Genomic DNA, 65,040 nt, shown 5'->3' on the forward strand with positions numbered 1-65,040 from the left:
CACGCACAAAGCAGTGATGGACTTCTTCATGTCCTATGGGAAGTGTATGAAACTGCTATGAATGCTGCAGTGCTGTTGCTGACTGCCACACTGCCTTGCATTTAGCCTGTATAGGCTAGTTAAGTATGTTGTTCCTAGTGCTTAGTGTTATTCCTCTGCTCTGTTTATGCAGCATAGTCCAGTGTGTAGAGGCTTTATACTGTATGCAGAATGCTCTTCAGCACCTGAGCTGGCCAAAACCATTTCTCCATAGTCAAGTCTACACCTGTGTATACATGTGTGTATGTATGAAGTAGCCTACATATAACTGCGTAAAATCATATTTGTTTTAAATCAATCATCATGTAATCAATCAGACAATAAAAATGTAATATTGTAGTCGCACATTAAAGTCGCACATTATTATTATTATTTTTTTTTACAGACTTCCCATTTTGCAAGGCCGCTTAGCTCTTTTTAAGTCTTTTAAGGCTCTCCGACTAGGAGAGCGCAGGAGTCCTGCCACCCAGAGCAGAATAAAAAGAACCAAACGGCTTCCCCTTAAAAGGACTTGTTTTCCTCTTGAATTATGAAAGTAACGGAGAGGTAACAGGGAGCGCGCGGTACCCGCCAGCTTAAATCCCCTTAAACCCTTCCACGTGGCTCGACTGGTCGCGGCAATTATAGAGCTCATTACAGACTCATAAAGGCTCTGGGCTGCAGGATTACTGCACAGACAATGACATTTTTTTCGGAAAGATTTAACGAGAAAAAAGTATAACGCTGAAGCCAGGATGGTGTGATGTGGAGGCGCCCTGCGCATCGATTTACCCATCCTCTCTCTCTCTCTCGCTCTCTCTCTCTCCTTCATTCTCTCACATTCTCTCTCTCCCCTTCATTCTCTCTCTCCTTCATTCTCTCTCTCTCTCTCTCCTTCATTCTCTCACATTCTCTCTCTCCCCTTCATTCTCTCTCTCCTTCATTCTCTCTCTCTCTCTCTCCTTCATTCTCTCACATTCTCTCTCTCTCCCCTTCATTCTCTCTCTCTCCTTCATTCTCTCTCTCTCACATTCTCTCTCTCTCTCTCTCCTTCATTCTCTCTCATTCTCTCTCTCTCCTTCATTCTCTCTCTCTCTCTCTCTTTCTCCCCTTCATTCTCTCTCTCATTCTCTCTCTCTCTCATTCTCTCTCTCTCCCCCCTTCATTCTATCTCTCTCATTCTTTCTCTCTCCTTCATTTTCTCTGTCTCCTTCATTCTCTCTCATTCTTTCTCTCTTTCTCTATCTCTCACATGATTGTATGTAGGATTGTACACAGGAACAGAAAATAGCAGTTCATCAGGAGTAATAAAATAGTCTCTCTCTCTCTCTCTCTCTCTCTCTCTCTCTCTCTCTCTCTCTCTCTCTCTCTCTGTTATTACGCCGTGTTCACTCCATTACAGCAATTACATCCCGCTTGACAGATGTGTTCGTTTCTTCCTCTGCTCCTGGGCCAGACTTAAGGTCTTATTCTCCAGTGTTGAAGAACGAGGCCTCTCCTGATTCTAGCAATTAAATACATATGAGAGCAGACTCCCCTGCGTTCAGCTGGCAGAAAACACCGCCATGAAACCGCCGTTATTAGGCAGTTTACCCCCTGTCCTCAATTAGCCTACTGTAAGTCCGTATTTACTCACCCCTCAGTATCCTTAAAAGCATCTTGAATGATGGCTATGTTGGCCATGATTTACATTTTAACCAAACAATTCAGATCAAGGCCTGTAATCTGGGCTGCAGGATTAATGGTGTAATTAATGGTAATTATGCTGATGCATGCATGGGCTCGACTTTTTAGCTGTACTCTTTTCTGGTTCCATCTTTTTTGATTTTATATCAATTAAAAACAAATATAATATAAAGTGCACTTTTTTATAACGTGCACTTATCCACTGTAGGCCTGCTTTAAAATACCCACTATGTGTTATCTCCATATAAAATATCGCAATATTATAATATTTATGTTGATGACAGGACAGGTATGGAGACTGGAGTAATGTGACAGGACCTAATGTCACCTTTCAGCCTTCCAGAAGTAGCATTTTAACATCTTTGTATTTTATATTGCACACAGTCAAAATAGTCTGAACATATTCTCTGCAAGATATTCAGTATGATTTATAATAATAATAATAATAAAAATAATAATAATAACAATAATAATAATAGTAATTTCAGAAGTGCAAGGAGTTTCATGTTCTAAAAACATTTCAGTACTGACATGCAATAATAATAATAATAATAATAATAATAATAATAATAATAATAATAATTGAAAGGGTGAGCTCTGGCTGCTCAAGTCTCGCGAGAGTGGCGCACTGTGAAAAGGGCGCGAGCGCACACATGAAAGTGAAAACTCAGCCCGCTCCTGACCCGCCTGCAGATCAAACCGGCTAATTATTGTCACAAGTTGAGGGATTAGCGCATTTCTGGAATAGCTGTCTGTTTGTCCGGCTCTAATACCTCGACAATCAACACTTTCTAATTGAATCCTAATCGCTATCAAATTGCACGCACCCACACTCGACTGCGTTTTATAAACTGTTAATCCCAAGACAGGACCATTTGTCCAAACTATCCTGAGCCTTGCTTAAGAGCCATGAAGAGTGTGCATGCTGTATAGAGTCACAAGATTTATTGCTTTAAACCATCTGTGGAAAAGCCCTCTCAGAATTCAGCTGGACAAGCAACCAGTTTCGTTTTATTGCTAGGTAGTTACCTAGATGTCCAGCATCTCAATTATAGATAGATAGATAGATAGATAGATAGATGTAGAGCCAGTGGCATAGCACGGCGTCAGTGTAGGCATGTCAGTAAACTGTGTTGCCAGCAACTCTCATTAATAAGGGAAACTGTGGTGCCTGCGTGAAAAAGCATGCAGCAAGAAGTAACGCGACTGGATGGCCAGGGCTCTGATTGGTAGTGCGCTCGGGCATCACGTGTCTCGGGTCACGGGAGAGACTAAAGCCCCTATGCTGGGAGTCGCACGTGGGTGACGTTAGGGCCGGCCCTCTCCAGGCTCCCTTTTGTTGACCCATCAAACATAAGCTCCTTCTCAGCTCCCGAGGGCTTCAGAAGACAGCAAAGAGCACTGAATATTCTGCACACCGGCTGTAATCCCGGGTTGGCATCATCACAAGAAGCCATGTCCAGGTCTTTCTATGTCGACTCACTCATCATCAAGGACTCTGCCAGACCCGCGCCTCTGGGCGAGCACACAGCGCAGGACTTCTTCATCCCCATCGGCATGCACGCACCGGGTGTGATGGGTGTCCCTGCGGCTGCATGTCCGTCCCGGAAAAGCGGAGCTTTCTGCGTCTGTCCGCTCTGCGTCGCCTCGCATGTGCACTCGCCCCGGGCTGGCCTGCCTCTGCTCAAGGCTCCAGGATTCCCGAGCGGAGATGCGCCGTACTGCCAACGGCTCGCACAGCAACACAACACCGCGCCTGTCTGCACGCCCCCTGCTTACAGCGTCACTGACCCACGGAGATACCACTGCCTCTCCATAGGTAAGGCGGAGCAAGTGCTCTTTAACACACCTGCTTCTACCTGACCGACCTATCCATTACAACCCTTATAGCTATCCATTACAACCCTTATAGCTATCCAATACAACCCTTTAAAACTATCTAATACAACCCTTATAGCTATCCAATACAACGCTTATAGCTATCCATTACAACCCTTATAGCTATCCATTACAACCCTTACAGCTATCCATTACAACCCTTATAGCTATCCATTACAACCCTTATAGCTATCCATTACAACCCTTATAGCTATCCAATACAACCCTTTAAAACTATCTAATACAACCCTTATAGCTATCCAATACAACGCTTATAGCTATCCAATACAACCCTTTAAAACTATCTAATACAACCCTTATAGCTATCCATTACAACCCTTTAAAACTATCTAATACAACCCTTATAGCTATCCATTACAACCCTTTAAAACTATCTAATACAACCCTTATAACTATCCATTACAACCCTTATAGCTATCCAATACAACCCTTATAGCTATCCATTACAACCCTTTAAAACTATCTAATACAACCCTTATAACTATCCATTACAACCCTTATAACTATCCATTACAACCCTTATAGCTATCCAATACAACCTTTATAACTATCCATTACAACCTTTATAACTATCCATTACAACCCTTATAGCTATTTACTACAACCCTTATAATAGAGCTTTTTAGATGGTTAGCTTTCTAAAGGAGTTCTACTTAGACCCCCAAGAATAAAAAGCTGAATCCTTTAAGGTGCCAAATAAAATGTAATACCACACTGGTATCACTCGTGTGTATTTATCCTGCCTCTAAGTGTGCTTCTTAATATAGTGTGCGCACTTACACATACATAGTGTAAAACTATGTTGTTTTACATAAAGTCATTCATAAAACACGACGAGTCATTGCTCATATTAAAGTTGTACTACCTTTCTGTTACCTGCAGGTGCGTCGGATAACGGCCACGTTCAGAACGGAAAGCGCATGCGCACGGCCTTCACCAGCACGCAGCTTCTCGAGCTCGAGCGCGAGTTCTCCTCTAACATGTACCTGTCGCGCCTGCGCAGAATTGAGATCGCCACATACCTCAACCTGTCGGAGAAGCAGGTGAAGATCTGGTTCCAAAACCGGCGCGTCAAGCACAAGAAGGAGGGCAAAGGCGCGCAGCGGAGCGCGCACGCGGGGTGCAAGTGCTCTGGAAACCACGCACCCTACCCGCGATCAGAGGACGAGGAGTCCCTCTCACCCGCCTCAGCCACCGAGGAGAAAGAGGGGTCGCCCATTTAACAGAGAAATGAGAGACACATAAGGACTCGATGATCACTCTAGGACTATTCACTCTAACTAGCACTTAGTCTTCCGTACGCACGGATCCTTGGACGTCTCCGAAAACAAGTAGATTCAGAAAAGTGGATGTTTATGGTCTTATTCTCTTTATCCGTCACTCTTTCTCCAAAAAAAATAATAATAATAAATAAATAAATACAGCAAACTCCCCAGGGTTGCATTTACATCCATGTGGTTGAAATTAACCTTTTTTTTGTATACATGTCCATCTGAGCTTAAACAGTGTAGCTGTGATTTTAACCCTGAGGATTTTGCTGTTTGGTTTTTACAACAAAAGTGACGTCTGCGGATTTTTCTCATGCGTCTTTTCCACCTAAAACAAGCTTACAGTCTGTAACCAATGTGCTTGAAATGATAAATGTTTGGCGCATTTGTGCAGAAAACTGTTGCGCAGTGTAAATAAACGGGTGCTAAATGCTTGTGTTAGATATTTCCAAAACTGTGATTTTTCTGCTCGCCCTAATTTTATGTTTATAATAAGCAAAAAATATGTATATGTGTATATTTGTATTTATTTAAATAAAAAAAAGCATGGTACCTGGCGGTACTGGCGTAATTGCGCACAACCCCCATTTTCTCTCTGAGTTGTCAGTGTCTGACCTGATGCTACTGTATATCCTTAATATCGTTTTGTTTCTCTGATGCATCTGAACATCTTACTGGCCTCTACAGTATCTCATAATTTAATGTAATAGGCCATTAGTGACATATTAGGTTGGAGAGAAATGAGCAAGGCTCTCATGTAAATGGTTTATTATTATTTATTTATTTATTTAACTCGCAGGCGCAGGTTTTATTTGGTTCTGTAGCTGATGATAGACGCATTTAGACCATTAGATGCCCTGAATTAATGTCATAGATTATTGAGGTATTATTTGGGTATGTAAGGGGTCTTATTTTTCCAAAGAGAACCCTCTCTGATAGTTAACCACTCTAACCTTCTACACAGAACCTTTAAGGGTTCATCTAGGAGAGTCCAAAGAACCATTAACAATTTTATATATAACTTTTTTTTTTCTCTAAATGTGCAGGCTTGCACTCTAATAAACCAGGACAACACTTCTGAAGAACAGCCAGTGAAATAAAAAGTAGCCTGCTCTTGAAACTAGCACTCATATGATGAACTTAAGTGAAGTTTAATGAAGTTTAATAATAACTGCCAAAAAAAAGAGAGAGAAAATTCCTCAGAGAAAACCATTAACTGGAAATGGAAAAGTGAACTGAAAAGTGCAAATAGTATAACCATGCCTAAGAAATAAAATAAAATAAAATAAAATAAACACAGTACTCTGAGTTTCTTACTGTTTCACTGTCATGTCTATACAGATTCAGATGTGTATGTTTTAAAGCCTAGTGAATCACTATGATCATAATGATCTGGGAAATTAATAACCTACTGAATCTGGGCGTTTTTCGAGATCAGATATTATGCAACTAACTGCTGTCTAGTAAGTGAAATAATAAATGGTACTTTAAGAAATGTTTTTTTATCCATTAAGTTAAAATAATTAATATTAGCAGGCAAAATGTGGGCTTTTCATCTAATTAAAAGGGGAGAGAGGTTTTTTTATGTTAAGTATGTTGAGTTTTTTTTTTCACCAGTCTTATTTGATAGTGTGTGTGGGCTCAGTCTGTGTATTCATTTAAATCTTATGCGCTGCCACGGCTTTTCCTGTCCTAATGGCGCACCATGTAGGCTCAAACAGTTCCTGTTTCATGAGCACAAAAGGCTCCTAGAAGTTTCTCTCCCAGAGTCCAGGTGATCTTGTCTATAATAGAGCCCCTGATCTCCGAACCCCCGTCCCGACCCCCCCACCACACACACACCCCACCACCCCACACACCCCGCTTTATGCGCGCTTTTCAGCTGAACGTTGTCCCTCGTGTTAAGTTAATCCAAAAGGAGTTTAATTGCGGTTTCTGTCCCACGTCGGGGTCGCTTATGTAGCAATTCCTTCAACACCATGGAAAAGGAGGGTGGGGGGTGGAGGAGGGGGGTGATGCAGGCTATGAAGAGCTGGCCAAAGGCTTTGACAGGTTAGATTGTCCTGCCAGGAACTCGCCTTTAGCCGGCGGACCCCCGACAGTGCGCCAAGCTCCGGGCCTTTTCACCATCCTTCTACTGGGAAAGAGAGAGAGAGAGAGAGAACGATTTAGTCACTGTTTCATTAGACCCTATTGGAACCTTTCAGCTCACACTAAATTGAAGGGGGCACGCTGAAAAAAAAAAAAAAAACAGGTGGGGGATTAGGCGGGAGGGACGAGATAGCAAATTAGGGAACGGTTAATTTAACTCGTTTTGCGTCAGAGTTTGGGATACATTCCTAATTGAGAGGGGAAGCAGGTGAAGTTGCAGTCCCACGCAGGTCCTTTCACAACCACAATCAATAGACTCCTTTCACGTCCTGCTGGCGATCATATATTATAGAGGGAAAGCCACCTAATGAATATATATTGAATTTCCTATTAATCGAATTAGACTTCGCCTCTCGCAGGTGTGAGTGTGAAAGACTGTGTTCCTATTTAAATGATCCGACAATGAGATTTTACAGCCACCCGAGAATGCCTGACCCTGAACTGTCACAGGGAGTCCAAAGATGATGATGATGATGATGATGATGATTATTATTATTATTATTATTATTAGTAGTAGTAGTAGTAGTAGTAGTATATACTACTACTACTACTAGTGACTACTACTACTACTACTAATAATAATAATAATAATAATAATAGGCATGTTTTATACATAAATCATGTTAGACATTTGGAAACAAACAAGGCCTGTGTGGCTCATTTTCACGCTCAAGTTGCAGATTTCAACCCTTGCACTTCACCTGAAATTCACATTTCACCTACGTGGCAAATGCTGGCAAATCTGTAGACTGTAAATTTGCAGATGTCATGGCATTTTCAGCTCTGTCACAGTTTCAGCACCTGTTGTTTTGGACATCAGATATTACAGAAATGCAATTTATTAATCACACTTTGTCCATTGGGTGCAGGGCATTTACGCATAACAAAGAGCAATTAGGGTTTTTTTCATGCGGCTGCAGCTGCTTTTGAGCTGTGAGAAGAACACTCAGCCTTTCTCCCAAAGACTTTTCACAGGCCCTTTAACAGTGTTTCTGCATGTCACTAAAGCTAAGAAAAAAAACCTCTAGTTGTGCTTTTCGGAGCCCTGCACATATGCAGTACACTTGTTTTTAAAAAACAGTTTGAAATGAGAAAGCACGACTTGTCAGGACGCGTGTGCCAGCAGTGTCGCCTACAGTGATTAAAGTTAGTGGGAACTCGTCAGTGCACAGAAAGGCGCAGTGCAGAATGAGCTCCCTTCTCCTTTCTGATCAGTGACAGCTCTTCAGGGCGCGCGACCTCTTTGTGGCACAAAACAAGGCGCCCACTATGAATTTAGCAAGAGTGTGCTTGAAGTGGATTATAATGTAAAGCCCTTCTACAACGAGTAGAACCGTGAGTGGGATAATGTAGTGCTATTAAATCTTCTTCACACTTTACTCAATACCTTTGAAAGTGAAATGAATGCAATGAAATGACCAGCTCTGACTAACTTTAATAAACACCTTATAAGCTGGAAATATGGCCTGCAACTCATTGTGTGTTATAAATAGACAGATAGATAGACTATATGGCCAAAAGTTTGTGACCATCAGTGGTTTAGTGGTTGAGGACAGGGTTCTGGGCAGGACACTCCAACTTTGGCAAACCATGTCTTCATGGAGCTCTCTTTGTGCACAGGGGCATTGTCATGCTGGAACAGGTTTGGGCCTCTTAGTTCCAGTGAAAAAAGGGAAATTGGAAAGCTACAGCATACAAAGACATTCTATACAAATGTGTGCTTCCAACTTTGTGGCAACATTTTGGGGAAGAACCTCATATGGGTGTGATGGTCAGGTGTCCACATACTTTTAGCCACTTAGTGTAGATAGATAGATAGATAGATAGATAGATAGATAGATAGATAGATAGATAGATAGACTGATTGATTGACTGATGCTACACAAAATAAAGTTGCATTGGCTTGACAGAGATGTGTCACTAAGCCCTTTGCAGGTATTAGGCAAAACTTCTGCAAACATGGTGCACGTATACTCCTGTATTTCAAATCCACAGTCTCACTTCTCATATTTATCTAGGCCTATTTGACACGGGCTCTCAGCATTATATAATATAAATAATTCCTTACACAGAAAATTAAACATTATAAAATTAAAATTAAAAATTATTCTAAAACAAAAAATTATGTACTAGCCGGGTAAAAAAAAAACAAAACAAAACAGCACCGAGGCTCTTTAACGCACGGTGGAGCAACCGCCTTGCCTCAAGAGCAAATATGAAATGCACTTTAGCCGACCTGGCGCAATTAATTATTCGTCCATCATCCATGACAGCTACGTGACCACCAGCAGGTAAACATGTGGCTGTGCTTCAGATTGAGGCCCTCGGGTGTGTACACACTCCACAGCGTGCACCTGTTGCTCAGGTTCTGCAGGAAGCACACTGGTTCTTTGAGCAGAGACATGGACTCACTGGACGCGTATTATAACGGAACCTTCGAGCCGCAGAACCATGACAGTGTGGAGCGAGAGCCACCAGCGTGTCTGTACTCCCGGCGAGCAGAGCAGATGCCATATTTAGAGCTGCATGGTAATACGGCAATTGGGAATCAGGACAGAGAGTTGGCGCCCTACGATCTGCCATCCTGTCAGCACACCCCCTCACCCGGGTATCTCCAGGACGAAGGCCTGCAGGCTGATGCCTACCATCTGAGGACCGACGAGATGACGGGACACATGGCCTTTCCATGGATGAGAGCTTCAAGAGCTCAAATCTGCCAGGCACCCATGACAGGTAACACTCTTACACACTTTAGAATCCTCAGTCGTACATCTACAATGCACACACAGCATAATTCTATATATGTGGATAGGTTTAAGGTTTAACAGTACAAGTTTAAATGTATAGGCATCACTGCATGTGTGTTCATTCAACACTGTAACAGTTAATTCATTACTGTAATGGTGTACTGAACACTACTGGAGTAATTTAATCATTCAGAACAGGTACTAAATCAACAATACCAAGTTAAGTGATTACTGTGTATTCACCGGCCACTTTATTATAAACACCCCCACCCCATCTCATCCATGCACTTATCCAGTCAGCCACATTCGGACTGGGGGAAACGTGATCTTGGTGGTTGTAATTGTGGCATGGCTGTTGGTGCCAGATGGGCTGGTATGTGTATTTCAGAAACTGCTGATCTCCTGGGATACAGCCTTCTCTTGAGTTTACACAGAATGGGGCAAAAAGCAAAGTGTGTGAGTGGAACAGTTCTGCAGGCGGATTAAAAACGACTTGTTGATGAGAGATGACAGAGGAGAATGACCAGACTGGTTTAAGCTGACAAGAAATCTACGGTAACTCAGATAACCACCCTTTATATTTGTAGTGAACAGAAAAGCATTTCAGAATGCACAACACATTGAACCTTGAGGCAGATGGGATACAAGACTCGAAGACCACATTGGTTTCAAATCTGACTCTGAGGCTGAATCAACAGAGGGCACAGGCTCACTGAAACTGGACAGGTGAAGATTTGAATAATGTCACTGGTACTGATTAATCTTGATTTCTGCTGCAGCATGCAAATGGTAGGGTCAGAATTTGGCATCAACGGCATGAATCCATCGTACCAACCAGCCTTGTGTCAGCAGTTCAGGCTGGTGGTGGTGTGGGGAATGTTTTCCTGGCACAAATTGGGCCCATTAAAACCAAAGGAGCAACGTTTAAATGCCACAGCCTTTCTGAGTATTGTTGCTGATCATCTGCATCCCTTTATGAGCACAATATACTCATGTTATAATGTCTACTTCCAGCATGATAATGCACCTTGTGACAAAGCACAAGTCATCTCAAACTGGTTCCATGAGCATGACAGTGTACATTAATGGCCTCCAAAGTCACCAGATCTGAATTCACTAGAGTACCTTTGGAATGAAAGACTCTCAGCACGAACATGGCAACATGGATCAGAATCTCAAAGGACGTTTCCCAATTTGTTGAATCCATGCGACAGAGAATTGAGTCTGTTCTAAGAGCAAATGGGATCCTTACATAGTATTAGTATGATGTTCCTAATAAAGTGGCTGGTGAGTGTATGTGTAAATAAAACGCTGTAATAGTCAATGTAATTTCACTATTAATTCAACATTATCTGAGTAAATTCTCTTCTCTATAGCTATTAAATCAGAATTATGTCGATTTCATAGCATATCAACACAAAATGCTAATGTAACAGCTACAGGAGTGAATTAACTCACTGAGTATTGAATTAACACCAGAATTAACTCTAATTAACATTAACACTAATAATGTGTTTTATTGTACATGTGAACTCAAGTAAAGACGTGACATCATGTGAACAATACATGATGGTGGGAAAAAGAATAAAAGGAATAATTAATGTGTGAAAATAACACCTGAAAAATAGAATGATATAAAAAAAAAAGCACTACATGTGAAGTGTTTAAAAACTACATGTGAAATTCATTTGAACTTCATATTCACATGTGACTTTTCTTTAAGGAATGTACCAATTCACTGCTGTACTTCACTGGGGATTGTGTGTGAGGATTATTTGCTCAGTGTCATTGGCATCATCCTTTGGCCTAAAGCAAGCTCTAATGGTCACTGCAATCGAAACCAATGTAAAGATACATTTTTTAAAAAGTTTAAGAGAAAGTCTAATTCATTCATACAGTGTTTATTAGTTGTCTGAAAGAGATTTGTTGTTGTGTCTCCCTGAAGGTGGGTTTCTGTCTGAAGACTCGGATGAGCAGAAGCGAAGCCGGACAGCATACAGCAGGGCACAGCTGCTGGAGCTGGAGAAAGAGTTCCTGTTTAACCGCTACATTTCCCGGCCACGTAGATACGAGCTGGCAACGAGCCTGAACCTCACCGAGCGCCACATCAAAATCTGGTTTCAGAACAGACGCATGAAGTGGAAAAAGGAGGAAGCGAAGAGGTGTAGAGGCACACGGAACCAAGAGCTCCATGAACAAGATGCCGAGTCAACTGTAGCAAAACGGGTCTGAAGGAGGCAACCTTTATTTAACCTTTATTTGAGACGCATATAGGTTTAATTATATTACAATGTAATATTTTTTAATGCGCCTAAACGGCGTGGAGATACAGCATCTTGAATGAGATAACACATAGCAAAATTCCCTACAGTAACAGTCAGAGCTTTAATGTTGAATGATGTACTACAGAATTCCTTCGTGTCCACTTAAACCTAGCTACACTATATGGTTAAAAGTTTGTGGCCACCTGACGATCACACTCATATGTGCTTGTTGAACATCTCATTATAGATTTAGTCCCTGCTTTACTGTTATAATAAGCTCCACTCTTCTGGGAAGGCTTTCCACTAGATTTTGGAGTGTCTCTGTGGGGATTTGTGTTCATTCAGCTACAAGAGCATTAGTGAGATCAGGCTCTGATGTTGGTGAGGAGGTCTGGGGTTCAGTCGGTGTTCCAGTTCATCCCAAAGGTGTTCAGTGGGGTTGAGGTCAGGGCTCTGTGCAGGACACTCGAGTTCTTCCACTCCAACCTTCACACACCATGTCTTCATGGAGCTCGTTTTGTGTACAGGAGCATCGTCATGCTGGAACAGGTTTGGGCCTCTTAGTTCCAGTGAAGGGAAACTGTAATGCTACAGCAAACGAAGACATTCTATACAACTTTGTGGCAACAGTTTGGGGAAGAAACACACATGGGTGTGAGGAACAGCTGTCCATATACTTTTAACCATATAGTGTGAATTCAGTTATTAGTGTAACTAAAACTTGGTTTGAATTAAATATCTTGTTTACACATATACATTATTTAGATATTTGTACATGTATGACATAAATTATTGAGACAACTGTTTTACTTGTGTGCAGAATGTACAAAACATTTATCAGGTTTCCTCATATTTTAAGAGAATGATTATAACAGGGAAGTATTTTATGGATATGGATATACAGATTTATGGATTGTATTTGTAAGACTATTTCTATGGACTATTACTAAGAATTTTTAAGAATGTAACTCATAAAAATGTATTTGCCTTGTGTGTTTTTGCTCTTGTGCTGCAGTAGCTAGGCATGACTCACGGATACGCCTTGTCTCTGATATGAGCTCAGCTATCACTCGGTTCAGGCTTTGACTCACATTCTATCTAATCTAACATTTTCTTTTTGTTCTTGCTTTATCCAAGAACACTGCTAGATACCTAGATACTATGTTCTGTTTCTAATAGGCCCATAGTAAATGTTTATTAAATGGGTGTTGATATAGCATTGATATCATGAGGTTTCATAAGAAGAATAAAATGCCATATAAGGTCGGTCCTGAGAAAGCAAAGCAGATTTCCTGGATCAGTGACTTTTGTATTTCTTCATACACTGCATCCTGCCACACAATTCATTATCAACATTTGAAAATCCCGTTAACACTCAGATTGCGTAGGTCTGTTCTCACTTAGATAGAAAACTTTGTTTAACTTTGTCAAGGTTTATCCAACACCCTCTTCTTGCCAGTGTGTTTAATTTAAACTGTCTCTGCAGCCTGTATCTGTTTCAGCACTCTGGACAGCGAGGGAGAGAGAGAGAGAGAGAGAGAGAGAGAGAGAGAGAGAGTCACAGTCAGCGAGACCAACAGTGCCAAGTCCTGACTCATCCCTTATCTACTCCTATAGTTTGCCATTGATTATGTGTTTAGTGTTCAATAAATTTGTTCAAATCTCATTTAAATGCCATGTGGTATAAACCAGAGTTTTTTTCTGGTGTGATGTCGATTTTTCATTCTAGATTAATTAACCTGTTACAGTACAAATAAATGAATGTCTGTGTTACTAAATCTTTTTTAAAAATCCAGAGTAAAGTGTGTGTGTGTGTGTGTGTGTGTGTGTGTTTGCCTGGGAATAGGTTGCTTCATAAAAAATGGAGAAGCTTTATAAGAGTATTAACCATACCAAATGGATAAATATAAAGATAAATAAACAAATCAAAACACACACCAGTCATCACCAATAGATAGATAGATAGATAGATAGATAGATAGATAGATAGATAGATAGATAGATAGATAGATGCAATTGAAAGCCTGTGAATGATTCTTCTTGCAAAGTTCATGTCACATAAATCCTCATGATTTTATCCAAAATGTAATTTAGGTCTAAAGTCTGTTCCATGTGAGTATAATAGAGATATAATACAATATCACAATAGAGGAAATCATTGTAATGATTATGTCCTATTGATTATACTGATTATATATTGACATTGATATTGATTGACTCATTATTATTATTATTATTATTATTATTATTATTATTAATGTTGTTGAAGCTGTTATTGTTGTTGATGTCATTGTGTTAGTTTGAATCTGTGGACTGTAGTTGAGGAAAGTTATGGCCTAAGGTGAAAAAAAAACTTTCTCTTTGTGTCCTAGTTTGTGTGTAGGACCTGTCAAGAAACTTTTTTCTATTATGATTAGGTGATGATCAATGAGAACAAGCCTGCTGCTACAGCTGTACAGGTTGTGCTGGTCGTCTGGCTGGATTGGTTTTTACATTAACTTTATCTTAAGTCTAATTTAATTACTTTCAAGAGCCCTTAAGTTACTCTCTCTCTCTCTCTCTCTCTCTCTCTCGAAGTGTGGACGCATATGCCACCATGTGGTGGGGTGTAGCTTTGTGCAGGACTAATGGGAGCCTTTACGCAGCGAATAAACGATAAAAACACCACACACACACACACAGAGAGAGAGAGAGTTTCGAAGATTCCTCTTTGTGTGTGTGTGTGTGTGTGTGTGTGTGTGAAGGGGAATGTAATCTGGCGTCAAAAGCACAGAGAGGAAGCACATTCGTCCCATAGCAGAAATTCCTCTCCACTTAAACGCAGAATTCTGAGGGAAAAAAATTATGGAATTCTAATCAGAATTCTCTAGAATTATATTAAACGGCTCAAATTGACGTGAATTGGTTGATGTCACGGTTTCCGTTCAAAAGCTGCGTTTATTACACACGTTTGACTATGAAAGAGCAGTAGGGGAGGAAAGCCTAACGTTAATTACAGCAGGTGAGTTCTGCAAACAGAAGCCAGAGTGGATTAGTTACAGCCTTGTTGGCTAATTTCGGGTGCAGCAGAAAGTGGGGGCGTAGCTGTGAAGCCTGCACCCAGACAGACTCTGTGCTGGGCTGCTGAATAAACACTTGTTGCTCACGACCCATTTAAAATAGCAGTGACGCGTATACTGCATATGATAATATCATGCTCAGGCATGCATGCATATCATGCACAAGCCGTCAGAGGAGACGGAGACGCGCGTGTCTCAGTGCGCATAGTGCTGCTCACTTCGGCGCGCGTAAATTACTCCAAGCTGCGCCGCAGATCAAGGTAAAGTTAGGTCGCTTTAAAGCCAGGCGACTGTAGCTCAGAACTCGGAGATTAGACTCCTTTGTTTTGGTGAACAAGGAACCCTGTTCTCTTTGCGCGCCCCTGCTGCAGGGACATGTGGAAGTAATTGTCGCGAGTGGAGTGGAGTGGAGTGGAGCTGAGCGCACGGTGCGGCTCTCGGTGAGGGGCCGCCGCAGGGCGAAGGAGCTGCACTGGAGCATAGCCAATGGAGACGCAGCGTCTCCGCCCACACACACACACACACACACACACACACTGGGGACAGTCTGCTGGCCAGTTAGAGCTCGACGCATAAAACAAGGCACCTCAAAATTTATTCGTAGCTGTGTGGTTAACCAAAGCTTAATTTTAAGGAAACAAACAAAACCTGACAAAAGATAAAAATCATTTCTATCTTTTTTTTTTTTTTTAAATAATAAAAAAAAAAAGTGAAGAAGTTTCCACTGGCTTAACATTTTAAATGGATGATGATGATAAGAAAGGGAACATTCTGAAATATATTAGAGAAAAGGAAAAAACAGACGGATAGAAAACAGAGAGAGAGAGAGAGAGAGAGAGAGAGAGGGATTGTTTCTGATGTTAGAGCGCCCTCTGTACGCACTCAAGTGTTCACATGGCACAATTTCACCTGCTTTTCATTAGCGCGCCTTCAAAAAGTGCCTTCAGCTTCAAATACATACAAACTCAAACTCCATGCTTCATCATTCACAAACCTGAGCTTGCAACATACCCTGCAAATCTAAGCTGAGAACAATTAATGTTTTCTTTCCCTGAAAGCAATAGTGCTGGCTGATGAATTTCTCTACATACTGGCTACACTGGTTTCCACTAGTATGCAAGCACTGGGACAGGGCTAGTGAGTCCCTTGATTTCATTCTATAAACTATAAGCAGTTCTTATTATACAGAAAGGACTTGCACCTCTTGCATTTGCAAAAACACGAACAGACATTTTTCTTCCTTTCTGAACCTTTGTTTATTCATGGCCTCCTTCTGAAGTGCAGCGTCCAGAGAAATTCGATTCCTCTGCTTGGACTCTTATTTTGAAAAAGAATAGGAGGGTGTGTGTGTGTGCGTGTGTGTGTGTATGGTGGGGGGTTGTTCCTAAGAGTTATTTAGATTTGAGCCAGATTATTAGTTCTCTGGGAAGGATGGACTGTAAGGCTGAATCAATTAGAGAGCGCATGAGCGGCGGTGCAGGCGCATGAGAGAGAGAGAGAGAGAGAGAGAGAGAGAGAGAGAGACTGCAAACACTCCACACACACACACACACACGCACACTTACATACATACGCACTGAGGATTAGAAGCGCTCCAAAAGTCAGGAGGACCCTTACCAGTGCTCAGTGGAGAGTTGTACAGGAGTACTGCCATTCAGCTTGTTTTGTTTTTTTTTTCTTTCATCGAGGGAACACACAAAAGGATTTTTAAAAAGGTATTGTGTGAGTAAATTGGTTTGATTACACTAATTGGCTCCTCATGTTTTTTTATTCTTTCCAAACAATAGCTTCTTGTGCCTTTTTTTAAAGGCATAAATTAGCTGATTAAATTCCAATTTATATTTGCTTTATTCTTTCGGAATTTATAGACCAGCTAGAAACATTTTAATTCATTAAACATATAATTGACCAGCATTTTCTCAGCCAAACACGAGTATTGGATTGGATCTAATCATTGCATGATTTTGCCCAGAAAACCTTTGCAGTGGTTTTTTTTCCACGTCCATCCACTTTTTTGCGTCTGAGCAGACTGCAGGATTTCTCCACTTCTGAGTTTGATGTTCACCCCAACTTCTCAACTTCAGCCCAGGGCGGATTTACAGGCATCTCGGAGTTTCCCATATGGTGTCCAGTCCGAGCTGAGGAGAGAAAAGCGGCTGGGCTCCAGCGCGCAGCTGGGGGTGCCATCCTGCATCTAATGGCTAACACATTCCCCACTCTGTACCAGCTTGATTCCCATTGACATGGAATGCGCCCGAGTAAAATGGAATATCGTGCATCTGGAGTCATTTGCGCAGATAATATACATTTCTTCCACTTATAGAGAAACAATATAGACTCCTCTGGATGTTTGAAGTACAACATTTTCATAGCAGTGGATGACTTCGGATGTTTGTTTTTTTTTTTCTTCTCCTCTGAAGAGTTGTAGTGTATGCTGCACTTTGGAGAGGAGCACAAGCACACGGCCACGTATACGACCACTGGCTCCATCTCTCTGATTAAAGCAATTTGTGCGCCCTGCAGACTTCTCTATCTTTGGATAAACTTTTCTCCTGGATTCCCATGGAGCATGTGGGATTAGGTTAAACACAAGAGATAACGACAGAGGATGGTAAATTGTAACATTCCTCTCTCAGCTGTTGCTCCAGAGTGTCAGGCGCGCAGATTCGCGGCTTTGGGGTAAAACAGATGCGCATCTGCGCGTGGGAGGAATGCAGTCGGTGGAGAGCGGGTGGAGGTGGGGGAGTACGGAGTGAGGGTCTGTCCGAGATCCGAGCCTTCCTTCGTCAGGAAATAAAAACCACTCTCCAATCCCGTCCCTTTGGGCTCGAGCGGGATCACTGTGCGCGGGATTGTTAAACGGATAAGGATTCCCAAACCAGTGCGTTAAGCGCCAAGAGGACAGAGGGCTCGTTTAATTGCAGCTGGATTGGCCAAGGACAATTACTCCCATCCGAGTAGTGCTCAAGCAAACGACACTAAGGGCAGTAAAGGAACACAGGCGACCCACCCCAACCACCCGCTGTTCCTTTACTGGGTTTATACTGTCAGTACTTTAAAGTGGATTTATCTACCTCCATGGATGGATGTGGTAAAAACACACAGATTAAGCTATCTATACAAATCCTACCATCACCTACGCGCTGCAATACTTTGATTATTTCCTAGTTTATGTTTATACACATATGGATGTAGACATAACCAAATTACGCAAAATCATCTGTTAAATGATTAAACGCACACTGCCTAAGTGACACATTTTTGCCTAGGAAAGGCCATAATTAAGGAAGAATGAGATAGAGATGTTCTATCTCACAGAGAGCGGCTTTCTGTCCCTCGAGTGCTGATGGGATCCAGGGGTGGATCCAGAGCAGACAAACAGATAAACCCGAGACGCGCGGAATGTCCAACTGCAGCCACTCCGGGCTGAGTGAGCTTTTTCCTGATAAGAGCCAGTTTGATAATAAGAAGTAGGCGACCGAGGACAGATCAGAACCCTGTTTGGAATGATTACTGTCTCACATTTTGGTGGGAAAAGAAAAAAAAACTCAGCTAAAACTTCATCAATGTGTTTATTTAAGATTTGTAATCACTAAAGCGCATATCTAGTAACATTTCCTATATAGGCTATTTGTATATATTCACAAACTTTATATTAAATGATTAAAAAACAAACAAACGCATCTGGATATCTAAAGAGACAAAAACCTTGGCTGATACACTCGGATAATTCAAGTCACTCTATTGTCCTGTTCATTTGCCCCTCTGAGAAACCCTGTACTGTGTCGCCCCCTAGCGGGTGCAGAGAGATGAGCAGCTCCACTGTGTGACTGGTGACCTGTGACTCGGCAGCGTCCGGAGCTTTTATGGACACTGGTGTGAAGAAAAAGACCTTTTCTGACGATGATTTAATGCAATCCTAAACAAGACCCGAATCTAGGGCTCTGTTTACACCTGGGATTACTATCAGATCAGCGTGAAGCACAAGTGTAAATGTGTTCCACATATTCCACACCATAATGTGGCTGGGTTTTTTTTTGTTGTTGTTGTTCATTTCTTTTTACATTCAGAGACAGCCTCGTTTAATTAATCAGGGTTTTATTTATTCATTTATTTATTTATTTATTTATTTATAAGAAGCCCACAATGTGCATATGAATCCTGAACCCTGTAAAAAAAAAAAAAAAACATGAAAGTGGTAATAATGTTTCGTGACATTCACATCATCCAAGAAAATTCATTTTTGGAATATAATTCTGTGTCACCCAGACAGCTCACAGATGTGTTTAAAATAGGCTATTGCAACGTGTATCACAATTGCAAAAGGTGGAACTACATTTACAAAGAAGTAGGCCTAACTTATTTCTCTCTCTCTCTCTTTCATTTTAGCTGAACACAACCTAAGCAATAATGTGGATACTGAAGACACATCTCCTTTTGGGGGTTGTCCTCTTCGGAATATTGCAAAGTAAGTTTTTTTTTTAAAGAAAAAAAAAGAAAGTTATGTTTATTTGCAGCGAACATGAGTGTTGCTTAACCTACAGAATAAAGCCGACAGAAAGAAATGCTTAACCTGTGTGCATGTTCTCCAGATGGGGCGTGTGAACTGCCTCCTCCGATCATCGTTTCGGATAGAGGGGAGTTCGTGTTAGAGCTGCACTCCGTTTTTAACATCAGCTGTACAGGGAATAAGAGCGTCGTGTGGGAAGAACCGCTACCAGTTAACACACACGTGCTGCCCGGGTATTACACCACTACGCTGCTGATTGATGGCGCCGCAGCTCATCACACGGGAGAGTACACGTGCATTTACAATGACTCAGATGAAGAGCAGCCAAACATAAACAACATGGCCAGCATCTACATTTTCGTCCCAGGCAAGTATTAACAATGGTCTACAGTCAGTACGATGGAGGTGTTTTGTGTGATTAGTGCATGAGCCTACTGTATGAAATGGCAAAATGGCCTAAATGAGAGTTCAATGAAGTCAATTTCATAAATTTTAGGCTACCTGAAACATAATAGGGGCCTGTCTGTAAAAGTCATGTACAAAATAACAGCAGTCCCGGACGTGTGAGTTGACACTAATAATATAACCTGACAGATGTCTGTTTGTACTAATTTTTTCCTTTTCTTTTATGCTATCCATGCAAAAACAATTAGTGTCTATTTATTAATTAGAAAATGGAAAACTGTAACTCTGTACCAGTACAGGTAGAGTCAATTGTTTTCTCAGAGAAAAAAATGTTTTTTCTGTCTTTAAGTTAAATAAAAAGTAGTACCTAAACTTACTTTTTGGGCTTACACAAATTACCACTGGCAAATAAGTCGATCTTGTTGAGATGTATGACATCATGTGTGGCAATTCTACAAATATTATTTGTTTTTTGTATTTTCTTACATAATATTGGATGCTAACTTCCTGCTATATTTTACTTCAGACCCTGAAGTTCCATTTGTTCCTGACGATCCGACAGAGGCCTCCCAGTTTAACATTCCTTGCCGCATTACGGATCCGCAATCTACTGTGATTCTACGGAGTCTACCAAGTGGAGATGTGGTCCCATATGAGTATGAAGAGAAGTATGGATTTTTGGGCTCCTTTGTTCCTGGCCAGTACGTGTGTGAGACCGTTGTGAATGGTGAGGTGGTCCGGAGCATGGTGTACCCAGTGACAGACAGGCCAAGTAAGCCTAAGTCCACATTCGAATTAGGGATCAAGAGTGAGTTTCGATTTTATTTGACCGCTGCTAACTGTGTGTGTGTGTGTGTGAATGTGTCTGTGTTTAGATGGGTCAGATATGTTTAATGTGATGGAGAACGATTTCAGTGTGAAACTAACAGCCAGTCAAGAGGAGATAAAAGAGGGGGAAGCTTTCAACCTGACCTGCACGGTTCCACCTGGTAGTCTCTATGTCCAAAAATGGTTGCATCCCAGTAAAGAGGTAAGGAAATTTTCTTTTCTTTTCCCACCCATACACTGTCTGACTTATCAGTCCCACAACATCGTGCTCTTTCTTCATTAATCTGCTAAAGAGAAGATGCATACTGCATGTAAGCCAGAAAATCACTGAAGAGCAAAGCTTTACTCTCTGGGGATCTCTGTTTTGCAGTGGGCTTTTTTGTTTGTGCTTTGTGTGTGTGTGTGTGTGTGTGTGAGGCAAAATGAGTGTGTGGCTGTATGTCAGTAAAAGATTAAAGGAGGACTTTTAGTGCTGACCATTTGCTCGAGTGTTTATGAGGGGGTTTGTCAGTGTGTGGGGTTGGGTGTGTCTCCAAAACAACAACTTTCTCAGCAATGCCTCAATGTTTTTCATCCATATGGGCATATTGTAGCAAACGTTATATATTGCGATCAGAATAGAAAATGGTAAATTGTGATTTCCCTGTGCTCTGATAGCCATATACATAAAGAGTTGTGTGGGATCGCGTTCATTGGCTGTTTAGAATGGTTTATTAGAGAAACTCCCTCTAGAAGCACCAGAGCTGAGATAGCAACTCTTTTTTCAGTCTCCTGGACAGATTTACTTCTGCTGACAGATGGATGCTCTCCCAAGCCCCACATGCTGAAGCCAGTGCCAGACGTGGAGATAGCCAGATCGAAAGAAAGACTAAAGCAGATCTTTTAGGCAGGATATTTTTAACATGACTAAGGTAGATGACAGAGAGTGAGCGATCTAGGTATGGACTGTTCAAAATATCCATAAAATATATATATGAGTGAATAGTTTGTATCTCTGTTTCGCTTTGACCCAACCCCAGGCTGTAGGTGCTATTCAGAAGAAGGAGACCTACCCTGATAAGGTTTTGTATATCCTCAGTATCCCACATGCCTCAACGAATGACACTGGCTTCTACGAATGCTCTGTCACAGAGCAGTCCAGCGGCAAGACCCACTCCTCCCAAGTGACCATCACTGTCCATGGTAACAATCTGCCTCTTGCTTGATTATCCTGCAGCTCTGTATTCTCCATGCAAAGCTACTGGAGGAAATGAATTAAACAGATGCATACTGGGGCCCTGACAGACCAAGCCAACACCAACGAACTAGCAACAACCAAGTTTCACTGATCGTGCATTTACTCCTCACACCGTTTGGAAAGGTGCAGTAAAACACCACAAAACGTACATAAGTACTGCCAGTGCCCGTATGACATAACTTGTCATACCAAGAGGGGACAGTAGCAGATTATGTATTCATAATCCAAGACACAAATCATGTAATTTGTCCAAAGCATAAAGATCCAGTGTCAAAAACATTTGTCTAAAATCTCCAACCAGTATACATCATAGTATGTCCAAATTGTACACCACCTATCAATATCAGTACATGTAAGAGTATATTTGACACTGTTGAAATATGAAGTTTTGGACAAACAGAGTAGCCTATCTATCACTTTTATGTCACTGTGAGCAAATATTTTAAACATTTTGCACACTCTTGCTGCAAACATGTAGCTAGCTACAACAGATGAGCAGTTGATAAATATCGTATGTGTGCACTCTGCCAAAGCCAATCAGAGAACTATTTCTTCTGCCAGTCTTTGACACCAATTCAGCCTGCTCAGTTGCTGATGAGTGCTAAAGAGGGTCGACTAGAAGCCAATGGGCAGGACACACCTGAAAAACGTCAGGCGGTGGCTGCCGACCAAGGCTTGATGATATCCAACAGATAGTAGTTGGCTTGGTGTGTCAGTGCCCCTAGATATTCTGTTCAGATTCTCTTTTTCACTCACTCTTCTTCTCTCTGGGTTACAGAGAGTTCTTTTGTTACTTTGGATCACAGTGGGATTGGAGCAGTAGAAACCATCTCTCTCCTGGAGGAAGCTGAATTCACCATTTACATCCATTCCGATGCTGTTCCCAAGGTCACGTGGTTCAAAGATGACAATGTATTGAATACCAATTATATAACTGCCAAGACCACTCTTCTAGCAGACAAAAGGTAAAGTTAGACATGATACTGCAGAACATCACACTTATCATCATTTCTTTAGCAGTGCTCATATTTTCTCTGGATAATTTCTGCTGGTTGAGAACTTCGAGTGTTAAGATCTCTATGTGAAATCTGTTTTAATGAAATTTGACAGTGCGTGTGAGACAATATTCTGTATGTCCAGATCAGTAAGCCTGGGTGAATTGCACTGTTCGCTTAAAGTTCATATCTGTTCCATCAAGGTACGAGAGTGTTTTGGTTCTGCGACACCCTGTAGAAGAGGACAGTGGAACATATAAGATTTTAGCATCAGCTGGTTCAAAGAGTAAAGAGTTCTCCTTCAAACTCTATGTTAAAGGTAACATTCTATCCATTCCTTGTGCTATATGCTTTAGATACTTTATTTATGCACAGACTGGCTGAGATGCCTCGCGCTATGTAGTTTATTTTGATATGGCATTTTCACTTTAGTGGAGCAATCCTGCCATGGTACTTATGTCTGTCCTAGTTTTCTAGAAATCAGGCTTATGTAGTAATTGTGTGTGTGTGTGTGTGTGTCCACTCCAGCTGGTGAGCCCCAGATAATACAGTCCATGCTGGCTCCGGTAATCTGGCCCAGGGAAGAGACTATGGTGGTGTTCCTTCACTCCATGTTTAGACTGACGTGTCGGGGCCAAGCAGAGGTGGTGTGGGAAGGTCCCATCCCCCTTGACAAGCAGAAATTAGATGACAAGAGAGGCCTGTTCGTCTCCACAGTGACTGTGGACAATGCTGAGGCCACACACACAGGAGAATACACCTGTCTCTACAAGAATGAGAATCAGACAGAGGAGAGCAGCATCTACATCTTTGTGCCAGGTATGGAGAGACAGAGAGAAAGAGATAGAGAAAAATCGAAGACAGGACACAAGACACTGTGATTATGTAAACTTGCATTGGTGGTGTTATGTAAACTTGTATTTGACTACATTTGTATTTTCTTGCTACACATTTGACTGAATTTTGTTTTGCTTCTTTAGAAACTGATGGCATTTGTCTGCATATCCTGTTCTGCAAAATTTTTTGAGCCAAAATTTATTTCTTGCTCCTACTTTCTCTCTCTCTCTCTCTCTCTCTCTCTCTCTCTCTCCCTCTTTCTCTCTCTCTCTCTCTCTCTCTCTCTCTCTTTAATCCTGCTACCCCCAGATCCGAACATACCATTCGTGGCCCCCCCACTGCCCTTTGGGCACCATGTGCTGAAAAGCCCAGAGGAGATGGAGGTTCCTTGCCGCGTGTCTGATCCGAGTGCTCAAGTCACGCTGTTCCATGTGGAGACTCAGCAGGCCGTGCCCGCCACGTATGACAGCAAGAAAGGTTTTCTAGGCAACTTCACACCTGGGACATATGTGTGTCAGGCCCTTGTGAATGGAGAAGAGCATGAGAGCGAGGAGTACATTGTCCATGGCTGGACAGGTAAGGATATATGTGTGCGCGTGTTCATAATATTTTTTATACGACTTCAAAAAAAGGTATATTAACATGGTAAGATGCATCACCTTGACAGGAGTTTAAATATCAAATTTATGTTAGTATACCTCTTTTTTGTTCAGGGGGCTCAGGGCTGCATGTAGAGATGAAGGCGGAGAAGAAAGCTCTGCTGGTTGGGGAAACCCTCATAGTAAACTGTGTAGCCAAAGGCAGTGACTTGCTGGATCAACAATGGAAATATCCTGGAAAAATGGTGAGAGACAAATATTCCACAAATATTTCAACATAGTCTGTCTTTATATGGGCAATATCTGTGCAATCTGTGTGTCTCAGATATTGCCATTTTAACATTGCAACTAGGCTGCAGGCATAGATGCATAATAGTCACATTTTCTTTGATTAATTAATGATGGTTGTCTCTCTGTCTGTCTCTGTCAGGCGGATCGTGCTAAGATGACACTAAAGGAGAACAAGAAAGATCAGGAGATCTATTACACCCTGACTGTGTCTGATGCCAGAACTAAAGACAGTGGAAATTATGCCTGTTCCATCACTGACATTATGAGCAATGAGAGCCAAACCAAAGAGCTCACCATTACTGTCTATGGTACAGATTACAAACTCTAATACACAGTTTTATGCATGGTACACACAGCATATACCTTATACAGACAGGTGATAAAGGGAAAAAAAGGTGGCTCTGCTGTAGGGGTGTGGCGGTGTGTGTTGTGATGGGGATTTTGTTGGCATTGCTTCCCCCATTTCTCTTATCAGAGAGAAGCATCACTGCATACAAAGTCACCTTGTTGTTGTTCTTCTGTTAGCTGCTCCCATTAGGGATTGCCACAGCAGATCACTGGTCTGCATATTTGATTTTACACAGTTTTTACACCTGATGCCCTTCCTGATGCATCTCTCCCAAATTTTATCTGGGCTTGGGACCAGCATTGGGAGTGCACTGTCGTGTGCAACCCCAGTGGCTGGTGTTGGGGTTGGTTCCCTGGCCAGGAATCGAACCCCTGGCCACGGCAGTGAGAGCGCCAGGCCTAACCACTAGTCCTCCAGGGACCCTTAATACAAGGTCACCTTCATCTGCAAATCTGTCTATCTCTTTTAGGATGACAATGCCCCCGTTCACAGGGCACGAGATCTCATTGAATGTTTTGATGAGTATGAAAATGATGCATATCATACTCTATGGCCTTCACAGTCACTAGCTCTGAACCCACTTGAGCACTTATGGGAGAAATTGAGCCAGTGTGTTGGACCACCATCATCAAAACAGTAGTTGAGGGAATATGTTTTAGAAGAGCAGTGTTCATTGTTCCAGCACAGGTCCAAACTCATGTACTGGAAGGATACATGTGATAGCACAACATTTTATTTAGACACTTTACATCAGTATTTCCTTTAATTTGTCACCTGTCTGTTAGTTCAAGTTAAATACACTAGAATTTAAAAATCTAGGTAAGTCATTGGTATATGTGAACAGAGAAATGTGTGGTGTGAAACACAATTCAGCTGTCTCTTTGTCTTTACAGTGAACTGATTTCTGTTGAGGGTTTGGGTTTGGGTGACTAGAAAGCAGTGTTTTACTTTGCGTTTTGGTGTTCTGAACTGAACATGCTATTCCTGTTTGGTGATGTATACTTTACTCTTCTTTCCCAAACTCTCCAGAGAGGGAGTTTGTGTCTCTAGCTCCAATGTTTGCCCCTGTGGAGACAGCCAAACTGAATGATGTTCGCGAGTTCCAAGTGGACATTGAGGCTCTTCCTGCACCCAAGGTCACATGGCTGAAGGATGGCATTGTACTGGGTGATACTGCTGCAGAGTTTACTACCTCCCTTCGGACGATCAGTGAGACAAGGTTAGAAGCCTGGTACACGCGCGATTTGACGTAACACATGCGCTTTTGGAGTGAGGCTCAGATAACTCATTTGCAAAAAGATTTAACTCTAAATGTGACCTAGTTGAGGGACATCCAGTTCATGTACTCACATTCACATTCATTTTCAACATACTTGGAGGTGTTTTTGTGTAGAGTGTGATAATTTTCTAATAATTCCATTATGCCAGCATGCACATAACCTGTGTGTGTGTGTGTGTATGTGTGTGTGTAGGTACCAGAGCACTCTCGCTCTGATTAGAGCTAAGGCTGAGGACAGTGGCAACTACACGGTGCGAGCTCAGATAGGCAACCAGAGCGCCAGCCACTCGTTCAACCTTCAGGTCAAAGGTAAAATCCAGAAATGTTTGAAGCCTTGTCATTTCTCCTGCGTCTCTGTCTTCACTTTGTTCTGAATTTGCAGGGGTTTTGGTCACAACTTAATTTTCATGCATTTGCATGTGTTTTTTCTTTTGACTGTCCATGCATTCTTTCTTTGTCCAATCTGTTTCTGTTTTGCCTGCATTTTCATCTATGTTAGAATTTTACATGAACTTTCTCTTAAGCTGTTTTTTTCTTTTAGTTGTTCTGAATGTCATTGTCTTATATGGCTTTTTAGAGTATATGTACTAACCGATGTAGCTGTGTATACCTCTGCTAAGAGTAAAGCTTTCCCGTATGTGTACTGTAGTTCCTGCTGTAATTGTGGACCTGATGGACCTGCACCATGGATCAGAAACAGGCCAGGCTGTGGTGTGTGTTGCCGGAGGATCTCCCGTCCCTGAGGTGGAGTGGTACATCTGTAAAAACATTAAACAGTAAGTATGACCGAGACATGTTCCTCTCACTGTAACTGCAACAGTTCTCTTTTTTCTATTTTATTTCATATTTTGCTTTTTTGTGCAGCACAAGTTCCTTTCCTTTTTTCATTTTCTTTTTTCACGTGTTTTTTTTTTCACACGTACACTTTCAACTGTTCTGTTCCTCATTCTTAACTATAAATCGTCACATTCAGAGTTAATGACAGAATGACAGTGTGACAAAAGCATTCTGACATCATCACATTCACCCCTTTTCCTTATTCCCTAGGTGTTCCAATGACTCAAACGAGTGGTCACCTCTTCAGACCAACACCACTGGCATCACCATTGATACACACATAGACCAGGACAACCAGTTGGAGAGTCAGGTGATCTTTGGACATCTGGAGAACACGCTGGCCGTGCGCTGTCTGGCACGGAACGAGATGGTCGCTGTGTCCCGTGAGATCAAACTGGTGGCCAATGGTGAGAATCTCCATCATCCTGTGGCTCTCATAGGCTGACTCCATTTCTCTTCAGGAAAATTATGAAATTGAATTGATTTGGCAAGAGATTTTGCATTTACCCTAATGTAGGGTTAATGACAATCATTTTTACTCCTTCAATCAGTTCCAGATCTCACCATTAACCATGTTAAAGACATTGACCAGCCTAGACCAGTGGTTCTCAAAGTGGGGTCTGAGGACCCCCAGGGGTCTGTGAAGCATAGCCATGGGGTCCGTGTTTTTTATTATCTTGTTACAGTGACGAAAATCCCAACCCACATTATCAAAGTTACCATATTTAGGGGTCCAAGCACCAACTCAGTCAACTCAGACAGAATGTCTTCTCTCGGTGGAAAATTCAGGAATAGAAAGTTCTATGGCTCCATAAACTATTATTTGGCAAATTTCAAAACTGTTCATGAATAAACCCAAACTGAGTGGAATTTATTTTACAGTTAAAGCAGTCCCTGGCTACAAAAAGCTGGAGAACCACTGGCCTAGACATCTAAGCTTGTTGCCTCTCTTGTTGTACATCTGTTACTTGTCGAACGTCACTTTGTCAGTCACAAGCACAAGCAATCAACACTTTCCTCCATGTTCATTAATCATCTGTCACATTGTCCTTGTCATATCTTCACCAAGCTACTTCTATATACCATTTGGTCCTGGCGGTGTGTGCGTGTGTGTGTGTGTGTGTGTGTTTCATGAAGGGAAACTCTACCAAAAGTTACTCTTTGCTGATAACCCTTACATCTGTTAGCATCATTCTTTCAGGCTCCCCATGTAGTGAACTCCTGATGGGTTCCCCATGTGGCACTTGTGAAAGGGAAATTCATATGCCATATGCCCTTTTGGTTTATCCATTCAGTGTCTGTGGGCCTTTTTTTTTTTTCAAAATAGCTGAGTTACATTGTAAATCGTTTAACCAAATTCAGTATGTGCTTCATGATGGTACATTGGATTAAGCAATTTAAAGAAGAAACTAAGACTTAATTTGTACAGACTTGTATTCAATCATGGTCAATATCTAAAGACATTATTAAATTAGCAAAATAATTGATTATTCATAGGTTTGCAAATTCTCAAAATGACTAAACTATCAAATTAGAATTTGCTCTTATGCCAATGGTGATGATGTGTTCAGGTCCGCACTCAGAGCTCACTGTGGCGGCTGCTGTTCTGGTGCTGTTGGTCATTGTCATCATCTCACTCATTGTGCTGGTCATTATCTGGAAACAGGTACACACTTCCACATTCATTTTTTTTCAGTCACTCAACATTCACTCACTCACTCACTCACTCACTCACTCATACCATCACCAACGGATTCACTGTATTCACCCATTCATCCTAGTGCTTGTTTACACTGTAATTAACTTCACTTTAATTCACTCACTCAATTTATAATTTGCATTTTTTTAATGCGTTCATTGAATCACCTTTTTCACTCAGTCTGATTTCCAAGACTTGTTCATTTTATGTGACTATAATCTTTCCCCTGCTGCTCCAGAAGACATATGACTTTAGATTTTGTAAACTGATAAGTTAACCAATGATCAAATTTCTGTTTATCTTATATTGTGTGGTATTAAACGCTGTTCTAAGATCAACAACGTAGCTCTTATCAATCTAAAAACCTCTCATCTCATCTATATGCATTTCAGAAGCCACGTTATGAGATCAGGTGGCGGGTCATTGAGTCAGTCAGTCCAGATGGGCATGAGTACATCTACGTGGATCCCATGCAGCTGCCCTACGACACACGCTGGGAGTTTCCACGTGATGGCCTTGTCCTTGGTGAGTCACAAACACTTCCATGTTCCGCCCTCCTCACTCTGGCTCTTTGACTTGTGGTGATGTAATTGATTGGATTGTGGTCAGGTGCACTGGCTTGTTTCTGTCTGCTGTGGGTGCAACCTTGTGATACCAGCATTGTCAAGATGTGGTGTGTGTGTGTCTGCACAGCGGTCACTTGGTGTGTTCACAGTGGCTGCGATCAAAGGTGGTTTTTCTTTAACATAAAGCCATAGTGGTGTAGTTGAACAGTCACAGATGTCCTGTTGGCTAGCCATGTGTTAACCCCGGCAAGTCAGATATCTGGAGGCACTGCACAGCGTTAAGAAGCCCTTAGACTGAATGTAAAGACTTAAAAGGGAACGGATACAGGAATTCAAAAAAGGAATAATCTATGTGAACTTTAACCCTGTGAATTCACCAACATAGAAAGTGTGAATAGGAAACAAGGGTTGACCAGACTGTGGTCCTGAAAAATAGAGCAACTATTCATTATTATGTAGCAATTACAGCACACTGGACTTGCATGTTTCTTGGTGAAGTTTTTGCTTACAACTGCAAGAAAACCTATTGAGCTAGCTTGGTAATGTCACTTGTTCCCTGAACTGCTACATTCTCTCAAAAATCACAACAGGGCAACCAATGTTCACCTGACTATTGCTCAAACTCAGGAAAAAAATATCAAGGCAAAATCTGATATGACTGTAGTACAATCACTGGGCTTCAGTAGATCATATGTAAATTACATACCAGTGACTGATTTGGTATGTAAGTTTAACCAATGAGAGTATGAAATGTTTAGCTTAAAGGGGGGATCGATGCATTGTGAGTCAAATCACATTTGGTATTTTTTAAAAATTATTTGGTTATTATAAGGTCTCCCCACATTCCAGCAGATGTCACTAAAATAACGGCTTAAAAATGGCTCCCTAAATGGCAGACAGAACAAATCCTGTGGATTACCAACCTCCAGCTAGTCAGGACAGTCAACGTGATTTACATGGTGTTGCTTGCACGAGAATTCAGGCGTGTTTTTTGGGTGTGGCTTTGAAGGAAATACTGTAGGGAGGGATTATATTTGTTTAAATTTTGAGTTTCAAAACAGCCTCGGCTAACTTTCACCCGAAGCACTGACCATATCGGTGGAAGGTGTGAAACTTTGCATATGCTAATCAAGCGTATGATTCACTGTGTGAATGTCTGTCACAGGCCGTATTCTGGGCTCGGGGGCCTTTGGGAAGGTGGTGGAAGGCACTGCATATGGACTCAGTCGTTCTCAACCAGTAATGAAGGTCGCAGTGAAGATGCTCAAACGTGAGTTCGCTTGCACACTTTTAATAGAGCAAAGAAAGTGCTTCATCATCTACTGGAGTTTTATTTGATGTGCTTTAATTTACCTGGCAATTCTTGTGCATGATTGGTTAATTGGTTGGTTGATTTTTGATTGGTCCCTCAGCAACGGCTCGCTCCAGTGAGAAGCAAGCACTGATGTCAGAGCTGAAGATCATGACTCACCTGGGCCCCCACCTCAACATTGTTAACCTGCTGGGTGCCTGCACCAAATCAGGTACACAAACACACACACACACACACACACACAAGCACAAAAGTGTTAATTTAGGGCTTAGGAGGCAGTGGTTTGATTTTTTTTTTTTTTAACACGCTGAGTTTATTGCTCTACCATCTTTGCTTATAGATACTTTATGTAAGTCTGAGATAAGTGTGATTTGATACCATCTTTTTTATCTCTCTCTCTGTCCGTCTGTCTCTCAGGTCCTATCTATATCATTACCGAGTACTGTTTTTATGGAGACCTGGTGAACTACTTGCATAAGAACAGAGACACCTTCCTGAGCCGACAGGGTGAGAAGGGCAAGAAGGACCTGGACATCTTTGGCATCAATCCAGCTGATGAGAGCAGCAGAAGGTCAGCGTGCACACCCACCCACACATGCGTGCACGCACACACACACACACACACACGCATATACATAAAGTTGACAAGTTGCAGCTTGTGAGAGGTTTGACATCCAACTAGTTTTCAACTTGTCATGATAAAGTAACGTTACCATGTGTGTGTGCCCTCAGCTACGTGATCCTGTCTTTTGAGGAAAAAGGAGACTACATGGATATGAAGCAAGCAGACACAATGCAGTATGTCCCCATGTTGGAGAGGAGCAACGCCTCCAAGTACTTCGACCTCCAGAGAGATGATTATGATCACCCTCCCTCTCACAAACACATCAATGGTAAAACACACACTCAGCAAACTCACTCTCACAGATGTACCACAAAAACATGACAGTAACTCATTCTCTCATGCACATGGACATAACACATACTTCCTTGGGTCAGAAAACAATAGCAGTGAGGTGTTTTTCTTTCACTTTTGCCTGACCAGTTTATTTGTTTTGGAGTCTTTATTTATGTTCTCCTCTTTCTGTATTTCTCTCTGTTTGCCCTGTTCAATTTGGCTTGCCTGCATCTGGTCTGACCTGGCAAAAATTTTGTAAACCCCCACACACCCACACATCTACATACACACTGATGTTTTGGCAGCAGTTGTGAAGGCGTCCACCCTCGTTTCTGGGTACGTGATGCATTGCACTCCATGCACCCTGCATTTACTGGAGATAATTGTAGTCCATGGGATTTGCTGCACGCTTCACCCAGCCATTACAAGGACCTATACGAGCAGCACTTTAAAAATGTACTCGCAGCTCGTGTACAACAGACCAAGGCGTGTTGTCCACACAAGCACATATGTACACACATTCAAAGGAGTAATGGGGAAGCCACTTCCCCAAACAAAGCTTGTATAACTTAGACTGTGTGTGTGTGTGTGTGTGTCTTCAACAGACAGTGAGGTAGAAAAGCTTCTCTCTGATGACTCAGAGCGCTTGACCACAATGGATCTTCTCAGCTTCACCTATCAAGTGGCCAGAGGGATGGAGTTCCTGGCCTCCAAAAATGTGAGTCTAAAGCCATAACTGATGCTGGCTGTGTAATAATGATTCTCAGCCTAAAGCGATAAACTTTACAGAAGCTGTTAGTTGGCTTGATTTTAATAATGATTGTCCTCAGACTGGTTCTCGAAACATTTGAGTGTTAGCTAAAATGTTACATTAAATGGCTCCCAGATCTACTAGTTAGAAGTCTGAATTCCACCACAGAAAATCATTGTTTTCTTTGTTTCAAACTAAAACATGTAACTTTAGTTTATATACTGTAACACACACCAATCCTTAAGGGTGCAACTGTTGCTCCAGCCAGTTTTTGCGAAACTCCCAACTGACCTGTTTAAATTGTGGGGTTGGGGTGGCTTGAGAAAAGCCCAAACCCTCAGAATAGAACGTAAGAGTGTGTTTCTGTACATTATGACATGTTATTAAACTATGCTATTGCATATTACTAAGATATGCTATTAAAGGACCACACATCAGGTATGAATTTAATTTTATGGGCATTTAAATGCTTCCAGAAGAGGTTCAAAGATCATCTAGGAGATTTACTTTTTTTTTCTTTTTTTTTCAGGCCAGTCTTACAGAGAGGAAGGTGTAGGATAATGACAGATAGAGAGTGAATAGATAATGAGAATATAAGAATTTCAGGTTTAGGTATGGTAGCACAGTGTGACCATTGAAACATCAGTCAAAGAATTGATCAAAATCTTACAGATTGATGGAAAGATTTAAAGATCCTATAACTGAATTTAATGTCTCTCTGTTATATACAGTGTGTTCACAGAGATTTGGCAGCTCGAAATGTCCTGTTGTCTCAGGGGAAGATTGTGAAGATCTGTGACTTTGGGCTGGCCAGGGACATCATGCATGACAACAACTATGTATCCAAAGGAAGTGTAAGTGTCTCTTCTTCTTTGCTATGCTCTTCTGTGTTAAATCTTTCCTGCATAAGAATACATTGGCCTACATAAGCATATATTGTGGTGTTGAGTGAGGCATCAATGCATTTTATCTCCATACATACACAGACCTTCCTACCAGTAAAATGGATGGCCCCTGAGAGCATCTTTGATAACCTCTACACCACTCTGAGTGACGTCTGGTCTTACGGCATTTTACTGTGGGAGATCTTTTCTCTGGGTAAATCATCAGTTTCTGGCTATATTTTTTAAGATTCACTGATATAGTTTTAAGATATACATAAAAACAGTTTTTTTTTTTTTTTTTTTTTTGCAGGCGGGACCCCTTATCCTGGCATGGTTGTGGACTCCAGCTTCTATAACAAGATCAAGAGTGGCTACAGGATGGCCAAACCTGAGCACGCCTCCAGTGATGTGTAGGTCCAGCTTAACAACACAATGTTATTTTTGAGTACTGCAAACGTTCCTGTCTAATTGGTATGCTTGTGTCAATGTAGTTATGAGCTTATGGTGAAGTGCTGGAACAATGAGCCAGAGAAGAGACCCTCGTTCCACAGTCTGAGTGAGAGTGTGGCCACCCTGCTGCCATGCGGATACAAGAGGGTAAGAACTAGTAGACCAGTTGGTCTTTTAGGCATTTTTACTGAATCCTTTTCCCATTTTTGCCTCTGTTCTTGTCAGTGCTTCTCTTTATTTCCCCATCCACAAACTTGTGTGCATCAGTAATCATGTCACTCTGCCCACACGCTGCCTAAACTAGCTTCCTGTTTCCTGTGGTATTAATACATTTTGTCAGCCTGAGCACAGAGACTAGGTGTGTGACTCGCAGTAACAACAATTAGTATGCTAACTCTCCAACTGGCTCACATCCAACAGGATCAAATCCACCCAGAGCGTTCGCCTGTTAGCCATAATGACCTTCTTAAACATGCACCACACGTGGCACTTCAAAACACAAGGTTTCCCAGAGTCACATGGCCAGGGGCTAACTAGATTCTGTAATAGCACCTTGGGAAGGGGTGTGGTGGGAAATGCGGTTCTTTATAGTTTTTTCCAGATCCTCGCAGAACCACAGAGCGGGTGTGTAAATGGAACAGAATGTTTGAAAGAGCCATGTTTATAGCAGTGTTTAAGGGAATATAATGAAGAATATAGAGACCACTAAAGATGATAGAATTTCCTTCCCCTTTCCTTCAAGCATTTTGAAAGACACTGTTGTAATGGCAGAGATAGATGCCATTAGATCTCAAATAGCTCCTGCTGAAGTACATCACATGTAGCATGAACATATGAATGGGTCAAAATTGGTCAGCTGTCTAATAGCAGGTGTTTGTGTCTGTGCAGAGCTATGAGCGTGTAAATAATGACTTCCTGAAGAGCGACCACCCGGCGGTGACCCGCGTGCAGTGTGTGCAGAGCGATGAGACCTATTTGGGTGTGGCCTATAAGAACCAGTGCAAGATGAGGGAGCGTGAAAGCGGCTTTGAAGAGCAGAGACTGAGCTCAGACAGTGGCTACATCATCCCTCTGCCTGATCTTGACCCCCTTTCCGACGAAGAATACACCAAAAGGAACCGCCATAGGTAGGCGGGCCACAGCCGGCTGTAAACATATAAAATATAGAATATTTATTATAACCTGTAAAAGTGGAATAAAATATGCTGATGCATACATTAATAAAAGCATTGTATATAAAAGTAATAACTGTACTGTTATTTGATTAGTGCAAAGGAATGTGTTTTGAATGGTCTGATTTGGTCAAATCCCTGCTAAATTATAGTTCAAAGTGAATCAATTATATAACCTTTTATTTAAATAGTTCAACTAAATTAAACTCACATTCTTGACTAAATTAAATATATTATTGAAAAAAAAACTGACTTAAGTAAGGAACAAATCACGATGGACAATAACGACAGGGTGATGTGATTAGATTATTTTCCTATCACATCACATCCTGAAGTGTTTTATTCCTTTAATGCCACAGCAATTTGTGAACGACTGCAATTTTTTAAAATTTATTAATTAATAACCTGTTGTAGTTTTTATCTGTTTATAGTTACATTTAATGTTCCACAAAACAAGTTAGTCCCTGTTATCACTCACTTATTACTTTCCATCAATGTGAAATAAACATCTCCTTACAAAGCTTCACCATGTCAATGGCTGTTAAATAATAGCACATTTACAAAAAAAATCAGTCTATTATTAGTCATTGAGAACAAATTGTTACTATAGAAACAATAATGGATTAGAACGAGTACATTGTGATTTGAATTACAGCTAGCATTGAAAATTCATCCACACCTTCTGACCAATCAGATTCAAGAATTTGTCAGCATGAAATTGTGTCCAGGCCAATCATTATTATTATGTTACCTATGAAAAGGAGTAAAATAATTAATGATCTGTTTTTGTGTGGTGTGTTTGTAGCTCTCAGACATCTGAGGAGAGCGCTATAGAGACAGGCTCGAGCAGCTCCACCCTTCCCAAGCGGGAAGTAGAGACTCTGGAGGACATAACACTGCTGGACGAGATGTGCCTGGACTCAGGGGATCTGGTGGAGGACAGCTTCCTGTGAGAGTGAGACATAGAGCTGGAAAGAGAGAAAGAGAGGATGAGAGAGACCCTGTTTAGCAATTCATCCAAAAGGGAGGAGGAGAGAAGGGCTAAAATGCAAGCATCAGTACAAGAACTCGTCTGAATAGCCCTTTTCTATCTCCCACCTGTTCTCTGAACTCTTGCTCCCCTGTATCATCCACCTGCCCCTAGAATCCTCAGAGGAAAAAAGCCTCTTCACTGCCTGGATGTCCTGCGAAGGTCATCTATAATTAGAGACAGCGTCCTCTACTGGCTCGGAGGACGGTCCGGTAAAAGACTGTATGTGTACTCAAACTATGAGGCATAAGGAAATAATACAGAATATTAACATTTTGTATAGAACTTTATTTTGTTGGGCATTCAGAACAGTGAATTAAGCAGGAACCTGAACGTACTATTGTATACTCCATAACCAGTTGATTTACAAATGAGTCAGTCTGAGCTTTCAATGACCACTACACCTGAACAACTGAACTGACCCGACGCAGTTTCTTTCCATTCACATTCCATCCACATCCATTTCCCAGCATATTGCATTAAAAAGCACAAACTTTGGACTAAATATATAGATCCTGTACCTGATCATACAGTATATCGTCTGTGACGCAATAAGTGCAGCAGTTTGAATATTTTTTTTTTGTTTGTTTTTTTTTTGTTTTTTTTTTACATATTACTGAATATAAATGTGTAATATTTTGTGAATATTGGGGAGGGAAGGGAAAAGTTTTTATGTTCCTAAATGAAGAAAACAGCAATAATACTTTGACTTTTGTAGGTCACACAAACCTCACACTATTGCAATTTTGACACATTACAGTAAAACCGTACCAAAGCATGGACCAAAGATTAAACTGTTCAATGTGTCAAGCAGAAGATATGGCAATATATCAAGACTTCTACCAGTGTTATAGTGCACAGGAACTGTGTTTTTACCCTGTGGCAGTGATGAACTAATCACTTCAGTGAGAGGATAAACCTTGTGGTAGCTTAATTGGCCTTTAAAGGTCAAATGTTGACAATAAGCTGGAACATTTTGATGCTGTGTATAACATAATGTAACATGTTCATCTATTTACTATTTGAATAATCTGAACCTAATGACATATTATATGGGCTGGTTTAGATGTTTTACCCAAAGATGTCTTTTCATCCTTTAAGCTTTCTTTGAAATCTTAAGACCTGTAGCACAATAACTGTAGTGATATTGTAGAGAGAGGTATAGAGAGGCAGAGCAAAACATCTTAGCAAGGGAAAACATCTCGAATATAGTCGTCTAATATTTCCTATTATAAGATTACAATAACCCAAACATTATTAAACCTATTTCTAGACATTTTCTACTAATTTTAAGGTTTAAATTGTCTTATTCTTTTGGCAGATCATTTTGCTTCTTGCTAGACATACATAAATGCTTAAAATTAGAAAAATGAAAATGTGAAATTAGTAAACAAAAGATGTCTAGAAATAGGTGTAATACTCTTATTTGTTTTAGTGTAATCTTATAACACAATATATTAGATAAATTTGACTATATTCAAGATATTTTCACCTGATGTCATTTTTTTGCATTGAAATAATTTGTGGTTTTCATTTAATATTACTAATATTGCAAAAGATGATTATCCCCAGACATTATTGACCTTCTGTTCTGTTCCTGAGCACTGATGCTGGACACTATGGACCGTAAAACCCTGGTATTCTAGGTTTTTCATAAAAAAAAAAAAAACTATATAAACTGAAACACAGGTATATCATCAAATGTCCAGCTTCAGTGCATATAACGTCTAAAGCCGAGCTTTCCATCTCACCTATATTGTGTACAGTCGTCCTGAAGCATGGTAGAGAGTCTTTGTGTAGCTAGTTTGATGTTATACATCACTGCACGGATTAAATGGGTTTTCAATGTAGAGTTTATCATCCAGCAATCCACTGCCTCCCTCTGAGTGTATACCCACTGTGATCTACTCAATGGGCACGAAGAAGAAAAAAAAAACTGTTGCACTTTTTAGACCCTTCTTTTGTTGTTTTTATCTGTCATTGTATGTTTGTTTGAAGAGTTTATATGATGAGCAAATACATTTCGTGAGATTTATTTGGCTTTAAATGCCTCCAGTTTCTGTAGACAGCAGACTGAGTGTTGTACAGGAAGAGATGGTTAATAGAAGAGAGGTATGAATTATACTCCATGGTACAGTATGTGTAATAATAGGTAGTTACTCCCAGTACAAGATGTTATCCTCCTGTCTTATTATGCGTTATGTCTATGTCCATTCAGATGATTTATATTTCAATAAATGAGATTTAATAATGTGATTTGTTTTGCATTTGGTATTTTGTTTTTGGTGTGTGTGTGTGCTTATATGTTGGCGGGTACCAAATGTCCCCACAATGATAGTTGACTTGCGGGAACATTCGACTGGTTGCCAAGTGGAAATTAATCCCCCTTTGCTGTTATAATAACCTCCCCTCTTCTGTGAAGGCTTTCCACTAGATTTTGGAGTGTGGCTGTGGGGATTTGTGATCATTCAGCCACAAGAGCATTAGTGAGATCAGGCACTGATGTTGGTGAGGAGGTCTGGGGTTCAGTCGGTGTTCCAGTTCATCACAAAGGTGTTCAGTGGGGTTGAGGTCGGGGATCTGTGCCAGACACTCGAGTTCCTCCACTCCAACCTTGACGAAACATGTCCTTGCAGAGCTCGTTTTGTGTACAAAGGGCACTGACATGCTGGAAAAAGAAAAAGTTTGGGCCTAAAACATACAGAGACATTCTGTACAATTATGTGCTCCCAACTTTGTAGCAACAGTTTTGGGGACGAACATGTGGGTGTGTGATGGCCAGGTGTCCATGTTGCTTGTTGTTATTCATTGCTATACAGCACTGGTTATTATTTTGCCTTTTATGCTTAAAGTTTCATTACTACTACTACTACTAAAAAATAAATAAATAACAATAAAAAAATAATATAATAATATTATTAATATATAATATAAATAATATAATAATAATATAATAATAATAATAATGGGGGGCACAGTGGCTTAGTGGTTAGCACTGCTGCCTCACACCTTCAAGGTTGGGGGTTTGGGGTCTGTGTACACGGAGTTTGCATGTTCTCCCCATGCTTTGGGGGTTTCCTCAGGGTTTCCTCCCCCAGTTCAAAGAAACAGTACAAATGCTTTGTAGGCTGATTGGCATTTCCAAATTGTCCATTGTGTGTGAGTGTGTGTGTGTGTGTGTGTGTGTGTGATTGTGCCCTGCGATAGGTTGGCACCACATCCAGGGTGTCTCCTGCCTTGTGCCCCGAGTCCCCCTGGGATAGGCTCCAGGTTACCTAGTGATCCTGTGTAAGATAAGCAGTACAGAGAATGGATGGAATAATAATAATAATATTAATAATAATAATAATAATAATAATAATAATGTCATTTTGGGACTTGTTTATATGGGTTTTGGTCCACTCAGTAGATTTAAGTTGTACTATATGCAGTGCACCACTAGAGGGCAATACGCACCATCAGATTTACAGAGGTGTCACACTTCTTGTGTGTTCTTTCTAATATGGTCTGTCTTTGTAATATGGTCAGAGTTTTGTTTGTTTAGATAGTGTGCTCCTTTTACCCAAATCCCCCAGAAATTACTCACAGAATAGGATTTAAGACAGATGAGAAATTATAAAAATTCTCTCAAGCTCAAACAGCTACATCAGTTATATGGATTCTGTAGATCCTGGGAACCTATGCTTGTCTGGCACAAGGTCTTGTTTATCATGAGTTTATAGTGGAGTTATGACTGATAAAGCAGGATCATTTTCATTCAGAGTGAAGTGTTTTCTTTATCTGGACTAATATATATATTTTTTTAAAAAGGCTCCAGGTATTGCCTTCTAGAGAACTGAAACCAATCTTGCTGATAAAGTGTTTATGCAAATAGTATACATGTGAGAGAGACAGTGTGTGTGTGTGTGTGTGTGTGTGTGTGTGTCATGGGGAGGGCAGATTTGGGTGGTTGGGGGGGTATGCAAAGCACTGAGCTGCAGTCAAGGCACTGTGGCATCTGTCAGCCCTCTATGAAAATGAGAATCAGTTAAAGTGCAACTCATGACAAGTAACTGAGCTGAGTGCAAAAGACAGACAGAAGAGAATCATGTAGAGACATGCACAAGTGTGCACAAGTGTCTGGGGTTGCAACTGTGGGTATGGATGTTTACTTGTACACCAGCGAAGCTCCAGGCAAATTAATCATGTATGTAGTGCTGAGCCGCAAAATGTATCCTTCCAATAACTACACTAAATTAAAATGGAACATACTTTATGAAGTATGTCCTTCTTATGATCCAGGAAGTTCACTGTTTCCACGTTTTCCCACTTTGCCTATGTTTGTAGGCTGCACTGGATAAGAGCTGTTGCTAAATAACTAAATGCAAATATAGCCAATAAATAGTAAATATTTAATGTGGAGTAGTTTTCTGTCTGTGTATGTGTGTCTGTGTGTTAGTCTCTGTGATATAAACATCATCTATATATTCTACAGTTAATATTAAACCAGTCTCTGTTGATGTTGTCTGTGGTGCTTCATTGTGACAGCTCTATATTCAGTTGCTCTCCACAGTGTCAGATCTGTTACTCAAATTGTCACTCAAAACACTTAGTGCCTGAGGTTCAAGCAACACAATAAACATCAAAGTACTCATATTGTCATAGAATCATTCAAAACAGCCTGATAAAAAACAATTAGAGAGAGAGAGAGAGAGAGAGAGAGAGATGGACACAATGCTAACAACTTAGGAAGTAAAAATGAATATAGTCATATTGATCAAGTATTTCCTATTATAAGATTTCACTAAACCAAATATGAGATTATGAAACCTATTTTTAGACATTTTACCCTAGAAAGCAACATTATCCGCCAATAGAATAAGACCAAAGCTTTAAATGAGAAAAAAGCATCTAAAGACAGGCTGAATAATCCTTTAATTGATTTAGAATGATATCATAATAAGAAATATTAGACACATTTGCCCATATTCAAGACATTTTTCACTTGCTGTTGCATGTATTGAGAAAGCAGAGCTTTAGAAGTGCTCTAAAGCTATATACCTGAAAGGACCACAGTTATTTCTGCTCACCCATTTCAGCTTATCACCAGATTAATAAGGTTCTAACAGACTTTTTTTCCTATGAATGTCATTGTTTGAAACATTTCTGTCCAAACAGATGTCAACACAACGGTCCCTTTGTAAACATTACCATTTAAATTATTATTTTATTGCCACACTAACGCCTCTGTCTCATCAGAATAGAATAGTTCTGCAGAGGTGAAAGTATCACAAGCCCTCTCAGTGCTAGATAAACCCTGCTGATGAGCTGAAGCCTAAGTGGCATTGTTGAGTATGCTCGGTATGGAGTGTGGACTCTATCACATGACCAGGCAGGCCATATCCCAAAGAAGAAGGGAGGAGTTATGAAAATCCTGAACTCCATTAATTGGCCAGTTGGCATGATCAGAGCCCAGGCTCTTGATGCTAGATTTATGGCCACAGATGGCACAAATATGACTTATGAACCTAAAGCAGTTGAACACACATCAGCACAGTCACACCACACCTGTATCGGCTAGCCAGTATTAAATCAAAGATTGTTTCCAGTTAGGTTCTGAAATAAAGGGCTATACATAATACATGTAAGCTGATATTGCTGGGCTTCTAGGTAATACAGCAGTATGATACAATGGCTAAGATATTGATGTGTTAACAAAAAGTTTGCCTCTGATGTCTTTCAACAGTAAACCATGCAGATCACCCAAGTCCCTGGAGAGCGATGAAGTGAAACCCAACCATAGATTATTTTGTTTTATTGGCGCTAACAAGGAGATCAAATCCCATTTATGATGCATTTGGATTGCAGAAGCGTAATGGGGTCTAATCAGATTAGTTACCTCTCAGCCTTGTTCGATATGAAATTCTCTCTTTCAGGTGTAACTCGACTCCATGGTTTAACATGAGTCTCTCTCTCTCTCTCTCTCTCTCTTTCTCTCTCTCCACTCAGCAGGGACAGTATTGCTGTGAGAGTTTGGGCAGCTCCTTTGTGCATGGTAGGCCTCTACACCCTGCCTGCGGCCTGGCTCTAATTACCCACGTGGACTGATGTTGTTTTTGCAGAGTCTCGAGGCCAGATTAAAACTCCTGAGTTGTAAGCGATACCTCCAATTGATTTATCGCTTGGACAAAAAACCCGCTGCCACTACATATTGAAAAACACTACGCATTGTTGCACCAGGACAAACCACTCTTTTCTCTACATCGATTATGGTGCAGCCTCAACTGCAAAGACATTAAATCCTCCAGTACTCAATAACACTCAGACTTGCCTGAGTGCACCCATTGGGGTACTTGTTTCAAGGCGTATGTTTAAAGACATCCTTAAACACAAGAACACAATATATCCAGTGAACAGGGTACATCCAAACAGTGTTTTGCAATAAAAATTGAGCAATGTGTTTAAATGTAGACACAGTCTTAGCTACAGTCATATGTCCTTTCTTAGCTTAATGGTTGTATATTCTATCTTTTATGACAAACAGGACCAAAATTTCCTTATACACACACACACACACACACATACACACACACATATATATATACTCCTGTATGGCTGGTAAACAAAACAGCCAGTCCATACTCACATACAGACACAGATGCCTGACAGTGTGCAACTGTCTTGGAAGGTAGCTAGGTACAGGAGACAAGTCATTTATATAGTGCTGGTCTTATGACTGAGATCAAAAGTTTGAACTCTGTCATGTGGAGATGCGCTTGGGGTAAGGTACAGTATCCAAATTAAATCTCTCTCTCTCTCACTCACACACACACACACACACACACATAAACTTAGAATAAAAAGACACTGCAGATAACTGTACAGTTGGAAAAACTTTGTCTGGACTTTTTCCAATCTTCATGCGTTTCGATGCGTTCTGAGATGCTTTTCTGCTCAGCACAGTGGTTATTTCAGTTACCGTAGCCTTCCTGTCAGCTCGAACCAGTCCAGCCATTCTCCTCTGACCTCTCTGTTCATTATTTCTGGCCACTGGATGTTTTTAGTTTTCTGTGGATTCTGTGTAAACTCTAGAGACTGATGTGCATGAAAATCCCAGGAGATCAGCAGTTTGTGAAATACTCACAGCAGCCCATCTGGCACCAATAACCAAGCCATGGTTAACATCACTGATATCACACTTTTTCCCCATTCTGATGTTTGATGTGAACATTAACTGAAGCTCTTTACCTGTTGATTTTAGCACTTGATTTTAGGTAATGTGTTGCTGCCACATGATTGGCTGATTAGATAATTGCACAAAAGTGGAGGGGTACACGTGTTCCTATTAAAGTGGCTTGCGAATATATATATATATATATATATACTGTAATGTATGCTTTATATGGTGAGGTTTTCTGTAAGGAGATGTTTATATAACAAAAGCTGTTTTTTGCCAAAGGAAAATCTTCTTCAGGACAGAGGGCTTTGAGGTTAAGACAACATGCTTGTCTTCTTTGCTTCAAGACAGAGAAAAGAGGAATGGTACAGGGATGACTTTTTATAGCTGCAATAAAATCAGTATAAAATAATAATAACATAACTGAAGTTAATAAGAAGTATGACATTCATTAATTAATTAAAAAGTTGTAATCGTTGGCAAATTGCCTCATTTGCACAGCTGATGAAGGACATTATTATCACTGTAATGTCTTGGTATATTATAATGATTCTCTTTCTGCATGTGTTTTTGAAGCATCTTATATTTGTTCTCATTTAAACGGTAGAGTATTTACTCATTTCCATAATTTTGCTATGCTTTACATTCACACACATTTTTATGACAATAACTATATGATTTATCACCATAGCATATAAAAGTAATATTGTATTGTTGCCCATTTTGAAAAAGTTCACAGTTCATCATCTGGTACCATTTTACACCTATTAGCATCATGTGAAATCCATTTTTCTTTTTCTATTGCAGTGCTTCAAATATTTTTAGTTATTTAATGTTTTCTGCTATGTCTTCATACAGACCACAGCTGTCTTCTTGAAAGTAATCTGTAGCAACACAAATCTCTTGGCAGATGCTCCCTTTTGAACTCAACATAAAAAGTGAAATTCAGGAATGTTAAGAAGGCTTTTAAATTTTTTTAAATAGATAAATCATGTCTTACCATGCACAATGAGTCTTTTACATTTACACAGAGCACTGGATGGAGGAGGAAAGTGAGCTGAAAGAGGTTAGGAGCACACAAGTCTGTTGAGAAGCTGAAGGCTGGATTTGCAGGTAACACAGGTTTTTCAACTATTCAGACCTACCTTTGTTTATTTCAAGCTAGACCTTTTAACTGTTCCTGGATGTCCAGATACAGCCCTAAAGTTCAAAGAAAGTTCATCTTGCTGCCTGTAGGGTTAAAGATCTTCAGCCTACCACCAGCTGACCTTGAGGTGACCAGGTCATCATCTGTTAATAAGTGGCACACAATATGTTGCATTGACACCCAACCATGTCAAACTCACCTCAGGTTTCACATCACTGATATTGCAAACATTCTTCTCACCAGAGAAAAGTCAAAGGCCATGGAATAAATTTAGTTGTCTTAACCTGGAGTTGTAGAATCAGTATGGTTTCATTATGGAAATAATAGAGTAAAATTGGTTGGTTTGTACGGTGACCATTACCGATTCTCAATCCAGGCAATCTCAATCTCAACCATGTTTGTGTCATGCAGCGGTTTTATGTGTTGGACTTAAAATGAAGTGAAAATCCACCTCTATAATATTTCTCTTGTTTTCTTCCTGCTTTACTGTTTGTTCTGTCTTCTTGCTGTATCACGAGTGAAGTGAAACAATATGAAAAGAGGTAATAAGAGGTCTTATCTACTAGGTTGTGTAAAGCAAGTAGGAAAAAGTATGTTTGCAGTAAAGGTTTTATTGTAATATATTGTATTTGCCTGTAATAATAAAATGTAGTAATAAAAATTGGAAAAGATAGCAGTTGCACACACATGCACAACAAGGTTATTAGTGACAGCACAGTACTAATGTTTATGAAAGTTGTCATGTGACCTTAACAAGCTTCCTCAGGCTGCCACCTTCAGACATTAAAATGCCAGGGAATATTCAACTACTTAGTAGATGAATCCATTAGTTGAGTGATAAATTGTCTTCTAGCCCACTGATCTCAAAAGTAGTTTTTCTAGATGATACTGCATTTTGTTGCACTCCACCACCACCACCACCACTAATGCCCTCCCCACAGGGGTGCTGTGTGTGTGGGTGTGTGTGAATATCATGTGAGCACAAATTCTAGCTATAGCCTGAAGATGCTAGTCTGTTGCCCCTTGTGAGCAAGTGGAAAAAGGATTTAGCTTTGTTTGTGTGTGTGTGTGTGTGTGTGTGTGAGAGAGAGAGAGAGAGAGAGAGAGAGAGAGAGAGAGAATTTGTGCATAAACGGTTTTATTCTGTTTCAAACTACTTTGAAACTGATCTATTATTAGGATTTGCAGCTTTGTGTGACATACTAGCATTGCAATGTGGTTCATCATCATTCTGTCATTCTGTTTTACACTTAATTATGTAGGAATCATGAAGAAATAGGACCAAAGCCTTGCACGCTCACTCTTCGGTAACCACTTTATCTTGGTCAGGGAGGATCCAGAGCATATAACACTGAGCACAAGGCTGGAGTATTCACCCTGGATGGGATGCCAGTCCATCACAGAGTACCACACACATTCAGTTCACCTATCTGCCGGCTTTTGGACAATAGGAAACCAGAGAACCTAGGGGTTCTTCAAACACACACATGCAGAATGTGAAACTCCACAGAAAAATAACCCAAGTTCAGGGTCGAACCTAGTACCCTAAGGCTGTGAGGTAGGAATGCTACCAGCTGCACCACCATGCCACCCAGAACAAAGCCTGTTCTGTAGAAAACTGCTCAATGTTTTATCTGTTCTTATTCTGCAAGTGGAGTATACAAAATCCAGGGGTCATACAAACTAAAGTGATCTAGGTTTTATCGTTGCAGGCTCATTGTAGTTCATTAAAAAGTTTGCTGATTTCATACCTGGTCTTTCAGGTTAATCCATCATGCACCTCCCTTATCATATCAAAAAGCATGATTCATTGGCCTACATAACCCATATATGTATATCTATGTGACTTTGTCATGATTTTACCATAAAAGAACTTTGAATCTAGCTTAAAGTGGAGGATAGAAACACATACAAACTAAAAACTCCAAGTTGTACAAGACAAAAAGACTTTTAACCCACCTTCCTACTGAAAAGAGGCAAGGGAGCTTAGTTACACAGTGCTGGCTCCCAAAATCATGATTCTCTGCCAAGCACAGATCAGATTTAGCACTATACCATTTCATAGTTAGACCTGTGATGTTTCTGAACCTTCTTTCGTTTGCGCTCTTGCATTTCTACTATCTAGCCAGGATAAAGATCAGAAGGGATGAATCAGTATGTTTTGGCTACTAGGTGCTCTCTTTCATCGCCTCAAATTCTGTTTTACCTCATCCTCCACACAGAACAAAGATTGCATTTTTTTCTCTAAACCTGCCAAAGAAGAAGCTCCGCTGTGGCTTCGATAGTGGTACTGAATCCTGCTGTAGTTCTCTTTATCCTTCTAGTTTAAACTTCATGTAAAATAAAAGATATTTTGGCTCAACAACAGCCTCCAGATTCCTCTAAGCATGAAAAACCAAACCATCTGGTAATCAGATGTCATAGTAGGTCATAGTAACATCTTGATCTAATGTTATGACAAATATATGGCAGCAAAAGTTTAATTAATTGAGTGAGAAAATGGTGTGCCTGATCCAAAGCAGATCACATTAGAGATATTTCATGGAGATTGTTGAATTATATTAACGCATTAGAATAGCTATTATTCCTAAAAACAGAGAGCCCTTTATAACACGTATAGCAATTAGCAGGACTTTCAACTTGTATAACTTCATAACCATTTATATTTGATCTCAAATCAAATAAGACTTGAGATGAATGCAGTTTTACAATTTGTCAAGATCTATTAGTGATTGCAAAATAGCTTCAAACACCTTTACATACTTGTTAGATTTGTTAAGGTCTGAAGTGCTGACAGGTGTTTCATAGCCATGCCAGACTGCATGATGTAAGGCTGTATTTACCACAAACCTGTTCTTAAATAGCATTGTTTTCAAACTTAAATTTGATTATCTTTGGCAAATGTCAAGGCATTTAAAAATCAGAATGACAGTTTTACAGCCGTCAAATGCTTTTACACAGCCCAGTGTATGAGAACTGTTCATGGCATCATTGTGGAAACAGGGGTTTTAAAACATGCTGGAAAGGAAACACAATTAAAGGAAACAGCAATTGTGCTATCATTCTTTTTGAATAACATCCAGTCCCGTGTGGTGCTGAGTTAAATTTTGCCTCTGGAATATGCACTCTGGGTTTTTTTCCATTTTTCATTCGTTTCTCATTACTGTTACGAGAGAGGCCACAGAAGTGTGTGGGAAATATGGGAGAAAATATTGCACATATGAATGTGTGCCTTTGATTACTGCCTTGCATCTAAATTGCACCTCAGCTTGGTTAAAAAAAAAATAAAGCTGTAATCTCATTTATGAGTTTGGCAATTCTATGTATTTATTCCTTTAACGTTTGCAATTTTTCTCTTGGAGCAACATGAAGCCCAGCAGATACATAGGTACAGATTGTCTATATATTTGTTTGTTTTGAGTAACAGCTTTTCCCTCATATTGGCGTGAAGTCCAGAGAAACAATAAAATCTGTGTTAGGCAGCAGTTAAGTTGGTTCACTAAATACATGTATGATAGTTAAAGTTAACAGTTCTGTTAACATCATAAATAGCCTGTGATGTTGACATAGTCTGTTGTACCTCTTTTTGCCAATTGAGGAACTGTGAGAAAGACATAGTGACAGGAATATGAGAAAAAAAGTATATGATCTGCTTATTTGGATTTATTTGGATTTAGAGTTTACTAATCATGAGTATGAATTCTCCCTCCTTCCATTTCTCCTTTCTACTTTTTTATGACCTCAGTGCAGGCAATTTTTGACAACTTCGTCTTTGTGTTCATTTCTGTACTTTTGCTAGCTCTCTTCTTATTAAACTAAAGATGAAATAATAAAGAGCAGCCAAGAGATTATTAAGATGCCTACATAATTTTCATCCCTGAAAAAAGCGAGATTCTCTTTATTAACAAAGCATTGATTCCTTTCATTCAGTCAATATACAATACAGTCCCCTCTGAAAGTATTGGAATGGCAAGGCCAATTCTTTTGTTTTTGTTATACACTGAAGACATTTGGGTTTCAGATCAATAGATGAATATGAGCTGACAGAACAGAATTTCAGCTTTCGTTTCCTGATATTTACATCTAGATGTCTTAAACAACTCAGAACATGGTACCTTTGGTGGGATACTACCCAATTTCTTTTCCCAAAAGTGTAGGAGTAGATAGCCTTAAAGAAAATTAAAGTAAAATAACACTTAATATTTGGTTGCATATGCCTTGCAATAACTGCAATAAGCTGGCGGCCCACTGACATCACCAAACTGCTGCGTTCTTCTTTTGTGATGCTTTTCCAGACTTGTGCTGCAGCCTCTTTCAGTTGTTGTTTATTTTGGGGGGTTTCTCCCTTCAGTCTTCTCTTCAGGAGGTGAAATGCTGCTCAGTTTGGTTAAGGTCTGGTGATTGACTTGGCCAGTCTAAAACCTTCCACTTTTAATCTGATTTAATCTGACTTCTAATCACTTTTAATTTAATCTTAACTGTGTGTTTGGGGTCATTGTCTTTCTGCATGATGAAGGTCCTCCCAATTACACTGGATGCATTTCTCTGTAAATTGGCGGACAGAATGTTTCTGTAGACTTCTGAATTCATTCTGCTGCTACCATCATGAGTTACATCATCAATCAAGATTAGTGCATCTGTTCCAGAAGCAGCCATGCAAGCCCAAGCCATGACACTACCTCCACTGAGCTTGACCGATGAGTTTGTCTGTTTTGGATCATGAGCAGATCTTTTCTTTCTCCACACTTTGACTTTTCCACTTTGCTAGAGGTTAATCTCAGTTCAAGAACTTTTGTGGCTCATCATTGTCTTTCTTTGCAAATTCCAATTTGGCTTTCTGTTTCTTATTGCTGACGAATGCTATCTTGCAGTATGGCCTCTATGTTTTTGCTGTCTAAGTCTTCTTTGAACAGTGGATTGTGATACCTTCACCCCTGCCCTGTTGGCTTTCTTCATAGCTCTGACAATGTTTCTGTCATCAACAGCTGTTGTTTTCCTTGGCTGACCTGTTAGATGTCTTGTTAGTACGCCAGTGGTTTCTTTCTTTTTCAGGACATTCCAAATTGTTGTATTGGTTATGCCCAATACTTGTGCAATGGCTTTAATCAATTTCCCTGCTTTTCTCAGCTTCAAAATGGCTTGCTTTTCTCCCATAGACAGCTCTCTGGTCTTCATGTTGGTTTATCCTTTTTAACAACAAATGCAGTCTTCACAGGCAAAACCCAGGGTTCTACTCCTACCAAGAGTAGAAATTCAGAGCTTTTAATTGTTTAAATAATTAATCTAACAGGGCACACCTGGGCAACAAGAAACATCTGTCAGTCACATGTTCTAATATTTTTGATCACTTGAAAAATGGGGGGGTTCAAACAAAAGGTGACATGTTCTAAGTTTTGTTTAACACATCTACATGTAAATATCAGGAAAGGAAAGCTGAAATTCTGATCTATCATAATATTCATCAATTCATTCATCAGGAGTATCCTGGGAATAATGGGCATGAGATGTGAATATGCCCTGGATGGGACACCAGTCCATCACAAGGAATCATGGACACACACATTCACTCACACCTAGGGGCAATTTTAATTTAGTCACCAATCCACTGGGAGGAAACACATGCAGATATGGAGAGAACATGTAGACAGACAGTAAGTGGAGCTCAGGATTGAACCAAGGATCTTAGGTGGTAGTACTACCCCATACTCCACCATGCTGCCCCACTATAGATGTAATTACTTAAATTGTGCAGCCCAGCAGCTGGGTTAATGGCTGCTTCAGTCTCAGGAATGCTGAAGACATCCATCAGTCGATCGCTACCACCCCTCTCCCTCACCTCCTTCATTACCACCCCTCCTCTTCCCCTTTATAACTACTGCCCCTCCCCCTCACCTCCTTCATTACCACCCCTCCTCTTCCCCTTTATAACTACTGCCCCTCCCCCTCACCTACATCACCCCCCCTCCCCCCAACACACACACACACACACACACACACACACGCCCGCATGCATCACTACCGGCGCACCTTTCTTCCACCATTACCAGCGGTGTCTGCTACAAGTGTAACACAATACCGTTATCTGTATCTTTATCTGCTTAGTGCTCAAAATATTCTTATCTGTTTTCAGATTCAGATTTAAACCAGCGTGAGGGTGGTCTATACTGGAAGTATACCGGAAGTCCACTACGCCCTGGAAACACTGGAAAACACTGAAAAAAAATTAAAAAGTTTTCATTTACACATTATAATAATAAATAGCAATTTGCAGAACATAACTTTATTCAACTCCTGAACCTGAAGCCCTGTGGAACTTTCCGGCAAACCTTTATGTTCTATCTAATGTGACTGAGTAAGCAAATTTTCAAAACAATGATGTCTTTCCCAAATCAAGAAATTGTTGTAAAGAGTTGATAACAATAGCCATCTAATAATATTTTAACAGATTTTCTTCAGTTTTTGGGTTTATTACATTCCAGATCAGAAAGGTTCACTGAACACACTATCAGAATCTGCTATAAAGCTGGGACATACTCGCAGTGCTTCTACAAGTCAAAATGAGGGTTTTTTTAGTTGCTTTTTATGATAATGCCTGCACATTTTCCGAGAAGATTTTCATACAATGGAGAATGATCATTAAAAAAACACACTAGCAATGTGTTTGCAGTGAACTCATCTCTGTAACCAACTTTGTCTTTTTCCCATGAACAGGATTGCCAGGTTCTCTGTATAATGGCCATGTATTGCAGATACTGCAAATCAGAAATGTGCACCATTGTTAACTTGTTTCCCATGAAAACGACTGAGAAAAAAGAAGAACAATGCATCTATTAACCCTAACATCTAACTAACCCTAACATTTTTGGGCTAGTTTCAAGTCTGTTTTTGAGTTGCAGCTGAGGTAGGAATTTTTGCTGGAAGCTGTCCACGAACTTCTATGAGCTGTCCTTTACAGAAGCTCCACATTACAGTAAAACATGCCTAGTATTTACTCAAAAAAAAGTGAGGTCACTGCTGTTAAAATATCTGTGGGATTGAAGCTTAAGCTTTCTTTACTAGCCTTTTTAATAGCCTTTACCAAGAGCAAAGCTCCACGTACCTAAAATATTCATATTGAAAATAAAAATCACTCGTATAACTAGTTTTTCTGCATCATAACTAGTTTTTCTGCCTCAGAGAACTTATTTTAGCTGCCTGTGGCCCTAGCAGAAGTAGTATTTGTTTAAGAAAATTGTCTGACTTTAAGTTAATTCTCTCAGTTTTTGGATTTTTCAATTTTATATAAAAAAAATATATGCAGTATGTTTAGATTGTTCTGTAACTATTTTTGTAATTTCTGATGGCAACTATCTGAACCAGAACTAATTTAAGGGATTCACATAATGATTATCTACAGAGAAGGTAAAACTGACCCAACATTATGGTAAATATAAACCAAAATTTGGGTTGATTAGTCAATCTAACATGTTAGGTTAAATAACAATAGTTAACAATATTCAACTTAGCATTCTAGTTTAAATGAACAACCCATCTTGATGTGTTAGAATAACCCAGAGTGCGTTCCGTCCATTAGTTTCCCAGCCTTTATCTAAATGACTCTTCCTCACTTCCTGCATTATTAGGACACTATTCAATATGATCGAACTCATCCTCACTGTCATGTATAAGACTAGCCAATGTCATTCTCTTTATATGCTGACCATAGAACATCTCCATATCCATGTTCTGAACAAAGAACATGCAAACTTTTATTATGAAAGCTTACAAAAAAACATTCTTCTTTACAAAAATTGCAAAAGCAATGAAAGTCATATCACCCTCACGCAAATGAAAAGCTTTTTCTGTTGACTTCAATGCCCATTCAGCCACAAGAGCATTAGTGAGATCAGGCACTGATGTCGAGCAAGGATCCCTGGGGTGCAGTCGGCTTTCCAATTCATCCCAAAGGTGTTCAGTGGGGTTGAGGTCAGGGATCTGTGCAGGACACACCATCCTTGGCAAACCATGTCTTCATGGACCTCGCTTTGTGCACAGGGAAATAGTTTGGGGAAGAACCACATATGGGTGTGATGGTCAGGTGTCCACATATCTTTGGCTACATAGTGTATGTATTTTACCAAACAAAAAATAATTTTACAAAAACAAGATCCTAACAATAAAAACATTCTATAGATTCCAGAATTTTTTTGCATGCAGCAAAACTTCATGAAATTTGGAGAGCTTTTATGAGGTTAGTTCAAAATGATGTTCAGTGTGGGGAAGAAGGGGACTGTAAGGGATTTAAATGTCTTTAAACAATGTGTCTTCATACAAGTACATAATTGGCACAACTAAACCCAACTATTATAAAAAGTCCAATCAGTCAGTAGGTAAAATCCAGATAAATAGTATGTTGCCATATGGCAACAATGAGCACTAGAGAGTTAGTGGCACATGGGCGTTAACATTGTCACACTGCCCCTAGTAGTCTACCCTAGCTCTCTGTGGCCATTATCTTCAGAGGAGAGCACAAATTAATCAAAACTTGAGCACAATGTTATTATTTTGAGAACTCCAAATACAAAATTAATAAAGTAAATCATGTGTACATTTTGCATTTTCATGACCTTTATGTAGTATTAAACTAAATCAAGTGCATAATTTAGTACATCTTGCACATCTTGCACTTTTCAGGGTCTGTCACTGAGAAAAGAACAAGGCAATACATTTCTCTCAGAGCCTTAGTGAGTGGATTTGTTATTCAGTCATGAAGGTATTTTTCCACTGATAAGGCACATCCTTATTTCTACCTGAACATGTGGAAATCCCCACCGTTTAATCAAGTGTGTGACTTCACACTTTTGGCATGAAACCAAGAGACATGAAACCAAGGTCCAAAGATGTGAATCTTAGTGAAACCACCATGTTACACATGCCAGGATGATGTTGTAGGTTCTGTTCCAGTTTGATTTGAAAGATGGAGTGTCCATTGTCTGTTCTTGGTAGACAACTGGAGGAAGAATTTGATAGCTAACATTTGCTACTTTTGCCTTCTCTAACCACTCGGCAGCCTGCATGTGGGCGTCTGTTTAGCAGGCATGCATTTTAATTCTGTTATTCTAACTGATAGAATTAGCCTTGCCTTCGTATTTCAGCAGGCAATAACTAACTGAGGTGGTAATAGAAGATGTTATCTATATTCTGATGCTACCTAGCTAGCTAATAAATACAACCAAACTTAAAAATTAAAAATAAATTGCAAAATCAATGCAATGTCCATACAGAAAACAGGTAGTCTGACTATTTATCTAACTAGTTAACAATATGATGGTGTTATCTGAGTTTACCCTACACCTTATTTTCAGTTTTCATAATGTTAGCTCTATCTATCTATCTATCTATCTATCTATCAGTAAAACTGACCCAATGATGGGTTGCTTTCATATTCCAGTGGAAGCATTAAACCAAATGCTGGTGTAACATAATATGAAATACCCCAAACTAAATGACCCAAAAATTAACCTGTGATTGGTACAAAGAGTGTGTAATGTAGAGAATAAATACAGGATAATGTTCACAGCAGCATGTAACTGGCAATACACACTAAACAATTTCTTTAGGCTATATTGTAAATGTTGAGTGGTGACAGTGTCAGAAAGGTCTTAACTGAATAAACAGTCAGTTGTTCAACTAGACCAACTGTCTTGGTTAATGGCAACTATAATATAAAAGTGTTTTTCAGCTAAACTGCTCTCATTTATTTCATCGCAGTGGAGCAGATCAGAAAAAAATATCTAACTATAAGCTGATATCTTATTCAGGGATCTCATTATCAGCACTTTTATATGCCCAACATTCTCTTACTGTTTTCACATTGACCTCTGCTCTGTGACCTAACTATAGAGTTTTATAAGGTGCTGATGACATCAATGTTCCTGAATGCGTGAATGAGGTAAACTGGTATGTACGAAATGAGACTCTCTGTCTCTCGCTCTCTCTCTCTCTCTCTCTCTCTCTCTCAAATCAAAAACAGCTTTACTGGCATGAATCGTAGCAACCGCTGATAAAGCACTGAGTGGGGTAAGTAAACAAAAAAATATTAATGGTATTAATGGTATTTAAAGAAAAAAATAGTTAGATAACTAAAAAAAAAACAAATAAGCAAGCAAACAAATAAACAAATGCATACAAATTCATATATATGAATATCTTAAATTAAATTTACACTTACTTATATAAACAATGACTTTTGGATTATACCAAATAAAATATTCAGCAAAAAATATTCCTCCTCAACCCCGAGTTCAGCAAGTGACAAATGTCAAATCAACATGGCTGCTCACAGCATCAGCAGTAAATGAAGTAGCACTTCTTAGCTTTATATGAGTTAAACGGTATATACTAATATTTGCTTTAGATCAATCAGCATACAGACACATTCGCTTGTTAAACCTATAACAGTTCACTGTTTATAGCACGCATGGAGGAGTCTATTGTTTTTCCCTCTTTGGTTGAAAATGACATAATTTCGAGTTTGGCTTTTCCAGTTCTGAAGTATGCAGCATTAGAGTTGACAATTCATATTGTTTTTGGGAGAAACCCAGAGAGCCTGAAGGAACCCAATGCAGAGTGTGTGTGAGCTCAGACAGTAACCTGAGCTCAGAATCAAACCAGGGACCCTGTAGCCGTGAGGTGGCAACGCTAATTGCCTCACCACTGTGCCACCCGTGCTCAGCAGTGCATTTCTTAAAGTCCTAATAATTATTTGCTGATATATATTGACTACGTCGCTAATAAATCTAGATGGCAGTGCAATGCTCAGTGTAATTTGAGTTTTGAGTGGAATTATAACAGAACAAAATTCTAATGCATTTAGCTTTAACATCCACATTTTTAAATAATATTATGCCTAGGACTGTTTTTTTGGTTTGTTTTTGTTTGGGTTTTTTTTGGTAATAAATATTTGTTCATGTTCCTTAACGAATATTTGACTAAAATAATCCAGTCACGCTTGTTTGCATTATGTCTCACTGAAAAGCAATTGTAGTGGCCTGACTCTCAAACCACAACAACCGCCTTTCTTAAACAATTTCACAATATTACACATCACCATTCAAACAAAGCTTACAAACAACTTCAGCCGAAAACATCGAACTGATCGTCTTGTTTTTCCTCCTTCTATCACTCTTTACCCAGCTTTCCAAATTCAAAGTAAAGACAAGCATCTGAATGAACACCCCCCCCCCCCCCACACACACACACACACACACACACACACACTCACAGCCACACACACACCCACACACACTTAATCACACACACCCACACACACTCACAGCCACACACACACCCACACACACTTAATCACACACACCCACACACATACACACACACACACATGCTATTTGGACAGCAGACATAAAACAATGGAGTGTCTTCATGTTCTCTGGGTCTGGAAGAAGAGAAGGGACAGTGCTGGCTTTGGGCGATGTTTACAAAATCACATGCACTAGTCTATAAAGAGGTTGATAACTGAAAGCCAATTTCACCCTCAAAGTTAAAAAATAGTCTAACCTCATTATTTTATTATATTAATGCTGCTGGATGTAAGCATTTAAAACTCTCTGGTAGAAAAAATGCTATTGTGAGTGTTAAAAATGGTACTACATGTGTAATTAATCTCTTGGCTGTATACTGTACATCCTCACTGAGAATTCAAGAATGTGTTCCAAACATCATACTGCACACTAATTAGTGTGCCTAAATAATAAAAACAATTGTGCACATCAACATGACTGTCACATTTACTGAGTATTATGCAAAAGATTTCAAAAGAAAAAGATTTTGTGACTGCCAGCAAAAGCGCCTGTGTATCAAAGACCTGCCGAACGAACGGTGCTCGATCTTCGGTATCATAAATACCACAAGCTCTACAAAATGCGCAAGTCACCTAACTTTTGCTAGCTAGCTAAAATATAAGCTGTGGTTGAAGGGAAAAGTGCTGCTCTGCTCTAATCTCCCGGCGCTGGGCTGTGAGGTCACTATAGGGGCTTTAGACATAAATGGTTATATGCTAACCTGCTGAACCTAGCTGACTAGCTAAAATACAATATAGAAGACAAAATTATTATGTCTGTTAAATGATTGGCGAAGTAGAACAGTGCATAGAAACAGAAATACACTTCGCAAATGGGCAAAGATACAAATTCCACAGTGCGGATAAATCAGATGACGATCATTCACTAGCTTTCTGCCAAATTAGGGAACCAATAAATAAGCAAGAAAAAAAGCTATAACTCCATCATGCCTGAATTTTCCTCTTATTGATTATACAATACTCTCTGTGTTGCTCTGTCTTTCCACTGATTGGTCATCATGCCTAAAGTTGGGGCATGATGACGTTTAATGTATCTGAACAGTCATATAACGAAAAGTATATGTACACATAACCCACCAATTTTGAGCCGACACCTCAGACTGTGAATTTTATAATTGTCAGTGAGACTCACAGCACACTCAGAAACATCATATTCTAAAGTATTTTTTATTCTTTTTCATTTTTAACTAAAATCTCTCACACAATAAGGTTATCATTCACCTGGGAATACCAACCTGCACTTAGGTTAATTTAATTTAATTTAATACTATAGAATATATTTAATATTAATACTGTTCATTGGATGAGCTTATTTGAATGCATTTAAATGTGTTTAAGGCATGACAGTGGAGCTGTGGAAGATTTCATACATAGTGTGATTATAATAAAAAGTGTTTTGGTATATTTGTGAGGACTGACACAGCTGAACAGCTGGCAACAAAGAGAACACACATACTCACTGGAGTGCGCATACACGGCGAGGTCATGTGTCATGTGATTGAGATTGGGGATGATAAAACAGAGCAAAAAATAGTTTTTCTTCTGTTCTTTGCCTGCAGACATGTATAGGGCGGCTTCACAGAGAGTGCACACAGAGGCTCTTGTTTGTTGAGGCTGCGTACGCACATGTACACACACTCACCTATTCTCTCGGAGCTGAGCAGGCTAGATTTTTAATCTGGCCCAAAAACATAACCCTATCACCACATGTACGAAGAACCACGCTGTTTTTTTAATATATTTTTATTCATTCATTCAGTCATTCTTCTCTCTTGTGATTCCTCCTTTAAGAAGGCACCACTTAGAGAAGAAACACAATGTATTCAATGTTCCAAGAGCACATGAAGGTGCTACAGTAATATGATGGATCACTGTTATCTCAGAAGCGGTTTTTCCCCTGGGTAGGATATGTTGTGTTTAAACGCCAGGCTCTTGTACTAGATTGGAGAATGAGTAGCTTGGAGCATGAGAGGCTTCGATCAGAGGCTTTATGAGAGGATATTTATGTTTCTTGTTAATCATTTGAAATGGTCTGATTAAATTGACATTAGGATCATATTTCTCTTAAGACTAACCACCTGACTTCTTTATTGACCAGATATTTCCAAAAGCATCTGTGAGATATATGAGCTGTGGGGGGTATGTGTCCTCTAAAGTTTGAAGTGTTCCAGGTTGCTGTGATGTGTCGAGGACTTCAAATATTCCTGTGAATGTAGGTTATATAGTATTTCAGATGAAAGAAAAACTAAAGCATGCAATCATGCCAAATTATTGGGGCTAGAAGCTCTCCTTGCTACTTTGTTGCATTATAAAGTAGGGGTTTTTAACAAACCACATAAAACAAAACATATGTAGATGGAGGGGCAATAGATAGATACCTGACCATCACACCCATATGTGGTTCTTCCCCAAACTGTTGCCACGAAGTTGGACGTGCACAATTGTATAGAATGTCTCTGTATGCTGTAGCTTTACAATTTCCCTTCACTGGAACTACGAGGCCCAAACCTGTTCCAGCATGACAATGCCCCTGTGCACAAAGCGAGCTCCATGAAGACATGGTGTGTGAAGGTTGGAGTGGAAGAACTCGAGTGTCCTGCACAGAGCCCTGACCTCAACCCCACTGAACACCTTTGGGATGAACTGGAACACCGACTGAACCCCAGACCTCCTCATCCAACATGTCTGATTTCACTAATCCCCCTTAAGCTGAATGATCACAAATCCCCACCGCCACGCTCCAAAATCTAGTGGAAAGCCTTCCCAGAAGAGTGGAGCTTATTATAACAGCAAAGGGAGACATACGGGTGTGATGGTCAGGTGTCCACAAACTTTTGGCCATATAGTCTAGATAGATTTGCTGGCATCCTATGGTTTGGTACCATTTGTCCCATTAGAGGGAAATCAATACAATGTTCTTCTGACTGATCACCTTTATCCTATGATGAAGCATTTCTAAACTGATGGAAGTGCTCTCTGAATGGTTTGATAAGAATAAAGAATAACATGCATATTATGTAGAAAATGTATATCATATGCTTTGACCTTCACAGTCAGCAGATCTCAACCCAGCTGAACACATATATGGGAGATTTTGAAGCAACATGATAGACAGCACTCACCACCATCATCAAAAACACAATAGAGGGAAATATCCTTTTGAAGAACAGTCCTTCATCCTTCATTTTGTTAGATAATGCAATTATCTGGAACATTCATTCATCCATCTTCAGGATCTGCTTTATGCTGGTCAGGGTCTCAGCGCCTAGCCTGGGACACTGGGTGCAAGGCAAGAAACACAACCTGGATGGGACACCAATCCATCACAACAGTTATCTGGGTGAACATTTGAATTCACTGTGTGATATTTATTCTCTGTATATAATAAAATATACTAGATCTAGACTACATAAAAAACACAAGATCATAGTACACAGTAGAGATTGTTCACACATAATTTTCAAATATTTTTCAGTCTTCAAGGAGAAATGTCTCCCAGGATTCACCACTGTTTTCCCTCCAGCATGTTGCCATCAAAGTGTAATGTACTGCAGATTGTTTAAGCTACAGTGGATATAAAAAGTCTACACACCCCATTAAACTGGCAGGGTTTTGTAATTTAAAAAAAATAAGCCAAAATAAATCATTTCAGATCTTTTTCCACATTTAGTATGGTATAGCAACCAACAAAATTCAAGTGAACAACAAATAGAAATGTTTTCTGGAAAAAAAGAAGAAAAATGAACACTTACAATAACCTGGGTGTATAAATGTGCACACCCTTTAACTAATGCTTTGTTAAAGCCCCATTTGCTTGTAATACAGCACTCAGAGTTTTTGGGTAAGAGTCTACCATCTTATCACATCTTGTTTATATTGATTTACATGTACAGTTATGGGAAAAAGAAAGTACACCCGCCCTTAGTTCTATGGTTTTATTTATCAGGGCCTAAATAATAATTGTGTGGTCCTCACTGACTTCTATAAAGAAATAACCTCAGGTGACAACAAAAAAACCACAAGAGATTTCAATACATAGTCATTTTTTTCCCATAAAATAAACCGAAATTCAGAAAACATGTGGGAAAACATGTAAAACCACCTTTAGCAACAATAACATGAAGTAAATGTTTTCTGTCGGAGTTTGTCACTGTCTCACATCGTTTTAAGAAATTTTGACCCCCTCTTCTTTACAACTTTGCTTCAGTTCATTGATGTTTGAGGGCATTTGTTTATGCACAGCTCTCTTAACATCCCGCCACAGCATTTCAGTGGGGTTGAGGTCTGGGACTTTGATTTGACCATTCCAACACCTTGATTTTCCCAGCCTTGAGCACCACACAATTGTTATTTAAGCTATGATAAATAAAAACATAGAATTGAAGGAGGGTATACTTTCTTTTTCCCCTGATTGTAAAAAGTGGAAAAATGGACAATAGTAGAGAAATACTTTCAATAAACACTTTCAACAAAGTGTTTTACATGGTAAAATTATGTTCATTGTTGAATCTATCTAAATAAATTCACCTACTTTCAATATACACTCCCCATCCACTTTAATAGGAACACATGTACATCTGCACTTTCATGGAGCTATGCAATCAGCCAATCATGAGGCAGCAGCACAATTCATAAAATCATGCAGATACAGGTCAAGAGTTCACATTAGAATGAAGAAAAAAATGTGATTTCTGTGACTTTAACCGTTGTGAGCAGCAGTTCTGTGTGTGGAAACGCCTGGTTGATAAGAGAGGTCAGAGGAAAATGGTGAGCTGCCAGGAAGGATATAGTAACTCATATAATCACACTTTACAACTGTGGTGAGCAGAAAAGCATCTCAGCATGAACAAAATATTGAACCTTGAAGTGGATAGGCTACAACAACAGAAGACCACATCAGGTTCCACCCCTTTTTTTGTTGTTTTTTGCACCATTCTGTGTAAACTCTAGAGACCGTTGTGTGTGAAAATCCCAGGAGATCAGTTTCTGAAAAACTCAAACCAGGATAACTACATAAATGAGCAGATGTACAGGTGTTCCTATTAAAGTGGACAGTGAGTGTATATGTATCATCTTGCTGTTCTTGCTGTTCATTTGTTTAAATTATTTTTATTAGAAGCAAATAGAGGTAGATCCAATTATGCAATAAAGGCAAAGGGAAAATAAGTTAGTCATTTTAGCAACACAGGAATTATAGTTATGATATTGCTAACTGGATGTAAGAAAATGAAGAATGAAGAGCTGCTTGGAAGCTGAAAGAGCTGCTCTTTCCGGTGAACTGAGCCGACTGATCTGGTTCACTGAAACGAGCTGGAATTTCCATCACTATTGATGGCTGCTTAGCAACCCAGCACACAACATGAACAGAGCTGATTGGAAATCATAAACCTTAGCAATAGACCAATTCTAATTCCACAGTGGATTTGGTTTCATTTTCACTGGTTTATGTTGTCAGTCTCAAGATTTTTTTGTGAGTTGGGATTTTAAAAAAAAAAATCTCAACACAGTGGTTGGACATTATTGCATCATCTAAAGGTAAAGTCTCAGAGATGTCCACCAGACACTCTATGGAATACATTTTCCAGCTCTATCTATGCAAGTAAGAATGAGACACATGTGAATTGAGTGATTAGGTGGTTAGTAGAGTGCCAGAAAACTCAGGAGTAGGCATTGCCTGGGATGCAACAGGTTAGGGAATGGCAGGTGGAAATTAAGCTCCCTGGTGTTCCCCTGGTTGGAACTTGAGAGGATCACTGTTGTTTTTGTCTCCAGAGAGTGTATTGTAGGTGAGTTTGGAGTTTCTCCCATACCCTTTTCCATACTAGTCATTGAATACAAGCACTGCCATCTGCATACAGTTTCAGCTAAGCAATGGCAGCTGATCACACAGTATACACTGAAATGGCATGAGACTTGTAGACATCTAGATAATGGGCTCTGCTTGGCTACCTAATTGTGTATTGTATCCACATGTAAGTTACATAAATTATGATTTCTGTAAAAATCCACGCCCCCAAATTCATAAATACTGTATGTTCTCTGGAAGACCATTATGGCAGAAATTCTTGCCATCTGGTAGGTGGTCAAAAAAAGACTGGAATAAAGACATGAAGCAATTGTACATGACATGGAGTGCTAACCATTTCTAAAACGACATTTCTTCCATGACCAGGGCTTTGAAAAGCTGTATTTGTGGCATAGACATGGTTGCTGGATGGGTTGCAGTAGAAATAGTAGTGGGAATGATGGAGACATGCAGAAGCATAGGCTGTATGTGAGCTGGTTTGTGTATGCATCTTCAAAAGATGGCCTTGTTTCGTTCTCTACGGAGCCTGATTCTGTTGCTTGAAATGTCAGTAATATCAATAAACTATGTAAGGCAAAAGTAAAAACTAGAAATGGAAAACTTAGATAATACATTAGTAAAGAGGAGGCTCAGTAATTGCACAGTAACATAGGTAAGACTTTGCAAAGACTAGCAAACACAGGTGAGTATACATTTAAGGACAAAAGGACACAGGTGAATCGACTAATGATATTAGTCTAGTGAGGTGATGTGGAGTGTGGATGAACTTGGATGTCACAAAACATCATATCAAAAGACAAATTTAGATTTTTGTGGTCTATATACGTACTCAGACGTCTGACCAATCTTACTTACCATTAAATTTTTCATATTATTTATATATCACTTTTGTATAGTCAGGCTAATACATAAGACTAAACTAAAGTAGATGTCTGACTAGGAGGAAGGAAACACAGTCAATATGCCAGGTGTAATAATTATGCGGACTTTATTTACAATATATACTATTTGGCCAAAAGTATGTGGTCACCTGACCATCACATCCATATGTGCTTGTTGAACATCCCATTCCAAAAGCATGGGCATTATATGGAGTTGGTCTACCCTTTGCTGTTATAATAACCTCCACTCTGTTTGGAAGGCTTTCCACTAGATTTTGGATTGTAGCTTTGGGATTTGTGCTCATTCAGCCACAAGAGCAATAGTGAGGTCGGGGATTGTTGTTGGGCAAGAAGGCCTTGTACATAGTTGGCGTACCAGTTCATCCCAAAGGTGTTCAGCTGTTCAGTGGGGTTGAGGTCAGGGCTCTGTGCAAGCCACTCGAGTTCTTTCACTCCAGCCTTGTCAAACCATGTCTTTAAGGACCTCATATTGTGCACAGGGGCATTGTCATGCTGGAACAGGTTTGAGCCTCTTAGTTCCAGTGAAGGGAAATTGTAAAGCTACAGCATACAGAGACATTCTATACAATTGTGTGCTTCCAACTTTGTGGCAACAGTTTGGGGAAGAATCACATATGGGGGTGTGATGGTCAGGTGTCCACAAAACTTTTTGCTGTTGAACTGCTTTAGCGCTTATTAACAAGTGCATGCTTGAATGTATATCAGTGTGTGTGGCTGGGCCTCCCAGGATTTCCCCAGGTGTCCAGAGTATGACTAGGTCTTCTATGAAGAGCATAATATCTGCCTTTGTATTTTGTATATTAAATTCATCAAGCGTTAAGGAATCATTATGGGCATTATGAGGACAGGAAAGCACAGGAAAAACAGAGCTCAGAGGGGAAACAAAACCAGCAAGGATGAAGAAAAACAAATGATCCAGGGGCCTTGTGACTATGTAACTATAACTACCAGGCCCAGAGCCATGTCGTCCTGAAGAAGCCTCGGTGTAGGTAGCACTCTATATATAAATTGTACAGTGTAGTGACCCCTTCATTCACACAAATACGAGGAATGTGGTATTCAGTGTTTTCCAAATTATCAGTCCTGAAGTCATGGTGTTAATATGAAATTTTGGCGATTGTAAATAGTAATAATAATAATAATAATAATAATAATAATAATAATAATAATAATAATAAACATGCACACACAAAAATAAAGTTTCACGTCTGATCTGTTTGTGTTCCTCTAATATTTGGACCAGGCAGAAATGACTTACAATACTGGTACTGGTATCCACTAGACCTCCAAACTGGTATCCGCAGTCCTCTCAAACATGTCTCTCTCAAGATCTTTTGTCTCATCAGCAACATTTACACTTTTACATTCAAAAAGGTTACACTCTTTACACTCTCTTACACTCTCTACACTATACACACTGATGAAGCATGCACAGTATTATTTTGTTTAATATACTATTTATATACCATTTATAGAATGCCTTGTCATATCATTTCATAACAATCACATTTTTAAATCTAACTATTCTTTGTCAAATGTTATATCAAATTAATATATCGAATTATATCACAGTTTCAGTAGTTACCTTATCATTTCAGTTTTGACCTAAATCAGAGAATAACCTGCTTCTCTTAGACTATATTTTTCATATACTTACATCTTCTCTGTGGAGATCCTCTTCTGTAGATATTTTTTATATTGTACTGGCGGGTAATGAGTAGTCTGTGACCTTTTTATACATTCATGCAAGGTTTCTGACATGCTTTTCAGCAAATTTGCCTCTCTTTAAATGACTCTTTTTCTCTGAATTGCTTAACTAGTGAAAATCTAACATTGTGATATTTTAATGATATGTACAGGATGGACAACTCAACGCCCCTACCAAAGCAAACAAGAAAAAGAAAGATGAAAATTTTGTTAGTGACATAATTGTTTCAGCTCTGAGTGTTTCAGTTGAGACAATTCAAGTTATTTTAGCACTTATCTGAAAATGTGTACATGCTCATATTATACTAGCAGCCATAGATGCTGATAGATGTATGTAACTTTTTTTTATTTTGCAAGATTACAAAGTGTTTTGTGGTGACTTCACTTCCAGATTTGAAAGAGTTTTGTTTTTAAAATGTTGAAGAGCATCTATTCACCCTGTAGGAAAAAGCAAATGGTTTAGGAAGATGGGAAAATATTAGCACAGAGAGATTGTTCATATGTGTTTCGATACTGACATTATTTAATAAAATGAAGGAAAAAATAGACAAGCACTACTTTAGCAGTAATTTAAATATCATACTAGCAAAAAGTACAAAAAATATTAAGACTATATATATATATATATATATATATATATATATTGTCTTAATATTTTTCTGCTCTGGTTAAATCCCCTGAAATTAAGACGATATATATATATATTATCTTAATATTTTTGTGCTCTGGTTAAATCCCCTGAAATTATATATATATATATATATATATATATATATATATATATATATATATATATATATATATATATATATATATATATATATATATATATATATATATATATATATGCAATGCAATGCAATGCTTAATATAGAAAAGCACATATACATATTATTATCTGATATTTTATCAAATCGATCACTTTTTTATTTAATTCTTTTAATT

At 39.7% G+C, this 65,040-nt stretch overlaps 3 protein-coding genes across 4 annotated transcripts; all 3 read left to right on the plus strand.

Moving 5' to 3' along the window:
• The first annotated feature begins 2,870 nt into the window (after positions 1-2,870).
• Positions 2,871-5,444, plus strand: gsx2 (GS homeobox 2). The gene is made up of 2 exons (XM_026946969.3): positions 2,871-3,523; positions 4,486-5,444. Exons 1-2 carry the CDS (start codon positions 3,160-3,162, stop codon positions 4,824-4,826), a joined length of 705 nt encoding a protein of 234 aa, XP_026802770.1. The 5' UTR covers positions 2,871-3,159; the 3' UTR covers positions 4,827-5,444.
• A 3,875-nt stretch (positions 5,445-9,319) lies between these two features.
• On the plus strand, positions 9,320-13,207 carry LOC128321671 (pancreas/duodenum homeobox protein 1-like). Its single transcript, XM_053242030.1, has 2 exons — positions 9,320-9,755; positions 11,715-13,207. The coding sequence occupies exons 1-2, from the start codon at positions 9,320-9,322 to the stop codon at positions 11,999-12,001; spliced, it is 723 nt and encodes a 240-aa protein (XP_053098005.1). The 3' UTR covers positions 12,002-13,207.
• A 3,322-nt stretch (positions 13,208-16,529) lies between these two features.
• On the plus strand, positions 16,530-38,277 carry pdgfra (platelet-derived growth factor receptor, alpha polypeptide). Of its 2 annotated transcripts, XM_053242234.1 has the most exons (30): positions 16,530-16,807; positions 17,065-18,183; positions 19,482-19,560; positions 19,685-19,969; positions 20,534-20,779; positions 20,883-21,037; positions 21,855-22,017; positions 22,851-23,037; positions 23,271-23,386; positions 23,596-23,886; positions 24,214-24,480; positions 24,618-24,748; positions 24,934-25,102; positions 26,173-26,362; positions 26,616-26,731; positions 27,072-27,198; positions 27,470-27,666; positions 28,831-28,925; positions 29,351-29,483; positions 30,690-30,794; positions 30,937-31,047; positions 31,254-31,407; positions 31,569-31,729; positions 32,340-32,452; positions 33,217-33,339; positions 33,472-33,583; positions 33,680-33,779; positions 33,861-33,966; positions 34,708-34,946; positions 35,797-38,277. In XM_053242234.1, exons 3-30 carry the CDS (start codon positions 19,503-19,505, stop codon positions 35,942-35,944), a joined length of 4,398 nt encoding a protein of 1,465 aa, XP_053098209.1. In that variant the 5' UTR covers positions 16,530-16,807; positions 17,065-18,183; positions 19,482-19,502; the 3' UTR covers positions 35,945-38,277. The 2 variants fall into 2 exon arrangements, with proteins under 2 accessions (XP_053098209.1, XP_026802733.2); XM_026946932.3 differs by lacking the exon at positions 17,065-18,183.
• Positions 38,278-65,040: the final 26,763 nt, after the last annotated feature.

Source organism: Pangasianodon hypophthalmus, chromosome 19, assembly GCF_027358585.1.
Source record: "Pangasianodon hypophthalmus isolate fPanHyp1 chromosome 19, fPanHyp1.pri, whole genome shotgun sequence".
In the NCBI taxonomy this organism is placed as follows: Eukaryota; Metazoa; Chordata; class Actinopteri; order Siluriformes; family Pangasiidae; genus Pangasianodon; species Pangasianodon hypophthalmus.

Coding starts and splice junctions, on each gene's coding strand:
- gsx2 (XM_026946969.3), top strand. CDS start 3,160: ATGTCCAGGTCTTTCTATGTCGACTCACTCATCATCAAGGACTCTGCC. Junction 3,524..4,485: donor ATACCACTGCCTCTCCATAG/GTAAGGCGGAGC, acceptor TGTTACCTGCAG/GTGCGTCGGATAACGGCCAC.
- LOC128321671 (XM_053242030.1), top strand. CDS start 9,320: ATGTGGCTGTGCTTCAGATTGAGGCCCTCGGGTGTGTACACACTCCAC. Junction 9,756..11,714: donor CTGCCAGGCACCCATGACAG/GTAACACTCTTA, acceptor GTCTCCCTGAAG/GTGGGTTTCTGTCTGAAGAC.
- pdgfra (XM_053242234.1), top strand. CDS start 19,503: ATGTGGATACTGAAGACACATCTCCTTTTGGGGGTTGTCCTCTTCGGA. Junction 24,481..24,617: donor CATTGTCCATGGCTGGACAG/GTAAGGATATAT, acceptor TTTTTTGTTCAG/GGGGCTCAGGGCTGCATGTA. Junction 28,926..29,350: donor TGGTCATTATCTGGAAACAG/GTACACACTTCC, acceptor TATGCATTTCAG/AAGCCACGTTATGAGATCAG.